This window comes from Zea mays, chromosome 2, assembly GCF_902167145.1.
Source record: "Zea mays cultivar B73 chromosome 2, Zm-B73-REFERENCE-NAM-5.0, whole genome shotgun sequence".
Lineage (NCBI taxonomy): Eukaryota > Viridiplantae > Streptophyta > Magnoliopsida > Poales > Poaceae > Zea > Zea mays.
In genome coordinates this window covers 22,987,599-23,059,687 of record NC_050097.1, presented here as the reverse complement: position 1 = coordinate 23,059,687, position 72,089 = coordinate 22,987,599, and positions in this window count along the sequence as shown.

The window sequence follows — 72,089 nt, the reverse complement described above, 5'->3', positions numbered from 1 at the left end:
TTCTTTGCTCAATTAAAACATATTCATACCTTTGGACCAAATCATCATGAGAGCACTTTAGCTCCTCATGTTCTTTGGTCATCTTCTCCAGGCTGTTGTTGGTTTTGATGAGGTACTCCTCTAGCCTGAGGAGTGTCTCGCCTTGTTCCTTGTTCCTTCTCAACAGCTTAACCAAGAGTGCCTTGTCCTCTTTGTTGAGATGGTTGTAGAAATGGCGAATCTCCTCTTCTTCCACATCATCGGTCTCATTTTCTCTGTCATTAATGTCAGTGGAAGCAATATAGGAAAATGTACCTTGTGATGATGAAGATTCATCCTCGCTATCCTCCTCATATTCCTCCTCATCATGTCTTTGGTCTCCACCGTCATTGTTAGCAATAAAACACTTATTATTAGTGGAGACCAAACCTGTCGACGAGGTGGATTCATCGTTGGGTGCCCATTGTTCTTGATCTTCTCCCTTTGAAAGGTTAGCATCACAAGCAATATAGGGAGTAGAAGCAGTACAATTTGCCACACAATATTTTACTTTAATTCTATTCCATAAATCATGAGCATCAACAAATAAATCATTATCACTACTCATGATGGCAAAATAAGCACCTCTAGAAAGAGAATCAACTAAGATGTTGCAAGCACGGTGATTGAGAGATAAACATCTTAGTTCATCATTAGGGGGATTTTTACTAATATCAGATGGAAAAATACTTCTACTAAAGATCTGTCTCAAATCAGGATCAACACTCATGAAAGCATTATAAATAGAGACAGACCAAGATTTGTAATTAGAGCCATCGCCTAAAAGAAGTTCTACAGTTACCTCTTGTGACGACATTGTTATCTCCGGACGGCTAAGCCCACACTGGAGAGGCCTAGCTCTGATACCAATTGAAAGTTCCCTTTGACTCGGGAACAGGATCTGGATGTCGCCTAGAGGGGGGTGAATAGGCGAATAAAACTTATTACTTTAAAACTTAAATTCTTACTCTACTCGAAGACTTAGTACGCAGTGGAGTGAGAAGACTCTTCGAGTAGGTTGCAGCGGAATAGAAGATCCTGTCTCAAAATGTCCTGCACTTCAGATCAAGCTTATACCATAGATAAGTGTTGAAGTGCAGATATAAAGTCGAGTAAGACAGAGAGTCAGGATACAATACAGAACAGAGCACACAGACGCAAGGGTTTATCCCGAGGTTCGGCCAAGCCTGAAATGCTTGCCTAGTCCTCGTTGGAGTTAGCCACACCTGGGCTTGGAGTCTATTTCAACTCCTTCCTCTGTTTGCTCAGATCTGTCAGTATGATAGATAGAGCCTTTCACTATGTTGAGTTGGGTTACACCAAAACCGCGGCTGCTTACAAACTTCTTGGCAGCACCCCGGTAGAGTAATGATATGCTCAAGACCTTGCTCTAGCTCTTAGCAGCACTTCTCCTCTCTCTAAAGGCTTATAGCTGTGCCTTCTACACAAACTATAGAGTTACACACAAGAGGGAGAGTGAGAATTGATTCGAGTGATGTCTACACTTGTTGGCTGCACTTCTACTTCTCTTGGAGGCGCCTAGGAGTCCCTTTTATAGACCCAAGAGGCCTAGGAGCCGTTGGACTTCATTTGGAAGGCAATATCAGCTTTCTGTCGGGTGGTGCACCGGACAGTCCGGTGCACCACCGGACACCGTCCAGTGCCCGATTTCCTTCCCAAAATGGCGCAGTCGACCGGTGCTGTCTTGGAGCCGTTGGCGCACCGGACACTGTCCGGTGCCCCCATATGACCGTTGGCTCGGCCACGCGTCACACGCGGATTGCGCGGCCAACCGTTGGCCCAGCCGACCGTTGGCTCACCGGACAGTCCGGTGCACACCGGACAGTCCGGTGAATTATAGTCGTACGCCGCCAAACTTCTTCCGAGAGCGGCCTGTTCACCGGAGTTCAGCCTGGCGCACCGGACACTGTCCGGTGCACCACCGGACAGTCCGGTGTGCCAGACTGAGCTGAGTGTTGGCTGCACACAGCCAAGCCATTTGCACCTCTTTCCTTTTCTTCTTCCTTCTGTTTCTAACACTTAGACAAGTATATTAGTACACAAAAACCAATGTACTAAGTCTATAAACATACCTTCTCTTAATTATTACATCTATAGCATTTCACATGCTTGAGCTTTGATGTTGGACTCATAAATCATCAAGTCGGCTTGACTTGATCTAGATTGACATTTCTTGGCTCCAACATCCTGCAAAGGTCACATAGAACATCTCCAAACATAGGAACAATCCAAACTAAAGATCAAGGTGAACTTAGCTCTTTTGGGCAGCTTCCAGTTCTGGTTTGACACTTGTTCTCCTTCTAGTGACCTTGATCTCCTTCTTAGAGCTTGATCTTGAGCCTTATGACTTACACCACATACCTATAAATATTTCCTCATTGGTTGTAAGTCACGTCCTTATGTAGTGATCCTTGATGTGCTGTAGCTGTTCTCAACTCGATCACCCTTGACTTTGCAAGCCTTCTTCTTCACCCTTGGCTTTGGGTTCCTCAGCCTCCTTGACCTTCTCCCATGCACTTGGTACCTCGAAGCTCTTCTTGCCTCCGTCCTTGGCTTGATCAGTTGTCTCCGAGCTACGCACCCGAGTCTCACTTTATGCAATGTCCATCTTACTTGTGATGTCCATCATGTATCCATAATCCAGTTCTTGGACCATCACATTTGTTCACTTGTGTTGAACCCTGTAGGCTTTACCTTAAGCACCTGTTCACACTTAGTACACTTGTTAGTCCTTTAATTGAGTTGTCATCCTAACACCAAAACTCACAAGAGAGCTTTCAATTATGACATAGTTATTGTTGTATTTGAACTAGATGACGAGTTTATCTCCCTAGAGTTCAAATGAATCAACAATAGAGTATGACTACTCTCCTTATTTCTCCCACTGGGTTTTTGTAACACCCGGTTTTAAAGGACAAAGCCGGGTGCATCTCATACATGCGCCAAGAAGACAACATATATAATAACAGAGTGTATAGAGATAAATGTCATAAAACATCAGAGTACTTATTACATAGCGGAAGTCTTATTACAAAATAAAGGATTAACCATAAAACGAACTAAGGATCGTCGGCGCCAATGTCGACTGAGAAACGCCACCTAGATCAGATCGAACTCCTCGGTGTTAGGCGGCTCCTCTTCGACCACCTGTTCTTCTCCTGTGGGGGGGGGTGTGAGACAGCAAGAGTGAGCTCACATACGTTCATAGCTCAACAAGTCGTGGGGAATAATGTGGCATGAACTCACCAAAGGTGGGAGTTCATGTAGTGTAAGGCTAATCAATGAAGTAAAGGTTGAGGCTGAGCATTGCTTTTATAAGTTGGTCAAAATTTTATTAGCAATTACTAAGTGTAAGTAAATACCAAACCTTAATAATAATAAAGAACAGTAATAGTAAAATAATCCCAAATGCGATGCAAATGTCAAATTGAATTTAAGTTCCATAATTAACCATGTGAGGGTCCGAGCCGCTCATGACCGTGAGCACGGCTAGTATACTAGTTTTACACTCTGCAGAGGTTGCGCATCTTTACCCACAAGTCATGTTACCCATCTGCCAAGGGGTCATGAATCCCATACACCTCTACCAAGGAAGCGAGGCAGGGTAACACTACGAGGCCTTTACAAAGTTCCACTAGCTTCAGACTACCCGCTACAGTTTATAGGAAGTTCCAATGCAGGGTTCCTGGCTGACCGCCATCGCAGCAAAATCAACCAGGGACCTCCCTACACTGACCACTCCCCTACTGCCCTTGCCCCTTTCGGGTAAGGTAGCCCTCCACTAGCTTTCCTAGTTAATCAGCCAAGGGCGTCCCATTAAACCCTTGTGGTAGCACTGTTTTCCCGGGTGGTCGCTCCATGTTCCCATTAATTTAATGATCTCAACATGAACAGTAATAATAACAAGATAATAACAGAATAATCATGAATAGTGTATCTCCATACCCAATCCACATAAAGCAATAGCAAGTACTACCCAAAAATGTATCAGGGGTGAACAAGGTATAGAGGTAATCAAAAACTGGGGTAACATAAGGGCTCCCATCAAAATTAACCTATGCAGATCATTAAAATTAATAAGAACATGGCTGGGAAAAGTAAGTGATCAAGGGCACAACTTGCCTTCAATGAGCTCCTGCTCAGCTACTTCTACTTGTTGAACCTCAGTTTCCACAGTGGCTTGCTCGTCTATTCGCATCAACACAATACATACATAGTATAGCCAAAATCAACATCACACCAAACATGTAAATAAAATATACAGTAAAAATCTACACATTAAAATGAGATCATAGGAACTGGAATCACTGAATTTGGAGTTATAGAATTCAAGTTATGAATTTCCTAAGATTTAAGGTGATTATAATAGGATTAAATGTTAAATTAATGTTCTTACTGTTTTTATGCCAAAACAGAGATACTAAGTGATAGAGAATATTGTTACAAAATTTTAGAAATTGGAATGGTTAAATTTGGATCAAGAATGGGATTTCTATGAATTTCACAAGTTTCTAGATTTGTTTTTGTATTAAAAATGAATTTCTGATATTATTTCTTCGTTTTTAAACTCCTCTGGACTGGGCGCTAAAATATGAGAAGTGCAGGGGTCTCGGGCGTAAGAACACCAAGACACAGAGCACAGTCGCTAGGGACGGCGGGTTCTAAATCCTAAAAACATAAGGTTTCTTTTGTAAAGAGTACCCGCGAAGGGGTATCGGGCCGTTCTGGCCGTTGGATTAGACTTCAGTGGCCAGGATTAGATCTACTTAATACCGAATCGGTACGCTCACACAGCCGCAGGATCTCGCATCAACGGCTCGGATTTTAAATAACTGACATTGAACTGTATCCGCTCGTTCGCGGATGGACGGCCAGGGTTCACTGGGACGAAGAGGTAAGCCTGATCTAATCGGGACCGTCCGCTCCACATCCGACGGCCATCGCACCTCTCTCTCACCTTAACCCGAGACGGCGGCGCAACCCACAGAGCACGGTGGCGCACTCGCCGGAGCCAAGCCATCCACGGTCCCGCTGCGCTATTTCCTACCCCGATAACGAATACACGAAGTACTGGCGATTGCAAGCGCAAAGAAGGAGGTCTCACCGATTGTCGTGGCGTGGAGAGCACCCGACCACAAGCAGTGCGGCCCGCGGCGGATCCTGGGACTCCGGCGACGAATTCCCGTGCCCCGACGTTCGATCCTCCTCGACACGCCCGCGAGCAGCACCACCAAGCTCCCGCGATGCCCACCGACCCGGATCCGAATCACCAGCGACGCAGGCACCCGGTTGGCCACACGGCGCCCCAATTTCACTCTCTCTCTCCTTATGGTGTCGAGCACACGGCGCGCACGGACCAGTGAAGAGGGCGGTGAGGTGCTAAGGTGTTAGAGAATAGGGTTGCGGCGGGGTCGATTGGGGTTTTAATCCCCTGGTTGGTCTCGGTCATCGGCGCACATCGCGGAGGAAGATTCGAGCAGGACCGTACGAGCCGCGCCTCGAACGGAAGGTTGTTGACGGCCCTGACCTGCGGGGCCCATGTGTAAGCGAGCACGAGCCAGTGACACGTGGGCCCCAATGTCCAGCTGCGACAAGCGCTCGTGGAGGCTTGGTCGGCCGCACGGCTGAGAAGGCCGGTTGGGCCAGAAGGGTCGCGGTCGGCCCACTTAGGCTAGGTTTGTTTTATTCTTTTTTTTCTACTTGCAAATCCAAATTTGAATTCAAATTTACTTCCAAACACTGTGCAGAATTTGTGCTCAAATCCTATTGTGAATTTAAGGAGTGCCAATTTGGATAATATAAAGTTTATTTATGTTTTATATACTCTCTTTTCCCAAATTTCCAAGTTTTAAATTATGTCAACCCCCCTTTTTTTATTATTACTATTTTTATACTTATCATTTTATTTAATGCACAAACATACAAACTCCAACATGATGCATTTTTTTCTCATTTGTTTGAATTAGTCCCTAAATTGTGTGTGTGCTCTTTTCTTATGATGCAAATATGGCACATGAAATTGAGGAATTCACTTTGTATTCTTTATATACAAATTTGAGTATTACAAATCCTACCCCCCTTAAAAATAATCTCGTCCTCGAGATTTAGGAAGATCTAGGAAAAAGGTGGGGAAAATCTATACGAAGCTCTTCTTCTCTCTCCCAAGTTGCTTCATCTTCACTGTGGTGACTCCATTGAACTTTGCACATCCTTATAACCTTATTCCTCGTGACTCGAGTCAAAGTGTCCAAAATCTTGATGGGATACTCAGCATAAGTCAGATCATCTTGAATGCTAAGGGCTTCTATTGGTAGCTGCTCCTCAGGTACCCTGAGGCACTTCTTTAGCTGAGACACATGAAACACATCATGTACATCTGACAGATGATTGGGTAACTCCAGTTGATATGCAACTTCTCCCACTCGCTTTAAGATCAAGAAAGGTCCAATGAAGCGAGGGGACAACTTTCCTTTAACTTTAAATCTCCTCATACCCCGGAGTGGTGACACCTTCAAATAAACATAATCACCCTCCTTAAACTCTAGTAGTCTTCTCCGGGTGTCAGCATAGCTTTTCTGCCTGGATTGTGCAGTTCTCAAATTCTCCCTTATTTGCTGAACTTGTTCCTCTGCTTCTTGTATAATCTCAGGTCCAAACAACTGCCTTTCACCAGTTTGATTCCAATACAAGGGAGTCCTGCACTTTCTGCCATACAAAGCCTCAAACGGTGACATCTTCAAACTGGCCTGGTAGCTATTATTATATGAGAACTCCGCATACGGTAGACTCTTATCCCAACTTCCACCATGCTTAAGGGCACAAGCTCTTAACATATCTTCCAGTACTTGGTTAGTCCTCTCAGTCTGCCCATCAGTCTGTGGATGGTAAGCCGAACTAAAATTTAATCTTGTATCCAAGGACTCGTGCAACTTCTTCCAATATCGAGAGGTAAACTGTGATCCCCGGTCTGACACAATCTTCCTTGGCACACCATGTAGACATACAATCCGTGACATGTACAACTCTGCCAACTTGGCTCCTGAATAAGTGGTCTTCACCGGAATAAAGTGGGCTACCTTAGTTAGCCTGTCCACAATCACCCATATAGAATCATATCCAGCAGACGTGCGGGGCAATCCAACAATGAAGTCCATGCCAATCTCCTCCCATTTCCACTCAGGTATCTTCAATGGATGCAATAGTCTGGCTGGCCTCTGGTGTTTAGCCTTAACTCTTTGGCACACATCGCACATAGCCACATGTGCAGCCACATCCCTCTTTAGTCCATACCACCAATACTTTTGCTTCAAATCCTGATACATCTTTGTACTTCCCGGATGAATAGAATAAACTGAATCATGTGCCTCCTTCAATATGGTTTCCCGAAGACTATCAATATCGGGAACACAGATCCGATTCTTGAACCATATAGTGCCTTGATCATCCTCCGTGAACTCCGGGCCTCTACCTTCAGTTATCAGATCCTTGATCTCCTGAATTTTGGCATCACCAATCTGACCTTTACGAATTTCTTGCTCCAAGGTAGGTTCCAATTCAATGGTAATTCCTTCTGTATGTGTAACAATTCCCAGGTTGAGTCTCTCAAAATCTTTTGCTAATTCATCAGGTAGCTGGACAACGAAAGCGGAGTGAACATGTTCTTTCCGACTCAAGGCATCTGCAACCAAATTTGCCTTGCCTGGGTGATAGTGAATCTCCAAATCATAATCCTTAATGAGCTCCAACCAACGGCGTTGCCTAAGGTTGAGATCCTTTTGAGTGAATATGTACTTCAAACTCTTATGATCCGTGTATACTTGGCACTTAGTTCCCATAATGTAGTGTCTCCAAATCTTAAGTGCATGCACAACCGCTGCCAACTCCAAGTCATGAGTGGGGTAGTTCAATTCATGCTTCCGCAACTGACGAGATGCATAGGCAATCACATGACCTTCTTGCATAAGCACACATCCAAGTCCTTGGCCACATGCATCACAATAAATATCAAATCCCTTCTGCAGATCTGGCATAATCAATACTGGGGGTGACATCAATCTCTCCTTCAATTGATCAAAGCTCCCTTGGCATTTCTCATCCCACTTGAATTCTTTCCCTTTCTCCAAAAGCGAGGTCATGGGCTTAGCAATCTTAGAAAATCCTTCAATAAATCTCCGATAATATCCTGCGAGTCCCAAGAAACTCCGAATCTCAGTAACTGTAGTGGGTACTCTCCACTCCATTATCTCCTTAACCTTAGCAGGATCCACTGCTATTCCTCCATTAGAAATAATATGTCCAAGGAATGGCACCTTGTCAATCCAAAACTCGCACTTGCTGAACTTAGCATAGAGTTGATTATCTCGTAACTTCTGTAGCACCAACCTTAGATGTATTTCATGATCACTTTCATTCTTAGAATAGATAAGAATATCGTCGATGAATACCACGACGAATCTGTCCAAATACTCCATAAACACCTTATTCATCAAATTCATGAAGTAAGCTGGTGCATTGGTTAGTCCAAATGACATAACAGTAAACTCATATAATCCATATCGAGTTGAGAAAGCCGTCTTGGGAATATCCGATGGTCTAATCCTCATCTGATGGTAACCCGATCGGAGATCAATCTTCGAGAATACCCTAGCACCTCTCATCTGATCAAATAAATCCTCAATACGGGGCAACGGATACTTGTTCTTCATCGTAACATCATTAAGAGATCTATAATCCACACACATTCGTTGTGATCCATCCTTCTTCTGCACAAATAACACCGGTGCTCCCCAAGGTGAGGAACTCGGACGAATGTAACCAGCCTCTTGTAACTCCGTCAACTGCTTCTTAAGTTCCTTCAACTCTTCTACGGACATTCTATATGGTCGCTTAGAAATAGGGGCGGTTCCAGGTAAGAGATCAATAACAAACTCAACTTCTCTATCAGGTGGCATCCCTGGTAACTCTTCTGGAAAGACATCCGGAAAATCTCTAACCACCCGGATGTTGTCACCAACAAACTCCTCAGGCATAAAGAACATTGCACGCATGGATGAGGAGGTTACTGCAATATTAACTTGAAACCTTTCTCCTTTAGTGGTAGTGAGTTCCACGGTACCTCTACCACATGCTATAACGGCCTTTGCCTTCCTTAGCCATGACATACCAAGGATCAGATCTATACTGCTTGACTCTAATATTATAGCAGTGGCTCCAAATTCTCTACCCATAATGGTCAATGTCAATCTACGTGTCATTTGATTCGCCTCAACAGGCCCTTTAGGTGTAATTACTATCATGGGTTTTCTCATATTTAGCAGTGGTATTTCATTTGTGTTGGCATATCTAGCTGACATGAATGAATGTGTAGCACCAGAATCAAATAATATTGTTGCCGGAATTGCATTAACATAAAACATACCAATTACGAGGTCCCCGCCATCAGGAGTATCATCAACGCTGACTTGATTCACCCTGGCTATAGAATATCCCTTGCCAGGGGTCTGTTGCTTGTTCTGAGCTGGAGTAGTAGGAATCCTCTGTGGGCAGACATTTGCATAATGACCAGTCTTCCCACACTTGAAACAATTAGTGCCTGGACTCTGTCCTGAAAACTTCGTCGGGGTGCCAGTGGGAGTAGCCTGTCGAGGAGGTGGAGTCCTCAGTGGTGATTGCTGAACCGGGCGTGGTCCTCCAGGTCGAGTAGGTGTACCCTGTGGTGAACTGTAGCGAGGACGAACACTGCTGCTTCCTTGTCCTTGAGATATAGCTTTTCTCTTCAAATCTCCCAGCTGAACACGCTTGTGTTCAATAGCAAGAGCCTTATCCAACAGTCTCTGAAATGATGGAAATGTGTGTGCCACTAGAGCATACTGCAGTGGTCCATTAAGTCCTTCAATAAAGTGCTCCTGCTTCCTCTCGTCTTCAGCAACTTCTTCAGGGGCATATCTGGATAACTGAATAAACTTGTCGCGGTACTCGCTGACTGACATACTTCCTTGCTTCAGCGACAGAAATTCCTTCTTCTTGATCTTTATCATCCCAGCTGGAATATGGTAGTTCCTGAACTGTGTACTGAACTCTGCCCAAGTAATAGTATCAGCAGCATCATGGGCAGCAGTATAAGAATCCCACCAATCAGCAGCAGGACCTGTCAGACGTCCAGAAGCATATAGAACCTTCTCCTGGTCCGTGCACTGTGCAATATTCAACATCTTTTCAACGGATTTCAGCCAATCATCCGCGTCCAGTGGATCAGGTGAGCTAGCGAATGTAGGTGGCTTATGACTCATGAACTCTCTATGCTTGTCTCGGGGTGGAACTGGTGGTGGTGGTGGAGGCAATGGCACTTGTTGCTGCTGTTGCTGTTGTTGTGCCCTCCTTTCCTGGCGTATCTCATCCCGCTCCTGGCACAACTCCTGCCGTATATCTTCTCTTTCCTGACGCATCTCCTGGCGTTCTTGCTGCATCTGGGCACGCATATCAGCCATAGTGTCCGCCATTTGCTGCATCACCGCCATCTGAGCAGCAACCAGTGGATCAACTCCGCCTGGTGGAGGATTAGGAGGATCCATCTCTGCTGGCTGTGGCTGAGGTTGTCTATATATCCTTCGAGTGTGTCGATTAGGAGGCAAATCAATTCCACCACCCCTCCTGGTATTGACCATCTGAGTTAGATACATATGGTAAGAAAATAGTAGCCAAGGCAGGTACTTACAAATCAGGTTATTTTGGGGGGGATTTATTAGCTAAGTAGATTAGTGTGTCACCTACTAAAGCTAATACAATACCTTATAGTGGTACATGCTAAGATGTCCATCTATACTATTTCAATCAATCAAAGAAGCAAATCAGGCATTGATCATCAGAACAATCAACCAACATTTTTAAATAGAGAAAATAGTTTTGATTTTTTTGTCTTAGGCCTCCTATCTCTTAGAAAAGTCATAAATATAGGATTCCAAAGTGTGAAATCCATCTTATCTTAGAGTAGAAAAGATAAGAATGATCAGAGTGGAACAGTAGAAGGTGAGACAGGATCAAGTTAAGTATGGAAAGAATCAGAGTAAGGTAAGTATAGAATGAATCAGAATAAGGTAAGTAGGTAAGGGTTTTGTCCATTTCTATCTAAGTTTCGTCCTACAGTCAACATTTCCTCTGATACCACTTCTGTAACACCCGGTTTTAAAGGACAAAGCCGGGTGCATCTCATACATGCGCCAAGAAGACAACATATATAATAACAGAGTGTATAGAGATAAATGTCATAAAACATCAGAGTACTTATTACATAGCGGAAGTCTTATTACAAAATAAAGGATTAACCATAAAACGAACTAAGGATCGTCGGCGCCAATGTCGACTGAGAAACGCCACCTAGATCAGATCGAACTCCTCGGTGTTAGGCGGCTCCTCTTCGACCACCTGTTCTTCTCCTGTGGGGGGGGTGTGAGACAGCAAGAGTGAGCTCACATACGTTCATAGCTCAACAAGTCGTGGGGAATAATGTGGCATGAACTCACCAAAGGTGGGAGTTCATGTAGTGTAAGGCTAATCAATGAAGTAAAGGTTGAGGCTGAGCATTGCTTTTATAAGTTGGTCAAAATTTTATTAGCAATTACTAAGTGTAAGTAAATACCAAACCTTAATAATAATAAAGAACAGTAAAAGTAAAATAATCCCAAATGCGATGCAAATGTCAAATTGAATTTAAGTTCCATAATTAACCATGTGAGGGTCCGAGCCGCTCATGACCGTGAGCACGGCTAGTATACTAGTTTTACACTCTGCAGAGGTTGCGCATCTTTACCCACAAGTCATGTTACCCATCTGCCAAGGGGTCATGAATCCCATACACCTCTACCAAGGAAGCGAGGCAGGGTAACACTACGAGGCCTTTACAAAGTTCCACTAGCTTCAGACTACCCGCTACAGTTTATAGGAAGTTCCAATGCAGGGTTCCTGGCTGACCGCCATCGCAGCAAAATCAACCAGGGACCTCCCTACACTGACCACTCCCCTACTGCCCTTGCCCCTTTCGGGTAAGGTAGCCCTCCACTAGCTTTCCTAGTTAATCAGCCAAGGGCGTCCCATTAAACCCTTGTGGTAGCACTGTTTTCCCGGGTGGTCGGTCCATGTTCCCATTAATTTAATGATCTCAACATGAACAGTAATAATAACAAGATAATAACAGAATAATCATGAATAGTGTATCTCCATACCCAATCCACATAAAGCAATAGCAAGTACTACCCAAAAATGTATCAGGGGTGAACAAGGTATAGAGGTAATCAAAAACTGGGGTAACATAAGGGCTCCCATCAAAATTAACCTATGCAGATCATTAAAATTAATAAGAACATGGCTGGGAAAAGTAAGTGATCAAGGGCACAACTTGCCTTCAATGAGCTCCTGCTCAGCTACTTCTACTTGTTGAACCTCAGTTTCCACAGTGGCTTGCTCGTCTATTCGCATCAACACAATACATACATAGTATAGCCAAAATCAACATCACACCAAACATGTAAATAAAATATACAGTAAAAATCTACACATTAAAATGAGATCATAGGAACTGGAATCACTGAATTTGGAGTTATAGAATTCAAGTTATGAATTTCCTAAGATTTAAGGTGATTATAATAGGATTAAATGTTAAATTAATGTTCTTACTGTTTTTATGCCAAAACAGAGATACTAAGTGATAGAGAATATTGTTACAAAATTTTAGAAATTGGAATGGTTAAATTTGGATCAAGAATGGGATTTCTATGAATTTCACAAGTTTCTAGATTTGTTTTTGTATTAAAAATGAATTTCTGATATTATTTCTTCGTTTTTAAACTCCTCTGGACTGGGCGCTAAAATATGAGAAGTGCAGGGGTCTCGGGCGTAAGAACACCAAGACACAGAGCACAGTCGCTAGGGACGGCGGGTTCTAAATCCTAAAAACATAAGGTTTCTTTTGTAAAGAGTACCCGCAAAGGGGTATCGGGCCGTTCTGGCCGTTGGATTAGACTTCAGTGGCCAGGATTAGATCTACTTAATACCGAATCGGTACGCTCACACAGCCGCAGGATCTCGCATCAACGGCTCGGATTTTAAATAACTGACATTGAACTGTATCCGCTCGTTCGCGGATGGACGGCCAGGGTTCACTGGGACGAAGAGGTAAGCCTGATCTAATCGGGACCGTCCGCTCCACATCCGACGGCCATCGCACCTCTCTCTCACCTTAACCCGAGACGGCGGCGCAACCCACAGAGCACGGTGGCGCACTCGCCGGAGCCAAGCCATCCACGGTCCCGCTGCGCTATTTCCTACCCCGATAACGAATACACGAAGTACTGGCGATTACAAGCGCAAAGAAGGAGGTCTCACCGATTGTCGTGGCGTGGAGAGCACCCGACCACAAGCAGTGCGGCCCGCGGCGGATCCTGGGACTCCGGCGACGAATTCCCGTGCCCCGACGTTCGATCCTCCTCGACGCGCCCGCGAGCAGCACCACCAAGCTCCCGCGATGCCCACCGACCCGGATCCGAATCACCAGCGACGCAGGCACCCGGTTGGCCACACGACACCCCAATTTCACTCTCTCTCTCCTTATGGTGTCGAGCACACGGCGCGCACGGACCAGTGAAGAGGGCGGTGAGGTGCTAAGGTGTTAGAGAATAGGGTTGCGGCGGGGTCGATTGGGGTTTTAATCCCCTGGTTGGTCTCGGTCATCGGCGCACATCGCGGAGGAAGATTCGAGCAGGACCGTACGAGCCGCGCCTCGAACGGAAGGTTGTTGACGGCCCTGACCTGCGGGGCCCATGTGTAAGCGAGCACGAGCCAGTGACGCGTGGGCCCCAATGTCCAGCTGCGACAAGCGCTCGTGGAGGCTTGGTCGGCCGCACGGCTGAGAAGGCCGGTTGGGCCAGAAGGGTCGCGGTCGGCCCACTTAGGCTAGGTTTGTTTTATTCTTTTTTTTCTACTTGCAAATCCAAATTTGAATTCAAATTTACTTCCAAACGCTGTGCAGAATTTGTGCTCAAATCCTATTGTGAGTTTAAGGAGTGCCAATTTGGATAATATAAAGTTTATTTATGTTTTATATACTCTCTTTTCCCAAATTTCCAAGTTTTAAATTATGTCAACACCCCCTTTTTTTATTATTACTATTTTTATACTTATCATTTTATTTAATGCACAAACATACAAACTCCAACATGATGCATTTTTTTCTCATTTGTTTGAATTAGTCCCTAAATTGTGTGTGTGCTCTTTTCTTATGATGCAAATATGGCACATGAAATTGAGGAATTCACTCTGTATTCTTTATATACAAATTTGAGTATTACAGTTTTTAAGGAGACTCAGCTGATATGTTGATTTCTCAGATTTTCTGGCAAGATTATCTTGGAGAAATATTAGCCTGAGTTATATGTCTCATCATTTATTTTCCCCACGAGGGGTTTTTGAGATGATGGCTATAGACATATTATTGTCCATTGGAGAACAATATTGTACCATGATTCAACTGAATCACCGACCATTATCCATAAGGATAATTGAGCTTGTGTTGTTCAGATGGAAACATGTTATATCAGGAGCAACATTAATAAACATATTGCTCCTAAATTGTTTTATCCCCATGAACTTTAGGAAAATGGAGATATAAACATCTTGCAAACAAAGTCTTGTGATAATCTTGTCGATCTATTCACAAAATCTCTACCATACTCCACGTTTCAGAAATGTGTTGAGGGGATTGGTATGAGAAGACTTAAGTGATTGCAAGAATCAGGGGGAGTAATTCTCCGTGATATCATATTACACTATTTTCTTTGTATGAGTTTTACCTTGTTAAGGTTTTCTCATCCAAAGTTTTTAATGAGGTAATATCAACTAAGCTATATGCTTCATCATGACTTTTCTCCCACAAGGGTTTTTATACATGATGATTACAAGCATATTTTCTTTTGGAGTTCAATATGAGTTTTACTCATAATCCAAAAGACATTGTGTACTCCTTATTTTTCCCATAGGGTTTTTGAGGAGATGGTACATTGAAAGACAACTTGCAGATGATCAAATAGATTTGGATTGATCAAGGGGGAGTGTTACAAAATATTTGTATAATATATGATCAACCCCTAACAGTTATTCCCAAGGGACACACCCCTTGGGAGACACTGTATCTACTTGTATATAAACAAGGATTTCTGCAATAAAGATAACTGTTCTATCATTTGTGTTTCTCTCAATCTTGTTACCGCTGAGTATACTTCAACAGATCTAAAACTGGCGGAAAATTCGTGGTCGCCATCTCTAGCCACGCGGACACGACCACCAGCGCGGCGCCAAAATAGCGTGTTTAGTTTCTAGCATGGTCTGCATACTAAATTAAATTAAATTGAATTGAATTAAAAATAAATACTATACTAATATTATTTTAATTGAGTTAACACTATACTAGTTATTATCATATTAAACATTAATCTACATTGAAATATACTACTCCCTCCGTTCCATATTTGTCGGGGACCATAATTAGGGGTACCCTCAAGGCTCCTAATTCTCAGCCGGTAACCCCCATCAGCACAAAGGTGCAAAGGCCTGATGGATGCGATTAAGTCAGGGATCGGTCCATACGAGGGACTCGATCACGCCTCGCCCAAGCCTAGCCTCGGACAAGGGCAGCCGACCCCGGAGGATCTCCGTCTCGCCCGAGGCCCCCCTCCAGCGGCGAACATATTTCTGGCTTGCCCGAGGCCCTGTCTTCGCCAAGAAGCAACCCTGACCAAATCGCCGCACCGACCGACCAAACCGCAGGATCATTTAATGCAAAGGTGGCCTGACACCTTTATCCTGACGCGCGCCCCCCAGCCGACAGAGCCGAAGTGACCGCTGTCACTTCGCCGCTCCACTGACCGGCCTGACAGAAGGACAGCGCCGCCTGCGCCACTCCGACTGCGGTGCCACTTGACAGAGTGAGACTGACAGGCAGTCAGGCTCGACCCAGGGCTCGGACACGGGCTAAGACCCGGAAGACGGCGAACTCCGCTCCGCCCGACCCAGGGCTCGGACACGGGCTAAGACCCAGAAGACGGTGAACTCCGCTCTGCCCGACCCAGGGCTCGGACACGGGCTAAGTCCCGGAAGACGGCGAACTCCGCTCCGCCCGACCTAGGGCTCGGACACGGGCTAAATCCCGGAAGACGACGAACCCCGCTTCGCCCGACCCCAGGGCTCGAACTACGCCCTGGCCTCAGACGACGATCTCCGCCTCGCCCGACCCAGGGCTCGGACTTGGGCTCGGCCCCAGAAGACGACGAACTCCGCTTCGTCCGACCCCAGGGCTCGGACTCCGCCCCGGCACCAGCCGGCAATCTCCGCCTCGCCCGAACCTGGGGCTCGGACCCAACCTCGGCCACGGAAGACAGACTCGACCTCGGCTTCAGAGGAGCTTCCACATCGCCCAACCTAGGGCGCAGACCAGCCACGTCTACAGGAGGCGCCATCATCACCCTACCCCGAGCTGACTCGGGCCGCAGGGAACAAGACCGGCGTCCCATCTGGCTCGCTCCGCCAGATAGGCAATGATGGCACCCCGCATACTCTGTGACGACGGCGGCTCTCAGCCCCCTTACGGAAGCAAGAGGACGTCAGCAAGGACTCAACCGCTCCGACAGCTGTCCCTCCGCCAGGCTCCATCGCTCCTCCGACGGCCACGACATCACACTAGCTGGGTGCCAAAATCTCTCCGGCTGCCACAACGGCATGTACTTAGGGCGCTAGCTCTCCTCCGCTAGACACGTAGCACTCTGCTACACCCCCCATTGTACACCTGGATCCTCTCCTTGCGCCTATAAAAGGGAGGACCAGGGCCCTCTTAGAGAGGGTTGGCCGCGCGGGGACGAGGACGAGACACGCGCTCGCTCGGAGCCGCTCGCTCCCTCTCCCACGTGGACGCTTGTAACCCCCTACTGCAAGCGCACCCGACCTGGGCGCGGGACGAACACGAAGGCCGCGGGATTCCCACCTCTCTCACGCCGGTCTCCAGCCGCCTCGCTCTCCCCCCTTCGCGCTCGCCCTCGCGCTCGACCCATCTGGGCTGGGGCACGCGGCGACATTCACTCGTCGGCTCAGGGACCCCCCGGTCTCGGAACGCCGACAGTTGGCGCGCCAGGTAGGGGCCTGCTGTGTGTTGACGAACAGCTTCCCGTCAAGCTCCAGATGGGCAGTCTCCAGCAACCTTTCCAACCCAGGACGGTGCTCCGTTTCGGGAGTCTTGAGTTCATGTCCCTCGACGGCAGCTACGACATGATACTCCTTCCACCGCCGCGCGACAACGACAGTGGCGGCCGAAAACCCGCCCGCCGGCGGTGGAATCGGCGACGTCTTCCCCGCTTGGTGGAAGAACAACCTTCGAGCTCACCCTGCCCTCTTCCCCGCTGACGGAGGAGGAGGCGGGGCAACCAAGGCCAAGCAGGAGACAGCGCCTCGTCGGCTATCGAGCGAGTCGACGGCCCTAGCGCCCCAACGGGGGGCGCACTGGGCGTCGACCTCGCGTTTGAGACGAAGGCGAGCGCCGTCTCCCCGCGACACGCCAATCCCGAGCAAGCGGACGACGCCAGCACGCTCGCGAAAAGCTTGCTGGACGTCACCCTCGTACCTGAGACGACGGTGCAGTCAGCCCCCGACGTGACATTATCGCCGCTCGTCGACCAAAAGGTACCGACCGATTCCCATCCCACGCCTTTCGGATTCAGCCTCGACCCGCCTAGCGGCTTCGCTTTGGCGGGTGCTCTCATAGAGGCAAGTCCAAACCCTCTGGGGTTTCGTACGCGGTCACCTTGGGACCGGCTGACGGACGTCTCGACCTACGGGCCCTCTGGGTCCGAGGAAGACAGCGAACCCAGCATCTGTTGGGATTTCTCCGGACTTGGCAACCCCAGTGCCATGCGGGACTTCATGACCGCATGCGATTGCTGCCTTTCCGACTGTTCCGACGGTAGCCGTAGCCTCGGCGACGAGGACTGCGGCCCAAGTCGCGAATGCTTCCACGTCGATCTAGGGGGTCCCTCCGAAGGCAACCATCTCGGCATGCTGGAGGAAGGTGACCTCCCTAGGCCGGTGCCTCGCGTTGACATCCCACGGGAGCTAGCTGTGGTCCCCGTTCAGGCGGGGGGCCATGACCCACAGCTCGAGCAAATCCGCGGGGTGCAGGCCAGGCTCGACGAGAGAGCAGGAGCGCTTGAGCCGATCCGTCGGGACGTCGGGCAGGCATGGGCGGGCCAACCTCCGGCCGGGGAAATACGTCATCTACCCCAGGGCTTCCAGCACCGCATCACCGACGACGTCAGGGTCAGGCCACCACCCGCATCCAGTGGGGTCGGCCGGAACCTGGCTGCAGCAGCGATGCTTCTCCGTGAGATGCCGGAGCCATCAACCACCGAGGGGCGGCGAATTCAGGGAGAGCTCAAGAGTCTCCTGGAAGGCGCCATGGTCCGACGGGCCGAGAGCTCTGCCTCCCGAAGGCAGGGGTACCCCTCGGAACCTCATGCCGCGGCTTCCCGATTCATGCGGGAAGCCTCGGTCTACACCGGGCGCACGCGCAACACCGCGCCTGCGGCCCCGGGTCGCCTCGGCAACGAGCACAATCACCGCGACCGTCGGGCCCACCTCGATGAGAGGGTGCGCCGAGGCTACCACCCCAGGCGTGGGGGACGCTACGACAGCGGGGAGGATCGGAGTCCCTCGCCTGAACCACCCGGTCCGCAAGCCTTCAGCCGAGCCATCCGACGGGCGCCGTTCCCGACCCGGTTCCGACCCCCGACCACTATCACAAAGTACTCGGGGGAGACGAGACCGGAACTATGGCTCGTGGACTACTGTCTGGCCTGCCAACTGGGTGGAACGGACGATGACAACCTCATCATCCGCAACCTCCCCCTGTTCCTCTCCGACACCGCTCGCGCCTGGTTGGAGCACCTGCCTCCGGGGCAGATCTCCAACTGGAACGACCTAGTCCAAGCTTTCGCCGGCAATTTCTAGGGCACGTACGTGCGCCCCGGGAATTCCTGGGACCTCTGAAGCTGCCAACAGCAGTCGGGAGAGTTTCTCCGAGACTACATCTGGCGATTCTCGAAGCAGCGCACCGAGCTGCCCAACATCACCGACTCGGATGTCATCGGCGCGTTCCTCGCCGGCACCACCTGCCGCGACCTGGTGAGCAAGCTGGGTCGCAAGACCCCCACCAGGGCGAACGAGCTGATGGACATCGCCACCAAGTTCGCCTCCGGCCAGGAGGCGGTCGAGGCTATCTTCCGAAAGGACAAGCAGCCCCAGGGCCGCCCATCGGAAGATACTCCCGAGGCGTCAACTCAGCGCGGCGCCAAGAAGAAGGGCAAGAAGAAGTCGCAAGCGAAACGCGACGCCGGCGACGTGGACCTTGTCGCCGCCGCCGAGTACAAGAACCCTCGGAAGCCCCCCGGAGGTGCCAACCTCTTCGACAAGATGCTCAAGGAGCCGTGCCCCTATCACCAGGGGCCCGTCAAGCACACCCTTGAGGAGTGCGTCATGCTTCGGCGCCACTTCCACAGGGCCGGGCCACCCGCGGAGGGTGGCAAGGCCCGCGACGACAACAAGAAGGAAGATCACCAGGCAGGAGAGTTCCCCGAGGTTCGTGACTGCTTCATGATCTATGGTGGGCAAGCGGCGAACGCCTCGGCTCGGCACCACAAGCAAGAGCGCCGGGAGGTCTGCTCGGTGAAGGTGGCGGCACCAGTCTATCTAGACTGGTCCGACAAGCCCATCACCTTCGACCGAGACGATCACCCCGACCATGTGCCGAGCCCGGGGAAATACCCGCTCGTCGTCGACCCCGTCATCGACGACGTCAGGCTCACCAAGGTCCTCATGGACGGAGGCAGCAGCCTCAACATCATCTACGCCGAGACCCTCGGACTCCTACGTGTCGATCTGTCCTCCGTCCGAGCAGGCGCTGCGCCCTTCCATGGGATCATTCCTGGGAAGCGTGTCCAGCCCCTCGGACAACTCAACCTTCCCGTCTGCTTCGGAACACCCTCCAACTTCTGAAGGGAGACCCTGACGTTCGAGGTGGTTGGGTTCCGAGGAACCTACCACGCGGTACTGGGGAGGCCATGCTACGCGAAGTTCATGGCCGTCCCCAACTACACCTACTTGAAGCTCAAGATGCCGGGCCCCAACGGGGTCATCACCATCGGCCCCACGTACAAACACGCGTTCGAATGCGACGTGGAGTGCGTGGAGTATGCCGAGGCCCTCGCCGAGTCCGAGGCCCTCATCGCCGACCTAGAGAGCCTATCTAAGGGGGTGCCAGACATGAAGCGTCATGCCGGCAACTTTGAGCCAGCGGAGACGGTTAAGTCCGTCCCCCTCGACCCCAGCGGCGACGCCTCCAAGCAGATCCGGATCGGCTCCGGGCTCGATCCCAAATAGGAAGCAGTGCTCGTCGACTTTCTCCGCGCGAACGCCGACGTGTTCGCGTGGAGTCCCTCGGACATGCCCGGCATACCGAGGGATGTCGTCGAGCACTCGCTGGACATCCGAGCTGGAGTCCGACCCGTCAAGCAGCCACTGTGCCGATTCGACGAGGAGAAGCGCAGAGCCATAGGCGAGGAGATCCACAAGCTAATGGCGGCAGGGTTCATCAAAGAGGTATTCCATCCCGAATGGCTTGCCAACCCTGTGCTTGTGAGAAAGAAAGGGGGGAAATGGCGGATGTGTGTAGACTACACTGGTCTCAACAAAGCATGTCCGAAGGTTCCCTACCCTCTGCCTCGCATCAACCAAATCATGGATTCCACTGCTGGGTGCGAAACCCTGTCTTTCCTCGATGCCTACTCAGGGTATCATCAAATCAGGATGAAAGAGTCCGACCAGCTCGCGACTTCTTTCATCACACCCTTCGACATGTACTGCTATGTCACCATGCCGTTCGGCTTGAGGAATGCGGGTGCGACGTACCAGCGGTGCATGAACCATGTGTTCGGCGAACACATTGGCTGCACGGTCGAGGCCTACATCGATGACATCGTAGTCAAGACGAGGAAAGCCTCCGACCTCCTTTCCGACCTTGAAACGACATTCCGACGTCTCAAGGCGAAAGGCGTCAAGCTCAATCCCGAAAAGTGTGTTTTCGGGGTACCCCGAGGCATGCTCTTGGGATTCATCGTCTCCGAGCGGGGCATCGAAGCCAACCCGGAGAAGATCGCAACCATCACCAGCATAGGGCCCATCAAGGACTTGAAAGGCGTACAGAGAGTCATGGGATGTCTCGCGGCTCTGAGCCGCTTCATCTCACGCCTCGGCGAAAGAGGTCTACCTCTGTACCGCCTCTTGAGGAAGGCCGAGTGCTTCACTTGGACCCCTGAGGCCGAGGAAGCCCTCGGGAACCTGAAGGCGCTCCTCACGAAGGCGCCTATCTTGGTGCCCCCAGCTGCCGGAGAAGCCCTCTTGGTCTATGTTGCCGTGACCACTCATGTGGTCAGCGCCGCGATTGTGGTCGAGAGGCAAGAAGAGGGGCATGCATTGCCCGTTCAGAGGCCAGTCTACTTCGTCAGCGAGGTGCTGTCCGAAACCAAAATCCGCTACCCACAAGTGCAGAAACTGCTGTACGCGGTGATCCTAACGCGGCGGAAGCTGCGACACTACTTCGAGTCTCATCCGGTAACTGTGGTGTCATCCTTCCCCCTGGGGGAGATCATCCAGTGCCGAGAGGCCTCGGGTAGGATTGCAAAGTGGGCGGTGGAAATCATGGGCGAAACAATCTCGTTCGCTCCTCGGAAGGCCATCAAGTCCCAGGTCTTGGCGGACTTCGTGGCTGAATGGGTCGACACCCAGCTCCCAACAGTTCCGATCCAGCCGGAACTCTAGACTATGTTTTTCGACGGGTCGCTGATGAAGACAGGAGCCGGCGCAGGCCTACCCTTCATCTCGCCCCTCGGGAAGCACCTACGCTACGTGCTACGCCTCCATTTCCCGGCGTCCAACAATGTAGCCGAGTATGAGGCTCTGGTCAACGGGTTGCGGATCGCCATCGAGCTAGGGGTCCGACGCCTCGACGCTCGCGGTGACTCGCAGCTCGTCATCGACCAAGTCATGAAGAACTCCCATTGCCGCGACCCGAAGATGGAGGCCTACTGCGATGATGTTCGGCGCCTGGAAGACAAGTTCTACGGGCTCGAGCTCAACCACGTCGCCCGGCGCTACAACGAGACTGCGGACGAGCTGGCTAAAATAGCCTCGGGGCGAACAACGGTTCCCCCGGACGTCTTCTCCCGAGACCTGCATCAACCCTCCGTCAAGATCGACAACACGTCCGAGCCCGAGGTACCCTCGGCTCAGTCCGAGGTACCCTCGGCTCAGTCCGAGGCACCCTCGGCTCAACCCGAGGCGCCCTCGGCTCAGTCCAAGGCACCCTCAGCTCAACCCGAGGCAACCTCAGCTCGGCCCGAGGCGCCCTCGGTTCAGTCCGAGGTACCCTCAGTCCCCGAGGGTGAAGCACTGCGCATCGAGGAGGAGCGAAGCAGGGTCACGCCTAATCGAAACTGGCAGACCCCGTACCTGCAATATCTCCACCGAGGAGAGCTACCCCTCGACCGAGCCGAGGCTCGGCGCGCCAAGTCGTTCATCTTGGTGGGAGATGGAAAGGAGCTCTACCACCGCAGCCCCTCCGGCATCCTCCAGCGATGCATCTCCATCGCCGAAGGTCAGGAACTCCTGCGAGAGATACACTCGGGGGCTTGCGGCCATCACGCAGCGCCTCGAGCCCTTGTCGGGAATGCTTTCCAGCAAGGCTTCTACTGGCCGACGGCGGTGGCCGACGCCACTAGAATTGTCCGCACCTGCGAAGGGTGTCAGTTCTACGCGAGGCAGACCCACCTGCCCGCTCAGGCTCTGCAGACGATACCCATCACCTGGCCTTTTGCTGTGTGGGGTCTAGATCTCGTCGGCCCCTTGCAGAAGGCACTCGGGGGCTACACGCACCTGCTGGTCGCCATCGACAAATTCTCCAAGTGGATCGAGGTCTGACCCCTGAACAGCATCAGGTCCGAGCAGGCGGTGGCGTTCTTCACCAACATCATCCATCGCTTCGGGGTCCCGAACTCCATCATCACTGACAACGGCACCCAGTTCACCGGCAGAAAGTTCCTGGACTTCTGCGAGGATCACCACATCCGGGTGGATTGGGCCGCCGTGGCTCATCCCATGACGAATGGGCAGGTGGAGCGTGCCAACGGCATGATTCTACAAGGGCTCAAGCCTCGGATCTACAACGACCTCAACAAGTTCGGCAAGCGGTGGATGAAGGAACTCCCCTTGGTGGTCTGGAGTCTGAGGACAACGCCGAGCCGAGCCACGGGCTTCACGCCGTTCTTTCTAGTCTATGGGGCCGAAGCCATCTTGCCCACAGACTTAGAATACGGTTCCCCGAGGACGAGGGCCTACACCGACCAAAGCAACCAAGTTAGCCGAGAAGACTCGCTGGACCAGCTGGAGGAGGCTCGGGACAAGGCCTTGCTACACTCGGCGCGGTACTAGCAGTCCCTGCGACGCTACCACGCCCGAGGGGTCCGGTCCCGAGACCTCCAGGTGGGCGACCTGGTGCTTCGGCTGCGACAAGACGCCCGTGGGCGGCACAAGCTCGCGCCCCCCTGGGAGGGGCCATTCGTCATCGCCAAAGTTCTGAAGCCCGGAACGTACAAGCTGGCCAACAGTCAAGGCGAGGTCTACGACAACGCCTGGAACATCCAACAGCTACATCGCTTCTACCCTTAAGATGTTTTCAAGTTGATCATATACCTCGCACCCACGCAAAGTTTAGTCATCAAGGAAGGGTCAGCCTCGCCTCGGCAAAGCCCGACCCTCCCTCGGGGGCTAAAAGGGGGGAACCCCCTCTGCGTCGAAATTTTCCTCGAAAAAAGATCTTTTCTGCCAGAATGTCTTTCGCGCTTTTTGGCTACTTCGAAAGTGGATCCTGAAAACGACGGAGTACACGTAAGCAACCAAGGCTGACCGAGCTGAGGGACTCCTACGCCTCCGGGATACGGATACCTCACTCGTCACCTTCCGCGAGAAGCAACTCTCGCTCGCACAAACATTTCCGTTACCAACAAAAAGGTCCAGATGCTCGAAACAAGAGGAAAGGAGACGCGGCTTTACAACACGGCGAGGGTGTGTTTAGGCCTCGGCGGTCGCAGGAAACACACGCTACAAGACAATCCGATCCTGCAGGCTCGGATCTTGACGGCTGAAGGGAGCAGCAGCACCCTCGGCATTGACAACACCTTCAGCGAGGTCTGACCTAGCCTCGGACGGTGACGCGGTCCGAAGGTCTCCACTCCGAAGGACGACGTCATCGCCACGCCCGGGTCATCGCTGCCAGGGCCTTCTCCGGGAATCCGGCCCGAGCAGGCGGCTCGGCCGGTCACCCCGGGGCCTCGGCCAGTTGCCCTCCAAGGACGTCAGCACGACCCGAGGCCTCGGCTGGTCAACTCCGGCGTCGGTCCCACTAACGGACGACCCGGCCAGGCTCCGGCCAACCAGGTTTTCTTTTCGAGCCAACTCTGCCACTGTTCATGCTGACACCGCTACCCCTGGCCTCGGCTCATCGGAGAGCGACCGAGGGGTTCCTTTAATTAAGCTAGAGAAGCCTCGGACAACAAGGCCGACCGAGCCAAGGGACTCCTACGCCTCTGGGATACGGATACCTCACTCGTCACCTTTACACAGGGCGACTCACGCTTGGTGAAGCGGTTCAGACAACCAACAGGCGAGTCTTAGTGCTCGAAAATGAGGAAAAAACACGGCTCCGTGCCGAAAATACATACATGTTCAGGCCTCGACAGCCACAATGAACACTGGCATTTGAAGTGCCATTACAAACGGAACTCCGGTTCCGTCTCTGCGGGTACGAACAACCCCACAAGATTGGGGAACCCGCGGAGCGATCGAGGGCCGACGGGTGGCTCGCCGCCGCCCGATCCGGCAACAGCGCCAACAACCCCCGTCCCGGGCGACGAAGCAGCTTCAGCAGCGGCTTCGGGGCGGGTGCTACGGCAGAAGGAGCGGGCCACCGCCCACGCAGGGGCCGACCCCAACTCGGCTCACTCCCCTCCCCAGCCCTGGTGATGAAAATCCTTGAGGCTGAGGGAGGGGCAGAGGCCACAGCCCGGCTCGCTTTCCCCCACCATCAAACTGGAGGTCACCATCTTGGGTGACCGCCGGCGGAGGGGTGCAGCCGGGCTGCATGATGAAAATCCTTGAAGCCGAACGATGGCTGAAAGGTACCAACTCCCGCAGAGTTGCGTTCCTCCAACGACGAGGCGGAAAGACGGCGGATATCCCCCATCCAGGGGCTTGGAAGGCAGAAAGACACGATGCATAAGGGAGCGCGAAGACATGGTCGCCTCCCAAGGGGGTCACCCTCCTTTTAAAGGCGGCTCTCCCTACTTGCGTCCCCAGCCGTCACGGGCTGAGTCTTCTCCAACACACTCCAAGGTCCTCCCCTGCGGCGCGGGGGCTGGGTCCCACGCGTCAAGCAAACCGGCTCAGAGCAGAAGAAGCCAAACCGCCGCGCGCGGTGCGTACAACCGCCCAGCGGTTACAAGCGACCCTCCACTTTTGCCCAGACCAGCAGGCGAAAGGGTGGGCAGCCATGCAGGCGGCATGCAACCGCGCCAAGTGGGCGCACTTCTCCGACTCCCAACACGCCCGGCATGGAGGCCCAGGCCCACGCGTCATGCGACCGGCGCGCTGAATGCTTCGTGCATGCAACTGCACCGCCACTTGCGCCACCACCGCGCCTCCTCGACTGCGGAACCAATGCCGCGACTCGAGGCGGCCTAGTGCACGACCCAGCGGCGCTAGCCTGGTGCGATGGTCAATGTGGCCAAGAATGGGCCGGCAGTAATGGCGGTGGCAGGCAGGCAGGAGCAGCGGTCGCGTCATCAACCAAGCTCACGTCCCGTCCGGGGGCAGCGAGAGAACCCTCTCGCACGACGTGAAGACAGCGCGCCCGTGCTCCATCCCTCGAACGGCTCGCGCACGCGCAACGGTCGCTCCTCTAACCACTCGCCCCGTCGCATTAACTCCGCGGCGGGACAGGCGGCGCCTCTGGCAGGAGAAGCGGGCGACGCTTCGCCTCCGCCATAATGACCGCGTCAAAAAAGGTACGTCGCGCCGTTCGATTTCGTATCCTTTTCCTTTTTTCCTCTTTCTCTCTCTTGCAACAGGGACCGGGAAAGGGGGATACCCCGAAAAGGATCCTTCCCCGTGAAGGAACTAGGCCCCGAGCCTCCCTACTGATCAGAGGTTCGAAGGCTGGCCCCTCGGAAGGGTTCGACAGCCGCCTCAGATCACGTGGGCCCTACACCCACTACTGGTCAGAGGTTCGAAGGCCGGCCCCTCGAAAGGGTTCAACGACCGCCTCAGGCTACTCGGGCTCCGCGCCCACTACTGATCAGGGGTTCGAAGGCTGGCTCCCGAAGGGTTCACAGCCGCCTCAGACGCCGAGCGAGGGATGACCATGGGTACGTTCGATACATAACCAAGGCTCGGGCTGCGCTCCCGAGGTACCCTAGGACATTTCCGAGACCGGCGGGAATGATCTTGTAACGGGATCCCATCAGAGGGAGGCATCGAGCCCTCGGACCCCGTCGCCAGGGGACCGGGTCCGGCAGATCACCTGCAGGTACTTTTGGGCGTGCCTCTGGGCCCCTAGCCGACCCCTAACGAATGGGGCACGGACGTCCACTCGGATCACCCGCTTACAGCTCACCGGAGACACCATGTTCGGCGCCCATCGAGGGCAACATGGCGCTTTCCCCCCCTCCTCCTTGCGGAAAGGCGATGCAGGGGCGTATGTAAAAAAGCCGAGTCTGTCCCTGATCGCCCTCTCGCCCTGTGCGGAGGCTCGGGGCTGCTCTCGCAAACCCGGCTCCGGCCGAACCGTTGACAGCGTCAACATAGTAGCCCGAGAACTTGGGACCCGACCGTACACCTGGGCTACGGCCAGCTCGCATGAGGGAACGACCAGACCAGCCGAAGCATTACGCGAGGCATTAAGACCTCGAAGGAGTGAAACCACTCCTCCGAGGCCTCGGGGGCTACACCCGGCAGGTGCGCTCGCGCGCACCCACCGGAACAAAACGCAACCGAGAAAGGCTGGTCCCCTTGCAAAAAAAGTGCGACGAAAGCCTCCAAGCGAGTGCAAACACTCCCTTCGAGGCTCGGGGGCTACTGTCGGGGACCATAATTAGGGGTACCCTCAAGGCTCCTAATTCTCAGCTGGTAACCCCCATCAGCACAAAGGTGCAAAGGCCTGATGGGTGCGATTAAGTCAGGGATCGGTCCATACGAGGGACTCGATCACGCCTCGCCCAAGCCTAGCCTCAGACAAGGGCAGCCGACCCCGGAGGATCTCCGTCTCGCCCGAGGCCCCCCTCCAGCGGCGAACATATTTTCGGCTTGCCCGAGGCCCTGTCTTCGCCAAGAAGCAACCCTGACCAAATCGCCGCACCGACCGACCAAACCGCAGGAGCATTTAATGCAAAGGTGGCCTGACACCTTTATCCTGACGCGCGCCCCCCAGCCGGCAGAGCCGAAGTGACCACCGTCACTTCGCCGCTCCACTGACCGGCCTGACAGAAGGACAGCGCCGCCTGCACCACTCCGACTGCGGTGCCACTTGACAGAGTGAGACTGACAGGCAGTCAGGCCCGACCCAGGGCTCGGACACGGGCTAAGACCCGAAAGACGGCGAACTCCGCTCCGCCCGACCCAGGGCTCGGACACGGGCTAAGACCCAGAAGACGGCGAACTCCGCTCTGCCCGACCCAGGGCTCGGACACGGGCTAAGTCCCGGAAGACGGCGAACTCCGCTCCGCCCGACCTAGGGCTTGGACACAGGCTAAATCCTGGAAGACGACGAACCCCGCTTCGCCCGACCCCAGGGCTCGGACTACGCCCTGGCCTCAGACGACAATCTCCGCCTCGCCCGACCCAGGGCTCGGACTTGGGCTCGGCCCCAGAAGACGACGAACTCCGCTTCGTCCGACCCCAGGGCTCGGACTCCGCCCCGGCACCAGCCGGCAATCTCCGCCTCGCCCGAACCTGGGGCTCGGACCCGACCTCGGCCACGGAAGACAGACTCGACCTCGGCTTCAGAGGAGCTTCCACATCGCCCAACCTAGGGCGCAGACCAGCCATGTCTACAGGAGGCGCCATCATCACCCTACCCCGAGCTGACTCGGGCCGCAGGGAACAAGACCGGCGTCCCATCTGGCTCGCTCCGCCAGATAGGCAATGATGGCGCCCCGCATACTCTGTGACGACGGTGGCTCTCAGCCCCCTTACGGAAGCAAGAGGACGTCAGCAAGGACTCAACCGCTCCGACAGCTGTCCCTCCGCCAGGCTCCATCGCTCCTCCGATGGCCACGACATCACACTAGCTGGGTGCCAAAATCTCTCCGGCTGCCACAACGGCATGTACTTAGGGCGCTAGCTCTCCTCCGCTAGACACGTAGCACTCTGCTACACCCCCCATTGTACACCTGGATCCTCTCCTTGCGCCTATAAAAGGGAGGACCAGGGCCCTCTTAGAGAGTGTTGGCCGCGCGGGGACGAGGACGAGACACGCGCTCGCTCGGAGCCGCTCGCTCCCTCTCCCGTGTGGACGCTTGTAACCCTCTCCTGCAAGCGCACCCGACCTGGGCGCGGGACGAACACGAAGGCCGCGAGATTCCCACCTCTCTCACGCCGGTCTCCGGCCGCCTCGCTCTCCCCCCTTCACGCTCGCCCTCGCGCTCGACCCATCTGGGCTGGGGCACGCGGCGACATTCACTCGTCGGCTCAGGGACCCCCCGGTCTCGGAACGCCGACAATATTTAAATTAGTTTTAGGTAATTGTTCCATATTAAAATTGGTTTTAGGTAATTAGTGAGTTCATAAGTACTTCATGTATGTGTTTTTCAAAATCGAGGGAGTTATACAATTTAAAACACCTAATCATTTATTAACTAGCTGAGTGCCCGTGCGTTGCAACGGGAATATATAATACCAGTATACTACGATAACTTATATACAAAATGTATGCTATATTGTTATGAGAAAATGTTTTGTAATTAATTTGTGATCCTAGCCATACATAAATTTTGTTATTTTAATCTAGATGTTTCACCACTACATTGCAACCATCAGTATCATATAAACTTCGATATATGTCACGATTTGTATGGTCTCATCATTGGAGAGCACGTTCCACACATGCCGGAAGAAATTCTCTCGTACATCGTTAGTGATCAGACACGCACCACCATACGCTCTTGCTTAAACAAAAAGGCAATTGTGTGTTTGCGAAGAAAATTAAAGGCAGGCCGACACAAAAGCTACCTTGACGGTAGCGAGGATGATGAACTGGTCACTGTTGTCGATCCTCCCCTGTGTCACCTTCGGCGCCAAGATGACGCCACAATCCTCGATATAGTAGTCGTCGAACGCGCGCGACATGACGAGTACCGATGACTCTTGGTTGGGCTGCCAAACAAAGTGCACCCCGGGCTCATCAGCGAGGTAGTACCCCTAGTCGTTGCACCACCGGATACGCTACTTGTAACACCCGGTTTTAAAGGACAAAGCCGGGTGCATCTCATACATGCGCCAAGAAGACAACATATATAATAACAGAGTGTATAGAGATAAATGTCATAAAACATCAGAGTATTTATTACATAGTGGAAGACTTATTACAAAATAAAGATAAATATAAAATGAACTATGGATCGTCGGCGCCAATGTCGACTGAGAAACGCCACCTAGATCAAGTCGAATACCTCAGTGTTAGGCGGCTCCTCTTCGACCACCTGTTCTTCTCCTGTGGAGGGGGTGTGAGACAGCAAGAGTGAGCTCACATACGTTCATAGCTCAACAAGTCGTGGGGAATAATGTGGCATGAACTCACCAAAGGTGGGAGTTCATGAAGTGTAAGGCTGATCAATGAAATAAAGGTTGAAGCTGAGCATTGCTTTTATAAGTTGGTCAAAATTTTATTAGCAATTACTAAGTGTAAGTAAACACCAAACCTTAATAATAATAAAGAACAGTAATAGTAAAATAATCCCAAATGCGATGCAAATGTCAAATTAAATTTAAGTTCCATAAATTAATCATGTGAGGGTCCGAGCCGCTCATGACCGTGAGCACGGCTAGTATACCCGATTTACACTCTGCAGAGGTTGTGCATCTTTACCCACAAGTCATGTTACCCATTTGCCAAGGGATCGCGACTTCCCATACACCTCTACCGAGGAGGCGAGGCAGGGTAACACTACGAGGCCTTTACAAAGTTCCACTAGCTTCAGAAAACCCGCTACAGTTTATAGGAAGCTCCAATGCAGGGTTCTTGCCTGACCGCCATCGCAGCAAAATCAACCAAGGACCTCCCTACACTGACCACTCCCCTACTGCCCTTGCCCCTTTCGGGTAAGGTAGACCTCCACTAGCTTTCCTAGTTAATCAGCCAAGGGCGTCCCATTAAACCCTTGTGGTAGCACTGTTTTCCCGGGTGGTCGCTCCATGTTCCCATTAATTTAATGATCTTAACATGCACAATAATAATAACAAGATAATAACAGAATAATCATGAATAGTGTATCTTCATACCCAAATCCACATAAAGCAATAGCAGGTACTACCCAAAAATATTTCAGGGGTGATCAAGGTATAAAGATAACCAAAACTGGGGTAACCTATTGGATCCCATCAAAATTAACCTATGCAGATCATTATAATTAATAAGAACATGGCTGGGAAAAGTAAGTGATCAAGGGCACAACTTGCCTTCAATGAGCTCCTGCTCAGCTACCTCTACTTGTTGAACCTCAGATTCCACAGTGGCTTGCTCGTCTACTCGCATCAACACAATACATACATAGTATAGCAAAAATTAACATTGCACCAAACATGTAAATAAAATACACAGTAAAAATCTACACATTAAAATGAAATCATAGGAACTGGAATCACTAAATTTGAAGTTATAGAATTCAAGTTATGAATTTCCTAAGGTTTAATGTGATTAAAATAGGATTAAATGTTAAATTAATGTTCTTACTGTTTTTATGCCAAAACAGAGATACTAAATGATAGAGAATATTATTACAAAATTTTAGAAATTGGAATGGTTCAATTTGGATCAAAAATGGAATTTCTATGAATTTTACAAGTTTCTAGATTTGTTTTTGTATTAAAAATGAATTTTTAATATTATTTCTCTGTTTTTAATCTCCTCTGGACTGGGCCTCGAATTCTAGAAACTACAGGGTTCTCGGTGCAAGATTTCTAAGACACAGAGAATAGTTCCACTGGACGGCGGGTTTATTCTACGAAAACAGGGGGTTTCTTTAACAAAAATCCCTGGCCGAAGGGGTATGTTTCGACCAGAGCCGCACGATCCTACATCTACGGCTAGGATTAGATCTTCGCTATTATAAACCAGTGCACGGTTCATAGCCCTCGGATGCCAAATCAACGGACCGGATCACCAAACGACCCAGGCGCTCGACACCCGCCCGATCACCTTCTGACGGCCACGAGGGACCCCGCGAAGCGGTACACGGAGATCTAATCGGGACCGCCCGAACTGCATCCAACGGTCCACACAACCCAGCCTCCACCTTCCCCAAAACCACGGACAGCGCACGGCGGCGCACAATCCCCACGGCGAAGCTACCGCCGGCGGACATCAACCCCGCGCTCCCGCTCCCCCATTTCCCAATTCGTCGTCGCTACACAATGCGCGATGCACAACGAGGACAAAGATGGGCTTGTTACCGGTGATCGATGCCACGACGACGCTGGCCGCGACGAAGAGCGGACCGCGGCGGAGAATCGAAGTCCGATGAGCAATTGCGCCTTGCTCGGCGACCGATCTCACTCGCGGACGACACGCCACCCTCCCAGAAGGCCCACGGACGCTCCCAGACTAATTCCTGGGGTCCCAACGCCGGTGACCACTTGATTTGGATGTGGCGGCAGGTTTAGTCCACACGGCAGAGAGGATTTCTCGGCGGCGAGGAGGCACGAGTGGATTGGATGGCGGGGCACGGTCAAAGGGTCTCGAGTAGTCGGGTCATATACCTAGGGCGAGGTGGGTACGGGCGCCAACGGTCCCGGCCGACTCGCGTGGAGCTGTTGCGCGCGCGATTCCGTCGCCGCGAAGACCGGTCGGGGAAGGGGACGGGTCTGCCAAGTGGGCCCCGTAGGTCGGCGAAACGGAGGAAACCAGGTCAAACGCGCACTGGAGACTGCCCAGTGGGGCTCCCTTGTCGGCGCGCTACTGCGCTAAGAAGATGGGCCGCGCGCGTGTAGGAAATAAAATGTGGAATGGGCCGAGCTGAGAGAAAATCGGCCCAGCGCACAGTTTTTCTTTTCTTTTATTTATATTTTCTGTTTTTCCCATTATTTCACCAATTCAAATTTAAATCCTAATTTAAATTCAAACTTGTGACCAATTCATTCCCAAACCATATTTGTGCAATTAAAATTATTAAGTTTGGGAATATTCATTTAAATATATTATTCATGTTTTCATATTCCTTCTCTTTTCCTCATTTTGTTCAAAACCCCAAATTTCAATTTAGGGTTAAGCTCCATCTTCTAGTAATTATTGTCTTAGTATTTTTATCCTTATTATTTTATTTAATGCACAAACATATAAACTCCAGCTGATGCATTTTTTTATCATTTGTTTGACTTAATTTCTAAATTGTGTGTGTGCTCTTTTCTTATGATGCAAATGAGGCACATAAAATGAAGAAATCACTATATATTCCTTGTATACAATTTTGAGTATTACAAATCCTACCCCCCTTAAAAATAATCTCATCCTCGAGATTTAGGAAGATCTAGGAAAAAGGTGAGGAAAATCTATACGAAGCTCTTCTTCTCTTTCCCAAGTTGCTTCATCTTCACCGTGGTGGCTCCATTGCACTTTGCACATCTTTATAACCTTATTCCTCATGACTCGAGTCAAAGTATCCAAAATCTTGATGGGGTACTCAGCATAAGTCAAGTCATCTTGAACGCTAAGGTCTTCCATTGGTAACTGTTCTTCAGGCACCCTGAGACATTTCTTCAGCTGAGATACATGAAAGACATCGTGAACATCCGCGAGATGATCCGGTAACTCCAATTGATATGCAACCTCTCCCACTCGCTTTAAAATTAAGAAGGGTCCAATAAAGCGAGGGGACAACTTTCCTTTGACTTTGAACCTTCTCATACCCCGGAGTGGTGACACCTTCAAATAGACATAATCTCCCTCCTTAAACTCAAGCAGTCTTCTCCGGGTATCAGCATAGCTTTTCTGTCTTGACTGCGCAGTTCTCAAGTTCTCCCTTATTTGCTGGACTTGTTCTTCTGCTTCTTGTATAATCTCAGGCCCAAACAACTGCCTTTCACCAGTTTGATCCCAATACAATGGAGTCCTGCACTTTCTGCCATACAAAGCCTCAAACGGTGACATCTTCAAACTGGCCTGATAGCTATTATTGTAAGAGAACTCCGCATAAGGCAAACTCTTATCCCAACTTCCACCATGTTTAAGAGCACAAGCTCTTAACATATCCTCTAGCACTTGGTTGGTCCTCTCAGTCTGCCCATCAGTCTGGGGATGGTAAGCCGAACTAAAGTTCAATCTTGTATCCAAGGACTCGTGCAACTTCTTCCAATACCGCGAGGTAAACTGTGATCCCCGGTCTGATACAATCTTCTTTGGCACACCATGTAAGCAGACAATCCGTGCCATGTACAACTCTGCCAACTTGGCTCCTGAATACGTGGTCTTCACTGGAATAAAGTGGGCTACTTTAGTTAGCCTGTCCACAATCACCCATATAGAATCATATCCAGCAGACGTGCGGGGTAATCCAACAATGAAGTCCATACCAATCTCTTCCCATTTCCACTCAGGTATCTTCAGTGGATGCAGTAGTCCGGTTGGCCTCTGGTGTTCAGCCTTAACTCTTTGGCACACATCGCACATAGCCACATGTGCAGCCACATCTCTCTTCAGTCCATACCACCAATACTTTTGCTTCAAATCCTGATACATCTTAGTACTCCCAGGATGGATAGAATAAACTGAATCATGTGCCTCCTTCAATATGGTTTCCCGAAGACTATCAATATCGGGAACACGGATCCGATTCTTGAACCATATCGTGCCTTGCTCATCCTCCGTGAACTCTGGGCCTCTACCCTCTGTTATCAGATCCTTGATCTCCTGAATCTTAGCATCACCAACCTGACCTTTACGAATTTTTTGCTCCAAGGTAGGTTCCAATTCAATGGTAATTCCTTCTGTATGTGTAACAATTCCCAGGTTGAGTCTCTCAAAATCTTTTGCTAATTCATCAGGTAGCTGGACAACGAAAGCGGAGTGAACATGCTCCTTCCGACTCAAGGCATCTGCAACCAAATTCGCCTTGCCTGGGTGATAGTGAATCTCCAAATCATAATCCTTAATGAGCTCCAACCAACGACGTTGCCTAAGGTTGAGATCCTTCTGAGTGAATATATACTTCAAACTCTTATGATCCGTGTATACTTGGCACTTAGTTCCCATAATGTAGTGTCTCCAAATCTTAAGTGCATGCACAACGGCAGCCAGTTCCAAGTCATGAGTGGGGTAGTTCAGTTCATGCTTCCGCAATTGACGAGATGCATAGGCAATCACATGTCCTTCTTGCATGAGCACACATCCAAGTCCTTGGCCACATGCATCACAATAAATGTCAAACCCTTTTTGTAGATCTGGCATAACCAATACTGGTGGTGACATTAGTTTCTCCTTCAATTGATCAAAGCTTTCTTGGCACTTCTCATCCCACTTGAATTCTCTTCCTTTTTCCAAAAGCGATGTCATAGGCTTAGCAATTTTAGAGAACCCTTCAATAAATCTCCGATAATATCCTGCGAGTCCCAAGAAACTCCGAATCTCAGTAACTGTAGTGGGCACTCTCCACTCCATTATCTCCTTCACTTTAGCAGGATCCACTGCTATTCCTCCATTAGAAATAATATGACCAAGGAATGGCACCTTGTCAATCCAAAACTCGCACTTGCTGAACTTAGCGTAGAGTTGATTATCTCGCAGCTTTTGTAGCACCAACCTTAGATGTTGTTCATGATCATTTTCATTCCTAGAATAGATCAGAATATCGTCGATAAACACCCCGACGAATCTGTCCAAATACTCCATAAACACTTTGTTCATCAAATTCATGAAATAAGCCGGTGCATTGGTTAATCCAAATGACATAACAGTAAACTCATATAATCCATATCGGGTTGAGAAAGTCGTCTTAGGAATATCCGAGGGTCTAATCTTCATCTGATGGTATCCCGATCGGAGATCAATCTTCGAGAATACCCTGGCTCCTCTCATCTGATCAAACAAATCCTCAATATGGGGTAATGGATACTTGTTCTTCACCGTGACATCATTGAGTGATCTATAGTCCACACACATCCGTTGCGATCCATCCTTCTTCTACACAAATAACACCGGTGCTCCCCAAGGTGAGGAACTCGGACGAATATACCCTGCCTCCTGTAACTCAGTTAACTGCTTCTTAAGTTCCTTCAACTCCTCTACGGACATCCTATATGGCCGTTTAGAAATAGGAGCGGTCCCAGGTAAGAGATCAATAACAACTCAACTTCTCTATCAGGTGGCATCCCTGGTAACTCCTCTGGAAAGACATCCGGAAAATCTCTAACCACCCGGATGTTGTCACCAACAAACTCCTCAGGCATAAAGAACATTGCACGCATGGATGAGGAGGTTACTGCAATATTAACTTGAAATCTTTCTCCTTTAGTGGTAGTGAGCTCTACGGTACCTCTACCACATGCTATAACGGCCTTTGCCTTTCTTAGCCATGACATACCAAGGATCAGATCTATACTGCTTGACTCTAATATTATAGCAGTAACTCCAAATTCTCTACCCATAATGGTCAATGTCAATCTACGTGTCATTTGATTCGCCTCAACAGGCCCTTTAGGTGTAATTACTATCATGGGTTTTCTCATATTTAGCAGTGGTATTTCATTTGTGTTGGCATATCTAGCAGACATGAATGAATGTGTAGCACCAGAATCAAATAATATGGTTGCAGGAATTGCATTAACATAAAACATACCAAGTACGATGTCCCCACCATCCGGAGTAGCATCAATGCTGACTTGATTAACCTTGGCAATAGAATATCCTTTGCCAGATCCTGGAGTTTGCTGCCTGTTCTGAACTGGAGTAGTAGCAATCCTCTGTGGGCAGACATTTGCATAATGACCAGTCTTCCCACACTTGAAACAAGTAGTGCCTGGACTCTATCCTGAAAACTTCATCGGGGTGCCAGTGGGGGTAGCCTGTCGAGTAGGTGTCCGTGGAGACCCTTGTGGAGCATACTGAGCTGTACGCGGCCCTCCTGGTCGAGTCGGTGTACCCTGTGGTGGAACATAGCGGGGACGAACACTGCTGCTACCCTGTCCTTGTGAGATAGCCTTCCTCTTCAAATCACCCAATTGAACACGCTTGTGTTCAATAGCAAGAGCCTTATCCAGTAGCCTCTGAAAGGATGGAAAGGTGTGTGCAACCAGTGCATACTGCAAGGGTCCATTAAGTCCTTCAATGAAGTGCTCCTGCTTCCTCTCATCCTCAGCAACTTCCTCCGGAGCATATCTCGACAGCTGAATAAATTTGTCTCTGTACTCGCTGACTGACATGTTACCTTGCTTCAATGACAGAAACTCCTTCTTCTTGATCTTTATCATACCAGCTGGAATATGGTAGTTCCTGAATTGTGTACTGAACTCTGCCCAAGTAATAGTATCAGCAGCATCGTGGGAAGCAGTATAAGAATCCCACCAGTCAGCAGCAGGACCCATCAGACGACCTGAGGCATAAAGAACTTTCTCCCGGTCTGAGCATTGGGCGATGTTGAGCATCTTCTCAATTGCTTTTAGCCAATCATCTGCATCAAGTGGATCTGGCGAGCTGGTGAAGGTCGGTGGCTTGTGGCTCATAAATTCCCGGTGCTTATCACGAGGTGGAACTGGTGGTGGTGGTGGAGGCAATGGCACTTGTTGCTGTTGCTGCTGTTGTTGAAGTTGTTGTTGCAGCTGTTGTTGTTGCGCCCTTCTCTCCTGGCGTATCTCCTCTCGCTCCTGGCGCAAATCCTGTCGTATATCTTCTCTTTCCTGACGCATCTCCTGGCGTTCTTGCTGCATCTGGGCACGCATATCAGCCATAGTGTCCGCCATTTGCTGCATCACCGCCATCTGAGCAGCAATCAGTGGGTCAACTCCGCCTAGTGGAGGATTAGGAGGATTCATCTCTGCAGACTGTGGCTGAGGTTGTCTATATATCCTTCGAGTGTGTCGATTAGGAGGCAAATCAATTCCACCACCCCTCCTGGTATTGACCATCTGAGTTAGATACATATGGTAAGAGACAGCAGTAGACAAGGCAGTAATTACAAATCATGTTACTTTGGGGGATTTATTAGCTAAGCAGTTTAATGTTTTACCTACCATAGCTAATTTATTACCTTATGCTGGCACATGCTAAGATGTCCATATAATATTTCAATCAATCAAAGAAGCAAATCAGGCATTGATCATCAGAACAATCAACCAACATTTTTAATAGAGAAAATAATTTTAATTTTGTCTTAGGCTTCCTATCTCTTAAAAATGTCATAGGGGTAGGGATTCCAAGGTGTGAAATCCATCTTGTCTAAGAGTAGAAAAGGTAAGAATGATCAGAGTGGAACAGTAGAAGGTGAGACAGGATCAAGATAAGTGTAGAAAGAATCAGAGTAAGGTAAGTGTAAATGAATCAGAATAAGATAAGTAGGTAAGGGTTGTCCATTTCTATCTAGGTTTCGTCCTACAGTCAACATTCCTCTGATACCACTTCTGTAACACCCGGTTTTAAAGGACAAAGCCGGGTGCATCTCATACATGCGCCAAGAAGACAACATATATAATAACAGAGTGTATAGAGATAAATGTCATAAAACATCAGAGTATTTATTACATAGCGGAAGACTTATTACAAAATAAAGATAAATATAAAACGAACTAAGGATCGTCGGCGCCAATGTCGACTGAGAACGCCACCTAGATCAAGTCGAATGCCTCAGTGTTAGGCGGCTCCTCTTCGACCACCTGTTCTTCTCCTGTGGGGGGTGTGAGACAGCAAGAATGAGCTCACATACGTTCATAGCTCAATAAGTCGTGGGGAATAATGTGGCATGAACTCACCAAAGGTGGGAGTTCATGAAGTGTAAGGCTGATCAATGAAATAAAGGCTGAAGCTGAGCATTGCTTTTATAAGTTGGTCAAAATTTTATTAGCAATTACTAAGTGTAAGTAAATACCAAACCTTAATAATAATAATAAAGAACAGTAATAGTAAAATAATCCCAAATGCGATGCAAATGTCAAATTAAATTTAAGTTCCATAAATTAATCATGTGAGGGTCCGAGCCGCTCATGACCGTGAGCACGGCTAGTATACCAGTTTTACACTCTACAGAGGTTGTGCATCTTTACCCACAAGTCATGTTACCCATCTGCCAAGGGATCGCGACTTCCCATACACCTCTACCGAGGAGGCGAGGCAGGGTAACACTACGAGGCCTTTACAAAGTTCCACTAGCTTCAGAAAACCCGCTACAGTTTATAGGAAGCTCCAATGCAGGGTTCTTGCCTGACCGCCATCGCAGCAAAATCAACCAAGGACCTCCCTACACTGACCACTCCCCTACTGCCCTTGCCCCTTTCGGGTAAGGTAGACCTCCACTAGCTTTCCTAGTTAATCAGCCAAGGGTGTCCCATTAAACCCTTGTGGTAGCACTGTTTTCCCGGGTGGTCGCTCCATGTTCCCATTAATTTAATGATCTTAACATGCACAGTAATAATAACAAGATAATAACAGAATAATCATGAATAGTGTATCTTCATACCCAAATCCACATAAAGCAATAGCAGGTACTACCCAAAAATATTTCAGGGGTGATCAAGGTATAAAGATAACCAAAACTGGGGTAACCTATTGGATCCCATCAAAATTAACCTATGCAGATCATTATAATTAATAAGAACATGGTTGGGAAAAGTAAGTGATCAAGGGCACAACTTGCCTTCAATGAGCTCATGCTCAGCTACCTCTACTTGTTGAACCTCAGATTCCACAGTGGCTTGCTCGTCTACTCGCATCAACACAATACATACATAGTATAGCAAAAATTAACATTGCGCCAAACATGTAAATAAAATACACAGTAAAAATCTACACATTAAAATGAAATCATAGGAACTGGAATCACTAAATTTGGAGTTATAGAATTCAAGTTATGAATTTCCTAAGGTTTAATGTGATTAAAATAGGATTAAATGTTAAATTAATGTTCTTACTGTTTTTATGCCAAAACAGAGATACTAAATGATATAGAATATTATTACAAAATTTTAGAAATTGGAATGGTTCAATTTGGATCAAAAATGGAATTTCTATGAATTTTACAAGTTTCTAGATTTGTTTTTGTATTAAAAAATGAATTTTTAATATTATTTCTCTGTTTTTAATCTCCTCTGGACTGGGCCTCGAATTCTAGAAAATACAGGGTTCTCGGTGCAAGATTTCTAAGACACAGAGAATAGTTCCACTGGACGGCGGGTTTATTCTGCGAAAACAGGGGGTTTCTTTAACAAAAATCCCTGGCCGAAGAGGTATGTTTCGACCAGAGCCGCACGATCCTACATCTACGGCTAGGATTAGATCTTCGCTATTATAAACCAGTGCACGATTCATAGCCCTCGGATGCCAAATCAACGGACCGGGTCACCAAACGACCAGGCGCTCGACACCCGCCCGATCACCATCTGACGGCCACAAGGGACCCCGCGAAGCGGTACGCGGAGATCTAATCGGGACCGCCCGAACTGCATCCAACGGTCCACACAACCCGGCCTCCACCTTCCCCAAAACCACGGACAACGCACGGCGGCGCACAATCCCCACGGCGGAGCTACCGCCGGCGGACATCAATCCCGCGCTCCCGCTCCCCCATTTCCCAATTCGTCGTCGCTACACAATGCGCGATGCACAACGAGGACAAAGATGGGCTTGTTACCGGTGATCGATGCCACGGCGACGCTGGCCGCGACGTAGAGCGGACCGCGACGGAGAATCGAAGTCCGATGAGCAATTGCGCCTTGCTCGGTGACCGATCTCACTCGCGGACGACACGCCACCCGCCCAGAAGGCCCACGGACGCTCCCAGACTAATTCCTGGGGTCCCAACGCCGGTGACCACTTGATTTGGATGTGGCGATAGGTTTAGTCCACACGGCAGAGAGGAATTCTCGGCGGTGAGGAGGCACGAGTGGATTGGATGGCGGGGCACGGTCAAAGGGTCTCGAGTAGTCGGGTCATATACCCAGGGCGAGGTGGGTACGGGCGCCAACGGTCCCGGCCGACTCGCGCGGAGCTGTTGCGCGCGCGATTCCGTCGCCGCGAAGACCGGTCGGGGAAGGGGACGGGTCTGCCAAGCGGGCCCCGCAGGTCGGCGAAACGGGGGAAACCAGGTCAAACGCGCACGGGAGACTGCCCAGTGGGGCTCCCTTGTCGGCGCGCTACTGCGCTAAGAAGATGGGCCGCGCGCGTGTAGGAAATAAAATGTGGAATGGGCCGAGCTGAGAGAAAATCGGCCCAGCGCACAGTTTTTCTTTTCTTTTATTTATATTTTCTGTTTTTCCCATTATTTCACCAATTCAAATTTAAATCCTAATTTAAATTCAAACTTGTGACCAATTCATTCCCAAACCATATTTGTGCAATTAAAAGTATTAAGTTTGGGAATATTCATTTAAATATATTATTCATGTTTTCATATTCCTTCTCTTTTCCTCATTTTGTTCAAAACCCCAAATTTCAATTTAGGGTTAAGCTCCATCTTCTAGTAATTATTGTCTTAGTATTTTTATCCTTATTATTTTATTTAATGCACAAACATATAAACTCCAGCTGATACATTTTTTATCATTTGTTTGACTTAATTTCTAAATTGTGTGTGTGCTCTTTTCTTATGATGCAAATGAGGCACATAAAATGAAGAAATCACTATATATTCCTTCTATACAATTTTGAGTATTACACTACTCCACTACATACATCATGTTCGAGGACACTCACATAACGTCAATAACATCTATCGTTCCAGCGCACAAGAATTCATATCCGGTCAGTAGCGACTTACGTGGCAGGTTGAGCTTCAGGTGGACGATGAGCTGGACGGCGTGATGGCGTCGTCGTCGGATGCGGTGTCCAAAACAACCCGAGAGTCGTCAATGTTGGCAACAACCATGAGGCCCCCCTACTTAACGATGGACAACGTGGTGTAGCTACTCTGGACCGCGTCCAAGCGGCGGCTTCGCGGGAGCTTGTCGTACACAGTGGCGCATGCGACCACGTAGGACTACTTCCAGCGGTCGAACTGACAGTCGCCAAACTTCTTCTCGTCATCGATGAGCGACGCCAACACGAGTGCCTCCTGCTCATGGTGTTTGTTCGGGGTTTTAAATAAGAAACATGGATTCATGCTTGGCATTGGTTTATGAAAATGACTCGCAAGTCTGATCCATGGAAAAAATATTACGAAGAATAAATGTCACGCATGAAAAAAGGGAAATTAAGTATAAAACATTATTCAAACAAAAAAATTGCATGCAAAGATCTTCTTTAAATAATATTACCTCCATCCAAAAATATAATTCAAGAATCTCGGTGATACTTATCTACTACTACGCATTGTGCAAGGGTAGCAAGTGAGCTTGGTGAGAGATATAGTAGATGTGTTTCCTGTCATAGATGCAAACATAAACATAAAAGTGGTGTAGCGATAGCTACTCTTAGTCTTTGTTTGAGAGGTCACGGGTTCAAATTGCCTTGACGCCCTTGAGGATATATGTTTTTTTAATTTTAGGAAATGACAGAACAGGAATGGTGGCAGAAGGCACGCTACATCTCGGAAGTCTAGCCGTATAAACTCACAACTCGAAAACCGACCCGATCTATTGTGGTCTATTTAGGTGTTAGAACCCGGATTTGGACCACAGTCTATGCTAGTTTGTGTTTCGGGTTCGAGTTCGGTTCCTAACCCATGTAACTCGAAAAGACCTATTAATCATAATTAAATCACTATCAGCCGGTTATCTAGCCGGGAGTAAAGTTTCTAGTTAGTTTTTTTAATCCAACAAATCAGGTAAGTACATATGGCAAAAAAAATGCTAAAATAAGTGGGAAACGAATCACTTTTGTTGGTTTAGACTAGTTAATTCAAGATTTTTTATATGACATACTATTATTTCAGTCTATTCGGTGGACCGAATAAATCAAACCGAATTTTTCGATCTATTAGGGTTCGGTTCCTATAATTATACCTGTCATTTCGTTCCATAGTCTCTTCAATCGATTAAGCTTGTTCGCTGCAACTTTAATCCGACTGTGGCTATAACTTTTACATTATTTTGTCTCTATAGATTGTAGTTGTAGCAATCCAAACAGCTGTGGGCATGCGACTACAGGGAGCTGAACAGGACCATCTCAAATAGCTCATAAAAATCAATCTCTTAATACGTAAGGATTGGGATCTTTAGGAGATATTTATTTTATACAGACTAATTTTTAGTCTCTTAATTTTATTACATTTTAGTTCCTAAATTACCAAATATAAAAACTAAAATAGAATTTTAATTTCCATATTTAGTAATTTAGGGATTAAAATAGAATAAAATGAAAGGACTAAAAAATATTTCCTAGAAACTAAATACCCACTTAGTACCTTAAACAAAGTTCATACTCCAGTAGTTCGCTTTAATTTTATGAAAAAAAATTGCTTTTGCTCACGAACTGCCCATCGAGCCGCCTCCTCGATCCGACCTACGCTCAGGCTCTTGTGAACAGTCGTCAACTACCGCGTCCCTGCCGTTAAGGCTCTAGACGATCGACTAGCAGCACCTCCGTGCGTTGGCCGTAGCGACGGGCAGGTGGGCCCAGCCGGCGGCGCAGCACCGCGTGTAAGGGCATGTACAGTGGGTAGCTTAAGTTATGTTTATAGTGTGTCTAGGGGGGTGAATGTAAAAAATCTCAAGACATATATCTTGACGAAGACACAGTGTCTTAGCTCTATATTCGAGACAGGAGACTATCTGATTAGTCACTTTAATTTATTGAATGCTCTGATTGGTACAATGAATATGGTAAGACACATGTTTTAGACATGACCACTGTATTATGTTGTGTTTTAGTTGTGTCTTATACTTTAATTACCGTGCAGCTGTATCTATGTTGTACATGCCCTAAAAGAGGATTGGGAGCACGAGCGCTTACGGAAATTTGCGCACGGAAGTAAAGTTTTTTCGCATTCGAAAAGATAGGATAGCTGATAGGGTTCTGTTAGAGGGATGTTTTTATTTTCTCCTAAATTAAAGATTAGGATTAGAAGTTTTAGATCTATTAGAGATGCTCTTACGGCACCGAGTATACTATCGATCATAGTTAGTATAGTTAGTGTAGTGCATTTATATTAGAGATGTTTGATTTCCCTGGCTAATGTTTAATTCGTATTATATCAAATATTTGAATATTAATTATGAATATTAAATATAGATATAATTAGAATTAAAAAATTCATCACGTCATTAATCGTTATCTATGTAATAAGTTTTATAATTAGACTATATTTAATATATGTATATTTAAACATTCGAAACCAAATATAAACACCCCTTAGTTTTTATTTTACATAATTTTATTTAAAATGGTCACAACGTCTTCTCAGAAAAAAAACTACTGAAAGGAAAATGTGCCCTTGGGCCATTTCTAAGTATTTTGGTGATTGAGTGCCAACACAAGTGCTTAAATGTGAATCTATGCCCATGGATGAACAAAGTGCAAATCAAGAGTAAAGGTATGTTTCTAAGCCTTAGTACATTGGTTTTGTGTACTAATATACTTGTCTAAGTGTTAGAAACAGAAAGAAGAAGAAAAGAAAAGAGGTGAAAAAGGCTTGGCTGTGTACAGCCAAGACTCAGCTCTGTCTGGCACACCGGACTGTCCGGTGGTGCACCGGACAGTGTCTGGTGGTGCACCGGACAGTGTCCGGTGCGCCAGGCTGGCTCGGGCGAAGTGGCCGCTCTCGAGAATTCACCGGCGACGTACGGCTAAAATTCACCGGACTGTCCGGTGTGCACCGGACTGTCCGGTGAGCCAACGGTCGGCCGGGCCAACGGTCGGGCGCGCAATCTGCGCGAGACACGTGGCTGAGCCAACGGCTAGAAGATGGCACCGGACTGTCCGGTGTGCACCGGACATGTCCGGTGCGCCAACGGCTCCAAGTCTGCCAACGGTCGGGTTCGCTACTTAAGGAAGGAAATCGGGCACCGGACAGTGTCCGGTGTGCACCGGACTGTCCGGTGCCCCCGATGACAGAAGGCAAGAATGGCTTTCCAGATTTTCTCTCAACGGCTCCTAGCAGCCTTGGGGCTATAAAAGGGACCCCTAGGCGCATGGAGGAGAACACCAAGCAACCTTAGAGCATTCTTGATCATCCACACTCAGTCTTTGCGCATTCGTTTGTCATTCTCAGTGATTCGAGCTCCGTTCTAGTGAGAACTTTGAGATAGTCTTTTGAGCTCGATTCTTGGCCGTGTGTGCGCGCATTTTGCTGTGGATTTGTGTGTGTTGCTTCCCTCCCTTACTCCGTATTTCTTTGTGAATCTCAAGTGTAAGGGCGAGAGGCTCCAAGTTGTGGAGATTCCTCGCAAACGGGATATTGAAAGGCAAAGCAAAACACCGTGGTATTCAAGTTGGTCTTTGGACCGCTTGAGAGGGGTTGATTGCAACCCTCGTCCGTTGGGACGCCACAACGTGGAGTAGGCAAGCGTTGGTCTTGGCCGAACCACGGGATAACCACTGTGTCATCTCTGTGTTTGATCTCTTGTGGTATTGTGTTTTGTTGAGACTCCTCTCTAGCCACTTGGCGATTATTGTGCTAACACTTAACAAGTTTTTGTGGCTATAAGTTTAAGTTTCACAGGATCACCTATTCACCCCCCCCCTCTAGGTGCTCTCAATTGGTATCAGAGTCGTTCTCTTCACAAAGGGACTAACCGCCCGAAGAGATGGATCCTAAAGGGAAGGGAATCGTGATCAACGACAAGGAGAAGGAGTCCTTCGTCAACGAGCCAAGGGATGACAAGTCCAACGACTCGGGCTCGGGCCACCGACGCAAAGATGGGAAGAAGAAGACAAGACGCATCAAGGAGATCGTCTACTACGACAGCGATGAGTCTACTTCCTCCCAAAAGGACGACGACCACAACGAATACGAGAGAAAGAAACCGGTCAATTCGAACTTTTCTTTTGATTACTCTCGTATTCCTCAAAGTACTAATACTCATTTATTATCTATTCCACTTGGTAAACCTCCTCATTTTGATGGAGAGGACTACGGATTTTGGAGTCACAAAATGCGTAGTCACTTGTTCTCTCTCCATCCTAGCATATGGGAGATTGTAGAAAGTGGAATGCACTTTGATAGTACGGATAGTCCCATGTTTATTAATGAACAGATTCATAAAAATGCACAAGCTACTACTGTGTTGCTAGCCTCTTTGTGCAGGGACGAGTACCATAAAGTGAGCGGCTTGGACAATGCCAAGCAGATCTGGGACACCCTCAAGATCTCTCATGAGGGGAATGATGTCACCTTGCTCACCAAGATGGAGTTGGTGGAGGGCGAGCTTGGACGGTTCACAATGATAAGGGGCGAGGAGCCAACTCAAACATACAACCGGCTCAAGACTCTTATCAACAAAATAAGGAGCTACGGAAGCACGCGATGGACGGATCACGACGTCGTCCGCCTTATGCTAAGGTCCTTTACCGTTCTTGATCCTCATTTGGTGAACAATATTCGTGAAAATCCTAGGTACACCAAGATGTCGCCCGAAGAAGTTCTTGGGAAGTTCGTAAGCGGGCGAATGATGATCAAGGAGGCAAGATATGTGAACGACGCGTTGAACGGTCCTATTCATGAGCCTCAACCCATTGCTCTCAAGGCAACAAGGAGCAAGGAGGCGCTACCGAGCAAGGTGGCGCAAGTTGAGGCGGCCGGGCTAAACAATGAGGAGATGGCCCTCATCATTAAGCGCTTCAAGACGACGCTTAAAGGTCGCAAGGGACAGCCAAGCAAGACCAAGACAAAGGAGAAGCGCTCGTGCTTCAAATGTGGTAAGATTGGTCATTTCATTGTTAACTGTCCCGATAATGAAAGTGACCAGGAAAAGGGGAACAAAAGGGAGAAGAAGAAGCATTACAAGAAGGCCAAGGGCGAGGCACATATCGGAAAGGAGTGGGATTCGGATTGCTCCTCCTCCGACTCCGACAATGAAGGACTCGCCGCCACCGCCTTCAACAAGTCATCCCTCTTCCCCAACGAGCGTCACACTTGCCTCATGGCAAGGGAAAAGAAAGTAAGCACTCATGATGCTAGTACTTATGCTTCTTCAAGTGAGGATGAGTCTAGTGATGATGATGAGATAGATTACTCATGCTTATTTAAGGGATTAGATAGATCTAAAATTAATAAGATTAATGAGTTGATTGATGCTTTGAATGACAAGAATAGATTACTAGAAAAACAAGAGGATCTTTTATATGAGGAGCATGATAAATTTGTTAGTGCACAAAATTCTCTTGCTCTAGAAATTAAAAGGAATGAAATGCTCTCTAGTGAATTATCTACTTGTCATGAATCCATCTCTAAATTAAAAAGTGTTAATGATGATTTGAATGCTAAGTTAGAAATAGCTAGTAAATCAACATCTTGTGTAAAAATTGTTGAAACTTGTAATAGGTGTAAAGATTTTGACATTTATGCTTGTAGTGAACACCTAGTTTCAATTTCCAAACTTAATGATGAATTGGCTAGTCTTAATGCTCAACTTAAGACTAGCAAGAGTAACTTTGATAAGCTAAAATTTGCAAGGGATGCCTACATAATTGGTAGACACCCCTCAATTAAGGATGGACTTGGCTACAAGAAGGAAGCCAAGAACTTGACAAGCCATAAGGCTCCCATCTCCGCCAAGGAGAAAGGGAAGGCCCCTATGGCTAGTAGTGTGCAAAAGAACCATGCTTTTATGTATCATGATAAGAGACATACTAGAAATACAAATAGGAGTTATAATGCTTATGATGATTTTGATACTCATGCCATGTTTGCTTCTAGTTCTTCCTATATGCATGGTAGAAATATGTCTAGGAGAAATGCTATTCATCAAGTGCCTAGAAAGAATATTATTCATGCTCCTAGGAAAGTAATGAATGAACCTTCTACAATTTATTGTGCTTTAAATGCTTCCTTTGCTATTTGTAGAAAGGATAGGAAAATAGTTGCTAGGAAGTTAGGGGCAAAATTCAAGGGAGACAAAACTTGCATTTGGGTCCCTAAAGATATTTGCACTAACCTTGTAGGACCCAACATGAGTTGGGTACCTAAGACCCAAGCCTAAATTTGCCTTGCAGGTTTATGCATCCGGGGGTTCAAGCTGGATTATTGACAGCGGATGCACAAACCATATGACGGGGGAGAAGAAGATGTTCACCTCCTACGTCAAGAATAAGGATTCCCAAGATTCAATAATATTCGGTGATGGGAATCAAAGCAAGGTAAAAGGGTTAGGTAAAATTGCAATATCTAATGAGCACTCTATCTCTAATGTGTTTTTAGTTGAGTCTCTTGGATATAATTTGTTATCTGTTAGTCAATTATGCAATATGGGATATAATTGTCTATTTACAAATGTAGATGTGTCTGTCTTTAGAAGATGTGATGGTTCACTAGCTTTTAAGGGTATTCTAGACGGCATGCTTTACTTAGTTGATTTTGCAAAAGAAGAGGCCGGTCTAGATGCATGCTTAATGGCTAAGACTTGCATGGGCTGGCTGTGGCATCGCCGCTTAGCACATGTGGGGATGAAGAACCTCCACAAGCTTCTAAAGGGAGAACACGTGATAGGTCTAACCAATGTTCATTTCGAAAAAGATAGACCTTGTGCAGCTTGTCAAGCAGGGAAACAGGTGGGAGGCTCTCATCACACCAAAAATGTGATGACAACATCAAGACCCCTGGAGCTGCTACATATGGACCTCTTCGGACCCGTCGCCTATCTAAGCATAGGAGGAAGTAAGTATGGTTTAGTTATTGTTGATGACTTTTCCCGCTTCACTTGGGTGTTCTTTTTGCAGGATAAGTCTGAAACCCAAGGAACCCTCAAGCGCTTCCTCAGGAGAGCTCAAAATGAGTTTGAGCTCAAGGTGAAAAAGATAAGGAGCGACAACGGGTCCGAGTTCAAGAACCTTCAAGTGGAGGAGTTCCTTGAGGAGGAAGGGATCAAGCACGAGTTCTCCGCTCCCTACACACCACAGCAAAATGGTGTGGTAGAGAGGAAGAACAGGACGCTAATCGATATGGCGAGGACGATGCTTGGAGAATTCAAGACCCCCGAGTGTTTCTGGTCGGAAGCCGTGAACACGGCTTGCCACGCCATCAACAGGGTCTACCTTCATCGCCTCCTCAAGAAGACTTCGTATGAGCTACTAACCGGTAACAAACCCAATGTATCTTACTTTCGTGTATTTGGGAGCAAGTGCTACATTCTAGTAAAGAAGGGTAGAAATTCTAAGTTTGCTCCCAAAGCTGTAGAAGGGTTTTTGTTAGGTTATGACTCAAATACAAAGGCATATAGAGTCTTCAACAAATCATCGGGTTTGGTTGAAGTCTCTAGCGACGTTGTATTTGATGAGACTAATGGCTCTCCAAGAGAGCAAGTTGTTGATTGTGATGATGTAGATGAAGAAGATGTTCCGACGGCCGCTATACGAACCATGACGATTGGAGAAGTGCGGCCACAAGAACAAGATAAACGAGATCAACCTTCTTCCTCAACAACGGTGCATCCCCCAACTCAAGACGATGAACAGGTTCATCAAAAGGAGGCGTGTGATCAAGGGGGGGCACAAGATGATCACGTGATGAAGGAAGAAGCGCAACCGGCACCTCCAACCCAAGTTCGAGCAATGATTCAAAGGGATCATCCCATCGACCAAATTCTGGGTGACATTAGCAAGGGAGTAACTACTCAATCTCGATTAGTTAATTTTTGTGAGCATTACTCCTTTGTCTCTTCTATTGAGCCTTTCAGGGTAGAGGAGGCCTTGCTAGATCCGGACTGGGTATTGGCCATGCAGGAGGAGCTCAACAACTTCAAGAGAAATGAAGTTTGGACGCTGGTGCCTCGTCCCAAGCAAAACGTTGTGGGAACCAAGTGGGTATTCCGCAACAAACAGGACGAGCACGGGGTGGTGACGAGGAACAAGGCTCGACTTGTGGCAAAAGGTTATGCCCAAGTCGCAGGTTTGGACTTTGAGGAGACGTTTGCTCCTGTGGCTAGACTAGAATCAATTCGTATCTTGCTAGCATATGCCGCTCACCATTCTTTCAGGTTGTTCCAAATGGATGTGAAGAGCGCTTTCCTCAACGGGCCAATCAAGGAGGAGGTATACGTGGAGCAACCCCCTGGCTTCGAGGATGAACGGTACCCCGACCACGTGTGTAAGCTCTCTAAGGCGCTCTATGGACTTAAGCAAGCCCCAAGAGCATGGTATGAATGCCTTAGAGACTTTCTAATTATTAATGCTTTCAAGGTTGGGAAAGCCGATCCAACTCTTTTTACTAAGACATGTGATGGTGATTTGTTTGTGTGCCAAATTTATGTCGATGACATAATATTTGGTTCTACTAACCAAAAGTCTTGTGAAGAGTTTAGCAGGGTGATGACGCAGAAATTCGAGATGTCGATGATGGGCGAGTTGAACTACTTCCTTGGGTTCCAAGTGAAGCAACTCAAAGACGGCACCTTCATCTCCCAAACGAAGTACACGCAAGATCTGCTAAAGCGGTTTGGGATGAAGGACGCCAAGCCCGCAAAGACTCCGATGGGGACCGACGGACACACCGACCTCAACAAAGGAGGTAAGTCCGTTGATCAAAAAGCATACCGGTCAATGATAGAGTCTTTACTTTATTTATGTGCTAGTAGACCGGATATTATGCTTAGCGTATGCATGTGTGCTAGGTTTCAATCCGATCCTAAGGAGTGTCACTTAGTGGCGGTGAAGCGAATTCTTAGATATTTGGTTGCTACGCCCTGCTTCGGGCTCTGGTATCCAAAGGGGTCTACCTTTGACTTGGTTGGATACTCAGATTCCGACTATGCTGGATGTAAGGTCGATAGGAAGAGTACATCAGGGACGTGCCAATTCTTAGGAAGGTCCCTGGTGTCGTGGAACTCTAAGAAACAAACCTCCGTTGCCCTATCCACCGCTGAGGCCGAGTATGTTGCCGCAGGACAGTGTTGCGCGCAGCTACTTTGGATGAGGCAAACCCTTCGGGACTTTGGCTACAATCTGAGCAAAGTCCCACTCCTATGTGACAATGAGAGTGCTATCCGCATGGCGGATAATCCTGTTGAACACAGCCGCACAAAGCACATTGACATCCGGCATCACTTTTTGAGAGACCACCAGCAAAAGGGGGATATCGAAGTGTTTCATGTTAGCACCGAGAACCAGCTAGCCGATATCTTTACCAAGCCTCTAGATGAGAAGACCTTTTGCAGGCTGCGTAGTGAGCTCAATATCTTAGATTCGCGGAACTTGGATTGAAATGTAGCATACATGTGTTTATGCTTTTGATCATGATTCTGCATTTTGTTGCTTATTGTGGTGCTCAAGTTGTACAAACACTCCCTGGACCTCACAAGTCCTGTTTGCAAGTGATGCACATATTTAGGGGGAGCTGTGCTACAACTTGACCCTTTGAGACTAACCATGTACTTGAGTTTGGTTGTTTTAGTCTCCAAGGATAATTAAAAGGGAAAAAGGTGGACTTGGAGAAGGCAAGACTTCCACTGCACTCCGATGAAAAGAGTAACTCTTCCAAGTTCATCTTTAAACTCTTATTGCCTATTTGCTCTTAATTGAAGATTTTGGTGAGGCAATGGGGTTAAAGGGCCAAGATTGATCCCGTTTTGGTGCTTGATGCCAAAGGGGGAGAAAATAAAGGCCAAAGCAATAAATGGATCAGCTACCACTTGAGAAACTTTGAAAACAGTAGGATAGAGCTTTTGGTTTGTCAAAACTCTTGCATTGTCTCTTTTGTCAAAAGTTGGCCTCTTGTGGGGAGAAGTGTTGATTATGGGAAAAAGGGGGAGTTTTTGGAATCTTGAATCAATTTTCTTTGGAAAACCTCTCTTTATGTCTCTACAAGTGGATTTGACTTAGAGATAGGATTTTGAGTTTGATTTGCAAAAACAAACCAAGTGGTGGCAAAGGATGATCCATATATGCCAAATTGAATCAAAATAAATTTGAGTTTTTATTTGAAGTGATATTGCACTTGTTCTAGTTGCTTTATGTTGTGTTGACATAAATCACCAAAAAGGGGGAGATTGAAAGGGAAATGTGCCCTTGGGCCATTTCTAAGTATTTTGGTGATTGAGTGCCAACACAAGTGCTTAAATGTGAATCTATGCCCATGGATGAACAAAGTGCAAATCAAGAGTAAAGGTATGTTTCTAAGCCTTAGTACATTGGTTTTGTGTACTAATATACTTGTCTAAGTGTTAGAAACAGAAAGAAGAAGAAAAGAAAAGAGGTGAAAAAGGCTTGGCTGTGTACAGCCAAGACTCAGCTCTGTCTGGCACACCGGACTGTCCGGTGGTGCACCGGACAGTGTCCGGTGGTGCACCAGACAGTGTCCGGTGCGCCAGGCTGGCTCGGGCGAAGTGGCCGCTCTCGGGAATTCACCGGCGACGTACGGCTAAAATTCACCGGACTGTCCGGTGTGCACCGAACTGTCCGGTGAGCCAACGGTCGGCCGGGCCAACGGTCGGGCGCGCAATCTGCGCGAGACACGTGGCTGAGCCAACGGCTAGAAGATGGCACCGGACTGTCCGGTGTGCACCGGACATGTCCGGTGCGCCAACGGCTCCAAGTCTGCCAACGGTCGGGTTCGCTACTTAAGGAAGGAAATTGGGCACCGGACAGTGTCCGGTGTGCACCGGACTGTCCGGTGCCCCCGATGACAGAAGGCAAGAATGGCTTTCCAGATTTTCTCTCAACGGCTCCTAGCAGCCTTGGGGCTATAAAAGGGACCCCTAGGCGCATGGAGGAGAACACCAAGCAACCTTAGAGCATTCTTGATCATCCACACTCAGTCTTTGCGCATTCGTTTGTCATTCTCAGTGATTCGAGCTCCGTTCTAGTGAGAACTTTGAGATAGTCTTTTGAGCTCGATTCTTGGCCGTGTGTGCGCATTTTGTTGTGGATTTGTGTGTGTTGCTTCCCTCCCTTACTCCGTATTTCTTTGTGAATCTCAAGTGTAAGGGCGAGAGGCTCCAAGTTGTGGAGATTCCTCGCAAACGGGATATTGAAAGGCAAAGCAAAACACCGTGGTATTCAAGTTGGTCTTTGGATCGCTTGAGAGGGGTTGATTGCAACCCTCGTCCGTTGGGACGCCACAACGTGGAGTAGGCAAGCGTTGGTCTTGGCCGAACCACGGGATAACCACTGTGTCATCTATGTGTTTGATCTCTTGTGGTATTGTGTTTTGTTGAGACTCCTCTCTAGCCACTTGGCGATTATTGTGCTAACACTTAACAAGTTTTTGTGGCTATAAGTTTAAGTTTCACAGGATCACCTATTCACCCCCCCCCCTCTAGGTGCTCTCAACTACCCGGTCATATAATTTAGAAAATTACATAATTTAAAGGATACAAATAAATTGTAAAAACTTAATAAAATGATACAATACTATAAACCTTATCTTCCAACTATTCCATATTTTTCCTTGTCTAATTTTAATTATTTGGTCAATATTTGGGACCAACTCTTGGACCCTTTTCATGTTATTGTCTATGTTGGTGGTGGACTATTAAATGGCAACAATTTGATTGAATAATTTCAACACTCGTCTTTTTCATCTTTCTTTTTAATGGGCACTTGTAGTTGGTTTCACCATGACTTAATTCTCCATATTTTCTGCACCTTCTCTTCCTTCTTATCATCTTCTTCTTCATCTGTACTATCAAAAATATGTATTCTCCCCCGATCAATAATGGCTAGTGGCTCATCATGTCGAACAAGAGCTTCTACAATTGCTAAAGGCTCATCATCAATGCTGGAAATCGGGTTAAAAGTAGCCACGGTTAGTGGTTAGCGAAATTGCACTGCTACTATGTTTGCTACTTGCAGGACGGATCCAGGATCTGATCATGCCCCTGGCCGATCTATTTAATCTACTAGAGTTTTTATATATTTTGATCTAAATGTAATCAAGTTATGCAGAGGTATACGGATCATGTCCTAGGTCACGGACCAGGTGACCCGCGCGTGGCTACTTAACAACTAACAACAAAGTGATTGCAGAACATATATATGGAAATTATCAATTGAGATGGACTCCATCTTAAAAACTACATTCTTTCTCCCTTTCTCCAGTAACCTAGGGTTAGAAACTTAGGAAACAGAGGATACTGATTATTTTGTACGCATACTTTTAATCAAACATCAAATAAAAAATTCAAACTTCCCTTACAAACTGTTGTAGGAGAAGCGCCTGAAGTGGATGGTATTGACGTCGGCAACGATGGAGAGCTTCTGGTCGGCAACCGAACAAAGACCAACTCTAGGTGGTGGCGCGAGGACCGGAGAGCATCGGCGCAAGCCCCTTGTAGCCGTAGCACAGGGGGACGACATGATGGGCGTGCGAAAGGGGCTCGGCGGCTCGCCATCGGGAGCTCGGCAGGGAGAAGAAGCGTGGCCTTGCACGCGATCACGGGAAAGAAACACGGTCCTGGCAAAGCAAAGGAAAGGAAAGATAAGCAAAAGAGTCGCATTGTCTCCTATAATTAAATTAAACCTAATTTAGTTTTTGTTAAATAGCCATAGTGTATCGTGTAAATCATTGTTCATCTATTTGATGGTAATATGGTGAAACCCACGTTTTACAACACACAACATCATCACGGCCTTCCACCAGGGAGTATGTGATGAGAAAATGTTGGAGAAGTTGGCCACGCATGACGTGGAGACTGTCCCCACACTCTTCGCTCTGGCCGACAAATGCGCCAGAGCCACCGAGGGCCGTGCATGGCACTCGGCCCCACAAACTGGGACTGCCTAGTCGGGTGGCTCGGGTGCCGTCCCCCGGGACGGTAGGAAGAAAAAAAAGAAGGACCACGACTACCAGAAGCCGCGGTCCACCGCTCTAGTCGTTGCAGCCGCGACCGGGGGCCGGGGCGACCGCAACAAACGCCCACGGCTGCAGAGGGGTAACAGCGGCTCATGCCATGTGCACCCCAACGGTCGCCACAGCGCCGCGGAGTGTTGCGAGATCATTGACCTTGCGAAATGCGTCAGCGAGCGGCGCGAGCAGTCTTCCAAGGACGGCTCCCCACCTCGTCGCCGACCCGGCAAAGAAAAGGTCGACGACGGCGAGGTGGCCGTAGCTGAACAGGGCCTCGGGTATCAGTCACCTGAGGGGGACCTAAAGGATGTCTTCGCCGGAGACTCCCACTCCGGTGGCGACAACTAGGTGAACCCCCGGATGGACCCTGAGCTCCCCGGCCTACGGGGCCGAAGCCTGCCTTCCCCCGGAAACCCTCCTGGACTCCCCATGGGTCCAGGCTTCTGACAGGTCCATGCAGAAATGGCTACAACACGAGGACGAGGACTCCCTCATCAAACGTAGATGGGAACCCAGGGTCGGGACCTAGTCCTACGGCAGGTACCAAACCAGGAAGGGCTCTGCAACTCTCCCTCAACTGGGAAGGACCCTCCAAGGTGACGGGAATACGCCGACCCGGGGGTAACTATCTTGCTATGACTAAAGGAGTACCTCTTCCTGACCACTAGAGCATCTCTGTAAGTTTTATCCATAGGAGCAAGTCCGAGGGGCCGAATTTTTCTCCCTTTTGTAACTAGGTAACGCATACGTGTACGCCAACCCGGTGAGGTCCGCCCTCATAAGCCCGGCCTGTTGGTCTGCACCCATGCATGACAGGTTATAAAGAAAAGATTTACCCCCTCAGATGTGCCTCTATGATAGTTTATCCTACTGCTCCATGGTCTTACCTTGCAGTTTTCCAGATATTATTTTAACTAACCCACCCAAACAGTTCCCTTTCCATCAGACATAATGACATCCGAATTGAACAACCAGACTTGCAGTTTAGGACCTCTCTACGAAAGCAGTAGGGCCCGACAGCCTGGGGGCCGGTTCTAAAGAACGGGAGCCCGTTCTATGGGGTGGTCCGGAGCCTGTGTGGTCGCTTAGCCTGGTCCCGTACCCAAAAGCCTGCACACTCCACCACTCCGTGACGGGTACCCTAGTATTTGGAGCTATAAGTCCTATGGGTTCGGCAACCTGGGGTCCAGAACTAGAGAATGGACACTTGTCTCCTGGGGTGGTCTGGAGCCCGTGTAGCCGCTCAGCCTGGTCCCGTACCGTGGGCCTGCACGCTCCACCACTCTGCGATGGGTGTCCAAGTACCTAGAACCACCATCTGGGGGGTCCGGACGCACAACTTGGCCTCCCAGACTAAACCCTGCAGGTCCCGAGCATGTATCAAATGATGGCTGGTGTTAGATGGCGGGTCCTGTGGGTGTACTACTAATGCTCCCTAGCCGAAGCTGTGTGCAGGCCTAGGTCCCAGTCCAGGCTACCTCCTGGGGGCCATCGCCAAACTCTTTTTAGGTATGCTGGTCTGCAGCCTCGACAAATCGAGCCTACGTCCCAGGGGGGCCAGGTACCAAGGAGGAATCGGTCACACCACACACAACAGGGACAAGTGGTACACATATAAGTGCTAATACTGCTTGATAAATAGTACTCAAAAGTACCTTACAAAAAGCAAAAGTATTACATCCGCTTTCAAGCGGAGTCCTAGCTCCATCTCTGCTCTACAGGTATGAACTACCTCCACACCAGTAGGGCCACGTGGGTAGCTAGCTCCGAGTGGCTCGCCAGCGGACGCAACCACCTCTGCACCGATGGCTCGCCAACGACGACGACTACCTCAGCTCCGAGCGGCTCGCCAGCAGAGGCAACCACCTCTGCAACAGGCAGCCTCACCAGCGGCGGCGACCACCTCTGCGCCGGGCAGCCTCTCCAGCGGTGGCGACCACCTCAGCTTGCGCGCCATGGTGAAGAGGTCCTCGCCTCCGTCCCCCTATGGGGGTGAGGACAAGACCATCCAAGCCATGGAGCTGGGAGCACGGCGGAATGCGATGCTTGCGGTCTGGCCGGGACCGCGTAGCCGAAGTTCGCGTCTTTCACAAGGCTGGTGATCATCCTTTTCCTCCGAATGCTGGAGGAAGAGGCGGGCACCAGCCCATGTGGGAGGCGAAGCCGTGGCTCAACTCGCTCCCCACCACCGCGAGGCTGATGAACATCCTTGAAGCCAAGCACCGGTGGAAGAGCGCCGCTCCCACAAGGCCGCGCACCTCCAGCAGAGGGAAGACAAGACCGGTAGCACCGACCCGCTAGGGAGGGCAAAAGGCACAAACTCTCTAGCGGCAAGCTCATCAGGGTGAATGACGCCGGTGCAAATCCTTCCGTCGGCGCCAGCGCATTCCATCCAAGCAGGCGGTATACCATTTTGAGCACTCACTCAGTTTAGGCGCGCTCGGGATGAAGTCACAAGGCCATGGCAAACAACGGCAACACGAAGCGGAAACCTTGAAGGCAAAGGGGCGCGGAGAGCTCGGAGGTGAAAGGACGCTGTGAGTGGGAGAGAAGCAAGACATGGCTGCTACTCGAGGGGTGAACCCCTTTTTAAAGGCAGATTTTCCCCACTCGCGCTCCGAGGCGTCACGGGCAAGGTCTCCCCCGATGCGCACTAGGGTTCCCATCCTATGACACGGGGGCCAGGCCTCAAATGTCATACAAACTGGCCCGAAGCGCGAAGAAGGCGAATCGTCGCACAAGGAGCGTGCAACTGCCCTGCGGTTTTACGCCCCTTCATCTTCGCCGCAACCAGCGGTCTAGAAGACGAACCGCCGCACAAGGAGCGTACAACCGCCCCACGGTTATGTGCCCCCTTCCATCTTCGCCGCAACCAGCGGTCAAGAAGGCGAACCGACGCACAAGGAGCGTGCGACCGCCCCGCGGTTATGTGCCCCCTCGGCTTCGCTGCAGCCAGCGGTCCAACCTCTAGCATGAAGGCCTAGGCCCACATGTCAGGCACCCGGCGTGCTGTTTTCTGGGTGCAGAGAAGTCGCACCGCCGCTCGCGCCAATGCCGCGTCTCCTCGGGCCATAGCAAAGACTGAGAAGATAAGTTTTCAAAACCAATGCAGCGACTCGAGGCACCGTGCGCATGACCCAACAAAGACATTAAGTGCGGAGGTTACGGGTCTGTCAGCCGTGGGGACAGGCGTGGCAGTCGGCGTGACCATGGGCGGACCGACAGTAATTGCATCAGCGGGCGCGCAGGGACAGCAAGCCAATCAGACTTTGGCCCCACCTGCAAGCTTGTATCCTCCCCTAAGGCAGGCCCGAGGGCCACTGTCGGTACCCTGAACCAGGGGTACCCCTACTACAGTATGAAGAAGCGGTGCCCGTACGGCGTTCCCTAGCCACACGGTGAGCAGCACCCGACCTCACCACGTGGGTGGCTCAAGGGGCACCACGTGGCGAGAAAAGATGATACATCCTAGGATGTATCAGTTGGACCGGACCCCCACGAGGGAGCATCGGACCCCTGTACGCATAGCCCGGACCCCCGATTACGACCCGGGACTCCCAAGTAAGCATGCCGAGCCCCTTGGATGGGGTCTAGATCCCCCCGAGTAAGGTCCGGGCCACAACGAGGTCCCGGGACAGGGGAGACCCTGGCATAAGCAAGGGTCCGGTACTGACACGTGTACAGGCCTTATCATATGCGCTTGCGCTCCCCTCTCAGGTGGAGGCCCGATGCTGCCACGTAGCTCGTTGTCCGTGATATAAGCCAACGGGCGGAGCCTGACGTAAGGAATCTAGGCCGCGTGGTCTCTGCATTTATTGCGCAGAGGACGCGTCGCCTGTCCACCTTGCTGGCAGGCGATGTGCCCACTCAGCATTTAATGTGTCCTATCCACTCCGCTGGCAGGCGGCGCTAGGGCCATCTTGCAGTCAGCGCACATGTCCAGTCCACTGTCAAACAGTGCACCCGTGCTGCGGGGCGCACTGTGCTCATCATCCCTTATACGAGAAGCTTCCCCTGCATGCCGATGCTACGCAGATCTTAGACGTCAGGGCATAAGAAGATCGACCCAGTAGCAAACATGAGTAGCGCCAAGTACTACATCTATTATGTTCCTGGGTCCACATATCGGGGCTCAGTAGCCTTGTGCAGCCCCCCTTCGGCTATAAAAGGGGAGGCATGTAACGTTACAAAACAGGCTGGCTAAGACCTAACTCATACTTTGAACGCTCAAGCTTCCTCAGCAATCCAACACACAGTGGAGTAGGGTATTACGCTCCGGTGGCCCGAACCACTCTAAATCCTCGCGTGTTCATGTGCTCGGTGATCGCTTAGCAGGATAGGTAAAATGCTTAAGCCCCTTCCTCATCTTAGGATTTAGGGCGCGTGCACTCCACCACCCGGCCGGAGAATTCCCTCTCCGACAATTACAAAATTAAGCTGCCGTTTGGTTCATGAAATGTAACGTAAATGACAACGGTAATTATTCACACTCGACACCAGCAGTAACGAGTTTGAATAGACCGATATCAGTTTGTACTGTGATATCTAATTATAGTTGGACTTAAACAAACATGGTTTAATGTTAGCAGTTAACCATCACGTTACAAATATGTGAACCAAACAACAGCTAAAGTTAAGGTGGATACGTGTGCTTCCAGCAGTAGTGTACTAATACCATTTTGACGGATAGGTGTCCTCTTCGTCCTGTGAAATTGAATTAGTTGCTTTAGTTATCCACATCAATCAACAATTTAAAGTTACTTTATTAGACTTTATACATTTGCTGCAGCAAAGGTACAGGAATTAATGTTTGGGTACTTGTTGGTTAAGGCATTCTAATTAGTACTAGCTAGCGTTGGGAGGGTTCATATAGCAATGAATGGTTGGGATTAATCTGGTGAGAACAACATTCTCGCACCCAATTGTATGCTTAATAATCTAATTTGATGTTTATTATTCCTATCATGCCAATTTGGTGTAACCTCCTGAACTTGTTAGTTTTCAATCTTAGGAACATGTTATAAGGCCTTCTTGGGAAGTGGTAACTGTAAGGGTGTTGGAGCTGTCTTCTCGCCCTTCACAACAGAGATGGAGCATGTTGGAGTTGGGAGCAAAGAAGAGTACCTTTATGACTGCTACACTCTTTCTCACATTGGGAGATCTTTTGATGGTAGTCATGTCTCTGAGATCCGAAGGAAAACAAATTGGGTCCCAATCAATCCTTTTGGAGAGGCTGAGAAGCAGATTACATCATATGATGGTGGGAGTCAAAACACTTCGGGGCTTGTTCGTTTTGACATCAATCTATGTGGATTGGATGTGATTGAGTTGGTTTAAATCCATAGCAAATCAAAATACATCTCAATCACAACACAATCAATCCACTTCAATCCATGTGGATTAGAAATAACCGAACAAGGCCTCAAGTGGGAAGGAAACTGTTGATTTACCATCATACAAGTCTTTTGATCTTAACAGGAGTGTTGTGCTTGATGAAGAAACTTCTCTATGGAAACTGGAATTGTATTTTTGAGGTAGTTTACTTTTTGTCTCTGCCTCCATTCGGTGTTTCTTGAAATACAGTGATATGTGTTAGAGTTAGACAGTGGTGTGTACATGTGTGTGTATGTGGGGGGGCTTGGGGTTGGCATGTTCAGTTGGCCAGCCTAGCCTTATATGGTTTGTTAGAGAGATAAGAGGAGATCCTTGATTAGTGGTGTTTCTATAAACCACAAGATCTCAGCCTATATATATGTAATGTGGCATCTCATCCAATCAATCAATCATTCCACACAATCATAATATCTTTCAATATGGCCATATGCAGAACTTTCTTTATATTTATTGCTAATTGAAAACCATGGCATATTTCCTTTCATCAATATCTTTTACTATGATTTGCAAAATCAGGAATCCATCACTTCCGTTAGCCGCCAGCCTACCAGCATCTTCATTTGTCAAATTGTAATTTAGTATTTCTTTTTGCAAAGCTCGAATAGTTAGATGGGGTTCCCTATTGGAAAAAGAAGCTAGCCGTGAAGGTAATGCCTTAAAACACTACCGGAATCCAAAGCTTTGTCGAGTGTTGTATTCTTTGCCGAGTGCCTTTTGTCGGACACTCGGCAAAGAAGGCTTTGCCGATGCACTGTTTGCCGAGCCTTCTTTGCCGAGTGTTACACTCGGCAAAGCCTTTGCCGAGTGTTTTTAAGTCTTCGCCGAGTGCTTCAGGCACTCGGCGAAGCGATTGATTCTGGTAGTGTAAGTTATAACTGTTAGACCTATTACACATGTAATGTAAGCCTGGATTATCTATGTGCGTTGACAAGCTATATTTAAGAAGTAAATCGTTCTTCAGTGTGTTTCAGTGACATTGATGCTTCACATATCCATTCTTGTTCAAGTGTTTTATTCTCTGGCCATTAATCAATCATCTCTGGCAGAAAAGTGGGTTGTTGTCACACTTGTGTCTTTTTTACTCATAATCCAGTACTTATTCCTTTGGCCATTGTGCTTACATTTTCAGGACGGATCATACTCTAGAGGCCCAGTTGATATAGGAATCGGTGAATATGATGAATCTAAATACTTCCTTTCACCAACTTATAAGTTTGAGCAAGTATATTTACTGCACTTAAGTTTACATTTTCAATTTGTGCGTACAACGTGCAAAGGGTTTAGGCTTAGGCCTTGTTTGGTTCATTAGTCCTAGGACTAAACTTTAGTCCCTATCCTGTTTCGTTAAGAGACTAAACAAATTCTAAATACATTAAATGCAACACATAAAGACTGAAATACCATTTTTTCCTGTGTATGACACCATTTTTCTAGACAAGGGCAATTGGTAAATGTTACCCTTTAGTCCATTTTAGCATGGATGTGAGGGACTAGAGACTAAAGTCAATTAGTTCTATTCTAGTCCTTTCGTTTGCCAAAATAGGGACTAAAACCAGTGTCGGCGTTTCGAAACCCGGGGGGTCCCTGGACCGACGAGTAAATGATCGCTGCGTGCCCCAGCCCAGATGGGTCGGCGCGAGATAGAGCGCGAAGGGGGGAGGCAGCCGGAGGGAGACGGGCATGAGAGGTGGAATCCTGCGGCCTTCGTGTTTGTCCCGCGCCCAGGTCGGGTGCGCTTGCAGTAGGGGGTTACAAGCGTCCACGCGGGAGGGAGCGAGCGGCCTCACGCGAGCGCCGTCCCGTCCTTCCCCGCGCGGCCAACCCTCTGTAAGAGGGCCCTGGTCCTTCCTTTTATAGGCGCAAGGAGAGGATCTAGGTGTACAATGGGGGGTGTAGCAGTGTGCTAACGTGTCTAGCGGAGGAGAGTTAGCGCCCTAAGTACATGCCATCGTGGCAGTCGGAGAGGTTTTGGCACCCGGTTCGTGTGGTGTCGTGGCCGTCGGAGGAGCGCTGGAGCCTGGCGGAAGGACAACTGTCGAGGCTGTCGAGTCCTTGCTGACGTCCTCTTGCTTCCGTAAGGGGGCTGAGAGCCGCCGTCGTCATAGAGCGTGCAGGGCGCCATCATTACTTGTCTGGCGGAGCGAGCCAGATGGGACGCCGGTCTTGTTCCCCGTAGCCTGAGTCAGCTTGGGGTAGGGTAATGATGGCACCTCCTGTTGACGTGGTCGGTCTGTGCCCTGGGTTGAGCGATGTGGAGGCTCCTCCGAGGTTGAGGTCGAGTCTGTCTTCCAAGGCCGAGGTCGAGTCCGAGCCCCCGGGTCGGGCGAGGCGGAGACCGTCGGCTGAGGCCAGGGCTGAGTCCGAGCCCTAGGGTCGGGCGAAGCGGAGTTCGTCGTCTTCCGGGGCTGAGCCCGAGTCCGAGCCCTGGGGTCGGGCGAAGCGGAGTTCGTCGTCTTCCGGGGCTGAGCCCGAGTCCGAGACCTGGGGTCGGGCGGAGCGGAGTTCGTCGTCTTCCGGGGCTGAGCCCGAGTCCGAGCCCTGGGGTCGGGCGAAGCGGAGTTCGTCGTCTTCCGGGGCTGAGCCCGAGTCCGAGCCCTGGGGTCGGGCGAAGCGGAGTTCGTCGTCTTCCGGGGCTGAGCCCGAGTCCGAGCCCTAGGGTCGGGCGAAGCGTAGTTCGTCGTCTTCCGGGGCTGAGCCCGAGTCCGAGCCCTGGGGTCGGGCGGAGCGGAGTTCGTCGTCTTCCGGGGCTGAGCCCAAGTCCGAGCCCTGGGGTCGGGCGAAGCGGAGTTTCCCATGGCGCCTAGGGCTGGACTTGGCTGCTGTCAGCCTCACTCTGTCGAGTGGCTCAGCAGTCGGTGCGGCGCAGGCGGCGTTGTCCTCTTGTCAGACCGGTCAGTGGAGCGGTGAAGTGACTGTGGTCACTTCGGCTCTGTCGACTGGAGGGCGTGCGTCAGGATAAAGGTGTCATGCCACCTTTGCATTAAATGCCCCTGCGATTTGGTCGGTTGGCGTGGCAATTTGGCCAAGGTTGCTTCTTGGTGAAGACTGGGCCTTGGGCGAGCCGAAGGTGTGTCCGTTGCTGGAGGGGGGCCTCGGGCGAGACGTAGATCCTCCGGGGTCGGCTGCCCTTGCCCGAGGCTGGGCTCGGGCGAGGCGTGATCGAGTCCCTCGAATGGACCGATCCTTGACTTAGTCGCACCCATCAGGCCTTTGCAGCTTTGTGCTGATGGGGGTTACCAGCTGAGAATTAGGAGTCTTGAGGGTACCCCTAATTATGGTCCCCGACAGTAGCCCTCGAGCCTCAAAGGGAGTGTTAATACTCGCTTGGAGGCTTTTGTCGCACTTTTTTGCAAGGGGACCAGCCTTTCTCGGTTGCATTTTGTTCCGGTGGGTGCGCGCGAGCACACCTGCCGGGTGTAGCCCCCGAGGCCTCGGAGGAGTAGTTTGACTCCTCCGAGGTCTTAATGCCTCACGCAATGCTTCGGCTGGTCTGGTCGTTCCCTCATGCGAGCTGGCCATAGCCCGGGTGCACGGTCGGGTCCCAAGTTCTCGGGCTGGTATGTTGACGCTGTCAACGGTCTGGCCGGAGCCGGGTTTGCGAGAGCAGCCCCCGAGCCTCTGCACAGGGCGAGAGGACGGTCAAGGACAGACTCGACTTTTTTACATACGCCCCTGCGTCGCCTTTCCACAAGGAGGGGGGGAAAGCGCCATGTTGCCCTCGGAGGGCGCCAAACATGGTGTCTCCGGTGAGCTGCTGGCGGGTAATCCGAGTGGACGCCCGTGCCCCATTTGTTAGGGGTCGGCTAGAGGCCCGGAGGTGCGCTCCAAAAGTACCTGCGGGTGATCTGCCGGACCCGGTCCCCTTTCGACGGGGTCCGAGGGCTCGATGTCTCCCTCTAATGGGATTCCGTTACAAGATCGTTCCTGCTGGTCTCGGAAATGTCCTAGGGTACCTCGGGAGCGTATCCCAAGCCTTGGTTATGTATCGAACGTACCCAGGGTCATCCCTCGCTCTGTGTCTGAGGCGGCTGTGAACCCTTCGAGGGCCAGCCTACAAACCCCTGATCAGTAGTGGGCGCGGAGCCCGAGTGGCCTGAGGCGGCCGTTGAACCCTTCCGAGGGGCCGGCCTTCGAACCTCTGACCAGTAGTGGGCGCAGGACCCAAGCGCTCTGAGGCGGTTGTTGAACCCCCTCCGAGGGGCCAGCCTTCGAACCTCTGATCAGTAGTGAGGCTCGGGGCCTGTTTCCTTCACGGGGAAGGATCCTTTTCGGGGTATCCCCCTTTCTCGGTCCCTGTTGTAAGAGAGAGAAAGAGGAAAAGGAAAAGGATACGAAATCGAATGATGTGGCATACCTTTTTTGATGCGGTCATTATGGCGAAGGCGAAGCGTCGCTTGCTTCTCCTGCCTGAGGCGCCGCCTGTCCCGCCGCAGAGTTAATGCGACGGGGCGAGTGGTTCGCGAGGCGGCCGTTGCGCGTGCACGAGCCATTCGAGGAACGGAACACGGGCGCGCCGTCTTCACGCCGTGAGAGAGGGTTCTCTCGCTGTCCCACGAGGTGACGTGAGCTTGGCTGACGACGTGACCGCTGCTCCTGCCCGCCTGCCACCACCATTACTGCCGGCCCATTTTTGGCCGTATTGACCGTCGCGCCTGGCTGGCACTGCTGGGTCGTACGCAGGGTTGCCTCGAGTCGTGGTACTGGTTCCGTAGTCGACGATGCGTGGTAGTGGTGCGAGTGGCGGTGCAGTTGCTCGCACGTAGCAACCGGCGCGCCGGTTGCATGACGCGTGGGCCCGGGCCTCCATGCTGGGTGCGTTGGAAGTCGAAGGGGTGCGCCCACTTGGCGCGGTTGCATGCCGACTGCATGGCTGTCCGCCCTTTCACCCGCTGGTCTGGGCGAAAGTGGAGGAATGCTTGCTACCGCGGGGCAGTTGCGTGCACCACGCGCGGCGGTTTGGCTTCTTCTGCCCTGAGCCGGTTTGCATGATGTGTGGGACCCAGCTCCCGCGCCGTAGGGGGAGGACCTTGGAGCGTGTTGGAGAAGACTCAGCCCACGACGGCTGGGGACGCAAGTAGGGAGAGTCGCCTTTAAAAGGAGGGTGACCCCCTTGAAAGGCGGCCATGTCTTCGCGCTCCCTTATGCACCGTGTCTTTCCACCTTCCAAGCCCCTGGATGGTGGACACCCGCAATCCTTCCGCCTTATTGTTGGAGGAACGCAACTTCGTGGAAGTTGGTATCTTTCAGCCATCGTTCGGCTTCAAGGATTTTCATCATGCAGCCCGGCTGCACCGCCTCGCCGGCGGTCACCCAAGACGGTGACCTCCAGTTCGATGGCGGGGAAAAGCAAGTCGGGCTGCGGCCTCTGCCCCTCCCTCAGCTTCAAGGATTTTCATCATCAGTGCTGGGGAGGGGAGTGTGCCGAGTTGGGGTCGGTCCCTGCGCGGGCGGCGGCCCGCTCCTTCCCTCAGTGATTGGGGGGAAGGGCGTTCGCCGTTCGTGGCGCTGGCAGCTGCCGCGTGCCTGGCTCTCTGACCCGAGCGGCTTCGGAGCCACTCCCGGTGCTGCCTCCCGCCATGGCAGCTGGAAGAGGTTCCTCCGCCGACGAGATAGCCGGTGCCGCCCACGGACTGACTTCCAACTCTACGGCCTTCTGCTCGTCCTTGCCTCTCGAGTGATGGCGTGGGTGAGGGCCTCATGGCAGCAGCATCCGCCCTGAGGTCATCGCTGCTGCTGTTCGGCCCCCCGGAGCAGAAGTCGTCGTCGTCGCCGCTGCTGGAGCGGGCGACGGCGAGCCGTTCGTCGGTCGTCTGTTGCTCCGCAAGCCCCCCCAATCGTGTGGGGTTGTTCGTACCTGCGGAGACGGAACCGGAGTTCCGTTTGTAATGGCACCTTGAATGCCGGTGTTTTGTTCATTGTGGCTGTCGGGGCCTGAACATGTATGTATTTTCGGCACTGAGCCGTGTTTTTTCCTCATTTCGAGCGCTAAGACTCGCCTGTCGGCTATCTGAACCGCTTCACCAAGCGTGAGTTGCCTCGTGCGAAGGTGACGAGTGAGGTATCCGTATCCCGGAGGCGTAGGAGTCCCTCGGCTCTGTCGGCCTTGCTATCTGAGGCTTCTCTTGCTTAGTTAAAGGAACCCCTCGGCCGCTCTTCGATGAGCCGAAGCCGGGGGTAGCGGTGTCAGCTCGAACAGAGGCAGAGTTGGCTTCGAAAAGAAGACTTGGTCGGCCAGAGCCTGGCCGGGTTGTCCGCTGGCGGGACCGACGCCGGAGTTGAGTTGCCGAGGCCACGGGCCGGGCTCATGTCTTCGGGGGACAGCCGGTCGAGGCCTCGGGGTGGCCGGCCGAGCCGTCTGCTCGAGCCGGATTCCTGGAGAAGGCCCTGGCGGCGATGGCCTGGGCGTGGTGATGATGTCGTCCTTCAGAGTGGAGATTCTCCGACTGCTTCGTCGTTCGAGGCTAGGTCGGACCTCACTGAAGGTGTAGTTGACGCCGAGGGTGCTGCTGCTCCCTTCAACTGTCAAGATCCGAGCCTGCAGGATCGGATTATCTTGTAGTGTGTGTATGTTTTCTGCGGCCGCCGAGGCCCAAACACACCATCGTCGTGTTGTAAAGCTACGTTTCTTTTCCTCTTGTTTCGAGTATCTGGACTTTTTCATTGGTAACAGAATTGTCTGTGCAAGCGAGAGTTGCTTTTCACGGAAGGCGATGAGTGAGGTATCCGTATCCCGGAGGCGTAGGAATCCCTCGGCTCGGTCGGCCTTGCCGCTTACGCGCACTCTTGCCCGTCCATAGGGTTCTGTCACCGACGCAGTCGAGAAGGCCCGAAGAATCGCTTCGGCAGAGGAGCTTTCGAGCGTGAAGACTTGTTCGGTCCGTGGAATCACTTATCCGAGCATGAGTTACTTATCGCAGAAGGTGATGAGTGAGGTATCCGTATCCCGAAGGCGTAGGAGTCCCTCGGCTCGGTCAGCCTTGGCTGCTTACGTGTACTCCGTCGTTTTCAGGATCCACTTTCGAAGTAGTCGAAAAGCACGAAAGACATTCTGGCGAAAAAGATCTTTTTTCGAGGAAAATTTCGACGCAGAGGGGGTTCCCCCCTTTTAGCCCCCGAGGGAGGGTCGGGCTTTGCCGAGGCAAGGATGACCCTTCCTTGATGACTAAACTTTGCGTGGGAACGAGGCATACGAACAACTTGAAAGCATCTTAAGGGTAGAAGCGACGTAGCTGTTGGATGTTCCAAGCGTTGCTGTAGACCTCGCCTTGACTGTTGGCCAGCTTGTATATTCCGGGCTTCAGAACTTTGGCGATGACGAACGGCCCTTCCCAGGGAGGTGTGAGCTTGTGCCGCCCTCGGGCGTCTTGTCGCAGCCGAAGCACCAGGTCGCCCACCTGGAGGTCTCGGGACCGAACCCCTCGGGCGTGGTAGCGTCGCAGGGACTGCTGGTACCGCGCCGAGTGTAGTAAGGCCATGTCCCGAGCCTCTTCCAGCTGGTCCAGTGAGTCTTCTTGATTAGCTTGATTGCTTTGGTCGGCGTAGGCCCTCGTCCTCGGGGAACCGTATTCTAAGTCTGTGGGCAAGATGGCCTCGGCCCCATAGACTAGAAAGAACGGCGTGAAGCCCGTGGCTCGGCTCGGCGTTGTCCTCAGGCTCCAGACCACCGAGGGGAGTTCCTTCATCCATCGCTTGCCGAACTTGTTGAGGTCGTTGTAGATCCGCGGCTTGAGCCCTTGCAGGATCATGCCGTTGGCACGCTCTACTTGCCCATTCGTCATGGGGTGAGCCACGGTGGCCCAGTCCACCCGGATGTGGTGATCCTCCCAGAAGTCCAGGAACTTTCTGCCGGTGAACTGGGTGCCGTTGTCGGTGATGATGGAGTTCGGGACCCCAAAGCGATGGATGATGTTGGTGAAGAACGCCACCGCCTGTTCGGACCTGATGCTGTTTAGGGGTCAGACCTCGATCCACTTGGAGAATTTGTCAATGGCGACCAACAGGTGCGTGTAGCCCCCGGGTGCCTTCTGCAAGGGGCCGACGAGGTCCAGACCCCACACAGCAAAAGGCCAGGTGATGGGTATCGTCTGCAGGGCCTGAGCAGGCAGGTGGGTCTGCCTTGCATAGAACTGACACCCTTCGCAAGTGCGGACAATTCTAGTGGCGTCGGCCATCGCCGTCGGCCAGTAGAAACCTTGTCGGAAGGCGTTTCCAACAAGGGCTCGAGGCGCTGCGTGATGGCCGCAAGCCCCCGAGTGTATCTCTTGTTGGAGCTCCTGACCTTCGGCGATGGGAATGCATCGCTGGAGGATGCCTGAGGGGCTGCGGTGGTAGAGCTCCTTCCCGTCTCCCAGCAAGACGAACGACTTGGCGCGCCGCGCCAACCGCCGAGCTTCGGCTTGGTCGAGGGGTAGCTCTCCTCGGTGGAGATATTGCAGGTACGAGGTCTGCCAGTTTCGATTAGGCGTGACCCCGCTCCGCTCCTCCTCGATGCGCAGTGCCTCACCCTCGGGGGCCGAGGGTACCTCGGGCCGAACCGAGGGTGCCTCGGGCCGAGCCGAGGGTGCCTCGGGCTGGGCCGAGGGTGCCTCGGACTGAGCCGAGGGTGCCTCGGACTAGGCCGAGGGTGCCTCGGGCTCGGGCGTGTCGTCGATCTTGACGGAGGGTTGATGCAGGTCTCGGGAGAAGACGTCCGGGGGAACCGTTGTTCGCCCCGAGGCTATTTTAGCCAGCTCGTCCGCAGTCTCGTTGTAGCATCGGGCGATGTGGTTGAGTTCGAGCCCGTAGAACTTGTCTTCCAGGCGCCGAACCTCATCGCAGTAGGCTTCCATCTTCGGGTCGCGGCAGTGGGAGTTCTTCATGACTTGGTCGATGACGAGTTGCGAGTCACCACGAGCGTCGAGGCGTCGGACCCCTAGCTCGATGGCGATGCGCAACCCGTTGACCAGAGCCTCGTACTCGGCCACATTGTTGGATGCCGGGAAGTGGAGGCGTAGCACGTAGCGCATGTGCTTCCCGAGGGGCGAGATGAAGAGCAGGCCTGCGCCCGCTCCTGTCTTCATCAGCGACCCATCGAAGAATATGGTCCAGAGTTCCAGTTGGATCGGAGCTGTTGGGAGCTGGGTGTCGACCCATTCAGCCACGAAGTCCGCCAAGACCTGGGACTTGATGGCCTTCGGAGGGGCGAACGAGATTGTTTCGCCCATGATTTCCACCGCCCACTTTGCAATTCTACCCGAGGCCTCTCGACACTGGATGATCTTCCCAGGGGGAAGGATGACACCACAGTTACCGGATGAGACTCGAAGTAGTGTCGCAACTTCCGCCGCGTCAGGATCACTGCGTACAGCAGCTTCTGAATTTGTGGGTAGCGGATCTTGGTGTCGGACAGTACCTCACTGATGAAGTAGACTGGCCTCTGGACGGGCAATGTATGCCCCTCTTCTCATCTCTCAACCACAATCGCGGCGCTAACCACCTGAGTGGTCACGGTGACGTAGATCAAGAGGGCTTCTCCGGCAGCAGGGGGCAACAAGACGGGCGCGTTTGTGAGGAGCGCCTTCAGGTTCCCGAGGGCTTCCTCGGCCTCAGGGGTCCAAGTGAAGCACTTGGCCTTCCTTAAGAGGCGGTACAGAGGCAGGCCTCTTTCGCCGAGGCGCGAGATGAAGCGGCTCAGAGCCAGGCATCCCATGACTCTCTGTACGCCTTTTAAGTCCTTGATGGGCCCCATGTTGGTGATGGCCGCGATCTTCTCCGGGTTGGCCTCGATGCCCCACTCGGAGACGATGAACCCCAAGAGCATGCCTCGGGGAACCCCGAAGACACACTTCTCGGGATTGAGCTTCACGCCTTTCGCCTTGAGACATGGGAATGTCACTTCAAGGTCGGAAAGGAGGTCGGAGGCTTTCCTCGTCTTGACTATGATGTCATCGACGTAAGCCTCGACCGTTCGGCCAATGTGTTCGCCGAACACATGGTTCATGCACCGTTGGTACGTCGCACCCGCATTCCTCAAACCAAACGGCATGGTAACATAGCAGTACATGCCGAAAGGTGTGATGAAAGAAGTCGCGAGTTGGTCGGACTCTTTCATCCTAATTTGGTGATACCATGAGTAGGCATCGAGGAAAGACAGGGTTTCACACCCAGCAGTGGAATCCACAATTTGGTCGATGCGAGGCAGAGGGTAGGGAACTTTCGGACATGCTTTGTTTAGACCAGTGTAGTCTACACACATCCGCCATTTCCCTCCTCTCTTTCTCATGAGCACAGGGTTGGCAAGCCATTCGGGATGGAATACCTCTTTGATGAACCCTGCCGCCATTAGCTTGTGGATCTCCTCGCCTATGGCTCTGCGCTTTTCTTCGTCGAATCGGCGCAGAGGCTGCTTCACAGGTCGGGCCCCAGCTCGGATATCTAGCGAGTGCTCGACGACATCCCTCGGTATTCCGGGCATGTCCGAGGGAATCCGCGCGAAAACGTCGGCGTTTGCGCGGAGAAAGTCGACGAGCACTGCTTCCTATTTGGGATCGAGCTTGGAGCCGATCTGGATCTGCTTGGAGGCGTCGCTGCTGGGGTCGAGGGGGACGGACTTAACCGTCTCCGCTGGCTCGAAGTTGCCGGCGTGGCGTTTCACATCTGGCACCTCCTTAGAGAGGCTCTCCAGGTCGGCGATGAGGGCCTCGGATTCGGCGAGGGCCTCGGCGTACTCCACGCACTCCATGTCGCATTCGAATGCGTGTCGGTACGTGGGGCCGACGGTGATGACCCCGTTGGGGCTCGGCATCTTGAGCTTGAGGTAGGTGTAGTTGGGGACGGCCATGAACTTCGCGTAGCATGGCCTCCCCAGTACTGCGTGGTAGGTTCCTCGGAACCCGACCACCTCGAACGTGAGGGTCTCCCTTCGGAAGTTGGAGGGCGTCCCAAAGCAGACGGGAAGATCGAGTTGTCCGAGGGGCTGGACGCGCTTCCCGAGGATGATCTCGTGGAAAGGCGCAGCGCCTGCCCGGACCGAGGACAGATCGACACGCAGGAGCCCGAGGGTCTCGGCGTAGATGATGTTGAGGCTGCTGCCTCCGTCCATGAGGACCTTGGTGAGCCTAACGTCGCCGATGACGGGGTCGACAACGAGCGGGTATTTTCCCGGGCTCGGCACGCGGTCGGGGTGGTCGGCTTGGTCGAAGGTGATGGGCTTGTCGGACCAGTCTAGGTAGACTGGCGCCGCCACCTTTACCGAGCAGACCTCCCGACGCTCTTGCTTGCGGTGCCGAGCCGAGGCGTTCGCCGCTTGCCCACCGTAGATCATGAAGCAGTCGCGGACCTCGGGGAACTCTCCTGCCTGGTGGTCTTCCTTTTTATCGTCGTCGCGAGCCCTGCCACCCTCCGCGGGTGGCCTGGCCTTGTGAAAGTGGCGCCGAAGCATGGCGCACTCCTCAAGGGTGTGCTTAACGGGCCCCTGATGATAGGGACACGGCTCCTTGATCATCTTGTCGAAGAGGTTGGCACCTCCGGGGGGTTTTTGAGGGTTCTTGTACTCGGCGGCGGCGATAAGGTCCGCATCGGCGGCGTCGCGCTTCGCTTGCGACTTCTTCTTGCCTTTCTTCTTGGCGCCGCACTGAGTTGACGCCTCGGGGGCATCTCCCGGTGGGCGGCCCTGGGGCTGCTTGTCCTTCCGGAAGATGGCCTCAACCGCCTCCTGGCCAGAGGCGAACTTGGTGGCGATGTCCATCAGCTCGCTCGCCCTGGTGGGGGTCTTGCGACCCAGCTTGCTCACCAGGTCGTGGCAGGTGGTGCCGGCGAGGAACGCGTCGATGACATCTGAATCGGTGATGTTGGGCAGCTCAGTGCGCTGCTTCGAGAATCGTCGGATGTAGTCCCGGAGAGACTCTCCCGGCTGCTGTCGGCAGCTTCGGAGATCCCAGGAGTTCCCAGGGCGCACGTACGTGCCCTAGAAATTGCCGGCGAAGGCTTGGACCAGGTCGTCCCAGTTGGAGATCTGCCCCGGAGGCAGGTGCTCCAACCAGGCGCGAGCGGTGTCGGAGAGGAACAGGGGGAGGTTGCGGATGATGAGGTTGTCATCGTCCGTTCCACCCAGTTGGCAGGCCAGCCGGTAGTCCGCGAGCCACAGTTCCGGTCTCGTCTCCCCCGAGTACTTTGTGAAGGTAGTCGGGGTTCGGAACCGGG